Raw genomic sequence first — 72089 nt, 5'->3', positions numbered from 1 at the left:
CTGAATGATTTTAAAGCACCTCAGATATCCTTGGAGTTTCGGTGTGAGAGTGAAATAGAGAGACTTACCCGCTCTGACATTGTTTGTGCAATGTCCGTCCCCTGGTAGCTCACACCTCCAAGTTATCGCCCGAACAACAAAAAAGAAAGCAGGATACATGTTACATAACAAATACACAGCATATCAACTAATTACATTAGTTTAAGAATTGTAATATTTGGCATATTTAGACTAGTTTGGTTCGCCATTTAGGCTTTTAAACTATTTCACGAGATCACATTATGCAGATTCATGTACACAGATATTAACACTGAACACCTTAACCTACAAAGATGAATTGGAATACTTACATTTTCTTTGTGGAGCCTCTCATTCATTTTCGTCAATTCTGCTACTCTGTGTTCCAACTGGTTGGTATGTGCCTACAATTAAAATAACCAGAAATCAATTAGGTATCTTTAGAAAAATAAAACTAAGCAAACAGATACAGATACATCGTCACAAAATTTCCTGAGACCAGTATACCTGTTTTCTTGCCCTGGACCTAGCTGCAGATTCCCGGTTCCTGATCATTCTTTTCTGCCTCCTCTCCGTAGTCTTTTCCATCGATTTCTTGTCTGCCGCTACAGACACATTTGTGCCATTCATGGGCATCGGCAGTGTATGAGACAACCTATTATCCACATACCCAATAGCATCAGGAGGAGGCTGATTCACAAATGTTGGTCCAGAGACTCCTGACAAACAATCCATAAATCCTCCCCATTTTTGCTGCACCATTGGACTAGCAGCAGTAGACTCCACCATCTGAAATGACAACAATTCTGGTATTGGCTGCGGCATAATTCCACCATTCATCATCAATGGTTGAGGATTATAGATGTTATTATTATATTCGTTACTGAAAACTTCACTCTTAATAGCACATCCCTCAACTCCTCTAATTAAATCATTTGGTTTCACCTTATAATTGTCCCAGGCTAATACTTCACCATTTTGATTGATATTAACCGAATCAGACGCAATGGGAGGTGAGAGCGAAGAAGAAGAAGACGATCCACTATTAATGTTAGACATGAATGTAGGGTTGTTTTCATTGGCAGTAGCTGCTCTAACATCAGTTTTCATCAAGTAATCCTCTTCCAGCTCTTCTAGAGTCTGCTTAGCTAGACAAAACTGAGAGTTATATGCGTTAAATCCTCGCCAGACGACTCCCTTTGAAGGATGATAATAAGATGAAGGGTAGTCCATTAGGATGAAAACCCCCCTTAAACCCTAATTATCAAATCAACAAAACTTCGATCGTTTAAAATGATAAGAAAATTAAATATAAATGGGGTTTAGAATGGAGTAATGTAGTGCAAGGGATTTAACGAAAACCCTAGCAATCTACATAAGTGAATAAGGAGGCGAAACAAGCCTTTATTTAAAACTTGGGTTCGAAGTAAACAAGTTAGAAAAAGTCCGTATCTCATGGTATCAGATTTGGTTGTTAGTTATCTTCTTCAGAGTAGGGGATTTTATTTTCAGACGGTTGGAATTTCACGCAGAGTACCGGATTAAGAAGTGTAAAATTGCAGGAAAGAACCTAGGAACCGTCTTAAAATTGACGATGTTAACAAGATCATTCATAAACGAGGTCTAGAGGGAGTGAGCATGGATCGCCCAACCCGCCAAACCAACCCAATTTGGATATCCAACCCGCCCATGTGTGGGTTGGACATGGATGCATTTCTATATATCGGGTTGGGAGTGGCTGCAAGTCCGAAAATTCAAACCAACCCAATTTGGATATCCAACCCTCCCATGTGTGGGTTGGACATGGATGCATTTCTATATACGGGTTGGGAGTGGCTGCAAGTCCGAAAATTCAAACCAACCCAATTTGGATATCCAACCCGCCCATGTGTGGGTTGGACATGGATGCATTTCTATACATCGGGTTGGGAGTGGCTGCAAGTCCGAAAATTCAGTGGACACCCGCACCCGCTAGGGTACAAAGTAAATGGCAAAAATCAACAAATATATAAGGATATTTTGTATTTTGAAGGCTATTTGGGGATTTACCATACAAACAACGGACATTCGAAGGCATTTTATTACTCCCTCCGTTTTAAAATAATAGACAAGTTTCATGTGTAAATTGTAATGAAACCAGCCTATATTTTTGAAATGGAGGTACTATCATTTTAACATTGCTATGTTACGATAATTTGGCACTCTTTCAATTTGACTAGTTTAATATGTGAATTAATTTTTTGTTATGATGTTATCTATTTTTCTATAAAAATATGAGATCTATGGGTCCACCCACATCCAACTCGCCCACCTACAGGTGTTGAATCCGCGGGTGACGGACTAGACATGAATTTAAATCTAACACATGCCAATTGGATGGGTTCGATATGTATGGTCCCAAATTCACGGGTTCCACCCGTTATTCACCCCTAATCTAGACCAAAACATGAAAGAAGAATTCACCTTAGCCCATCTGGCCAAAATATGAGCAACATCATTACAGATTCTAGGTTGAAAAGAATATTTACATGCCACAAGATTAGAAGTAAATACAGAAATATATTTAAAAAGAACATTTGTTGGTTGGTTGCCTTCAAAATTTCTTATCGAAAATTGGTCAACCAAATCTTTGGCGTCGCTTTAAACTGCTTTCTTCGAAACTTTCAAACTGCATGAGTATCGACCTCTTCTAGAGAATACACCTCAAACATTTTAGCAAGATAAAAAGAAATTTTAATGTGAGAGCCTTTCATCACGTATCCTGCATCGTTTGCCAAAGTGATACCATTAAAAGCACCGTCAGTATCACACTTAGTGCATCCTAGTGGAGGCGGCATCCATCTTACATTACTATTGACAGTTTGAAAGTCGATGATGAAAGATTTAATAACTAGCATAGCTCCAACTTTATCTATAAAAAAACTTGAGGTTCTTTAGCACTAAAAATTTAGATTAATCCTGCTACTCCAAATAGACCACAGATTATAAGGACTCCTTAGGTAAAGCATATACAAAATCAATAATCTAGTGACGAAGACAATCAATCAAATAGGAATTAGTAAACATACTAGTAAGTACACAAAAAGAAGAGGTTATACCAAATGGTACTAGCAAAAGGGAAAAAAAAACTAGAGCATACATAACAGATTCATTTAGTAGAGAACATCTGGGACAAGTCACATAGTCAATGAGCATTCTGGTTTGAAGGACAATCCTCGCATGAACAACGTTTATGTAGCTTTCAAGAGAAACAGTTGTATACATTGAGGCACTCTAATTTTCTGAATGCATTTCCAAAGGTTTTTACTTATCGAAGGTCGAGAACCTTTGAGATCCAAATAAGCAGACCTAGAACTAAATCTGTCATTCTTTGAAATCTCTTGAACCCTCTTATCATGAGTACAAAGCTGGCTTACGGGGATATGGATAATATTCTCTATAGAAGCATTGGCAAAATGAGTATTTAATATAACCATATTCCATGATCTAGTATCCTGGTGGATAAAATAAGAGACTTTTGATAAGTGTGTAAACACCTCATTTTTACATCTTAATTTATATTTATTTAGTTCTATATGTTGTACATGTTTGATGATTTTTGTTTGCTTTTGCAGCTTTTAGGAAATAAAGTTCGGTGGACTAAAATGCAGAATTTTGATCGTACAGTGGAATAAAGGAAAAATATGAAGAATATTTTATTGGAACAATTATTTGGATATGGGAGTGTGGTAAACATGTCATAGCGTGTGTAAAAGTGTGGAGACCATTTATTCATAATATCATTTGCAAGATATTAATTATGACAAAAGGATATCTGAAGATATTTTGTTCAATGAGGAAAATAAACAAAAGAAAGAAGAAATAAGAATGTTAGTTAAGAAATCAACATACTTGCATATGAGGAATATTTTCTTCTAAATGATATGAAGATATTGAGGAATGAATGATGCACATAAATTGTGGTGGAAGCAGATAGAAAATGGGAAGTTCATTTTCTAATTCACAAGAACAGTAGTTTAGTTTTAAATTTTTATTTATTTTTTTCTTTTTCTTCTGTTTTGTAATGGAAAAAATCTTTATAGTAAGGCTAGAGAAGAATCTCTATGATGTAATTTGAATTATTATTAGTGATATTAATACTCCCTCCGTCACACTATTAGTTGACCTATTTACTTTTAGATTTTGTCTCATAATAGATGACCCCTATATCACTAAACAACAAGGAGATATTTATAGAATTATCCTTTTAATTGAGTATTGTTAGTATAAGAAATATGCATAATTTAATAGGCATGTTTATATTCGTTACGTAAGTGTTTTAAAATGATTTTCAATGGTATAAAGTTTGCGAACATCCGCCGTGTAGTTTGAGAGATAAATCATTTCAAAATTTCACTAGTTATTATCCATAAGGGTATTATTATAAAAAATACTATTTTCCCTTATTTGTCTTAAGAATTGTGCAAATTTGAACTAGGTCATCTAATAGTGGGACGGAGGGAGTATTTATTTGCATGTACTTATGCTTTCGTAATGATTTTGTATATTTTGTTTTGTAAGGAAAATTTATTGGTTAAAACTTTTTATTTTCTGAGGCAATAAACTTTTTATTTTAGAGTTCTGCCAAATGGTGATAGCAAAAGGGAAAAAATCTAAAGCATGCTAACATATTTATTTAGCAGAGAACATCAAGAAAAAATCACATACTCAAAGGGCATTCTGGGTTGATGGACAATCCTAGCAGGACCAATGTTCCTGTATTCGTTTTCAAGAGAAACAGTTGTCTACGGTGAGGCACTCTAGTTTTTACTTCCAAAGGTTTTTACTTGGGGAAGGTCGGGCGCTATGAGTAACTATGCAGACTTAGAACTAAATTTTCCATTCTTCGAAATCTCTCAAGCTCTCCTATCAGGAGTGAAAAGCTGGCTTAAGGGAACAAAGACAATCTTCCCAACAGGAGCATTGCCAAAATGAATATTTAATCTAACAATAATCCAGGATCTAGTATCTCGGTTGATAAAGCAAGAAACTTTCAGGTTAGGATTTTGGGGAACCATAGGATTCAGTTTGGCAGACCCCATGTTGGGAATCCAATTATCATATCATGGGTCAATAAATTGGCCATTCGTAATAATCTAGGAGATAAAAGGTTTTATGAGCTCCTTGATGATATAAAGACATCTCTCCAGGTCCAAGACCAAATAGAGGGGCACTTAGCATTCAATAATTCATAATTAGGGAACTATATATCCTTTAAAACAATATCTAAAAGAGAATCAGGACTCTCAACAAGCTTCCAAGCATTTCTAGCAAGTAATGCAAGATTCCTTCAACTTTCGTGAAACCTAAACCTCCTTCGCATTTTTGGGAACATAGAGTGTTCCAACCTAAAAGATAGATTTTCTATTTTTAGGATCCAAAATTTTCCCCACCACAATTTATGGAGATGTGAATCCATTTTGTGTAAAGAGATTTAGGTATAAGGAAAGCTGATATATGATAAATAATAGCCTGGAAAACATGTTTAACAACAGAAGTTCTAACATCAAATAGACGTGCTAAGGATGAAGTAATCCTAGCATCAACAAATTGTAAAATACTCATATGAGTTTGAATTTTGGACTTCTGAAAAGTAATGGTGGTACCTAGGTACTTTTCTCCTAAATCATGAGTATGAATATTCTGAATAGAGGATAATTGGTTCATCACATGATTAAGCATTTCGTACTAAAGAGGATGCCATATTTATCAAAATTTATTTCCTAACCAGAAGATAGACATTATTGATGAAGATAATCCTTATATTTTGGAAATCATGGATGATGGCTTTAGTAAAAAAAACAATCATTAGTAAAAAGTAAATAAGCGATGGTTTGAGCTTTTTTACAAATATTAATACCTTGAAACGACAACCAGGTCAATTCAATTTGACTTGTCAAATGACAATTACGTCGCATAATGACATAATCTATTAAATGCATAAACTATAATTTGGATAAAAGAATAATACCATTAGATAGATCTCGAAAAGGCATGCGAAATGGACTACCCGAACTCACAAATCCGACACCGCATGAAGAAGATACATGATACATGTGTATCTTCCTTTCCCTGAGAACTAATGATCCTCAAGACGAATAGAGAATATAATCTGATATTATTTTTGAATGATGTTGTAGTAATGAGGTTCAAACTCTCGGACTTGTGAAGATTAAATTTAAAGATTTAATAAAATTATATACAAAAATATTAACAAAGTGGGCGAGAGGTAACCAAGACACTAGATTCCACTATGACGCAAAATTGAATGATACATATTTCAAAACTCTAATTATCTTTTAAGACTCTTATTTCTTAATTCACAAATAAACTGGAAAATTCTCAAAAATTAATTGTATCCCTAAACATAGATTATTTAAACAAAGCATAACCTATCTAATTGAATCACAACTAATGAAGAAAATTTTTGCAAACAATTAAAAACTCTGCAAAAGCAGTAATTGAGTGAATTATAAATTATAAATTAGAGAGAATAAATGATTACCAATTATTCATGCGTAAATAGCTTCCTCACTGCCTTGGTTGTGGGAGAAATTAGCCTCTCATCATGTTGGAAACACGCTCAAAAGTTGATTTCATTTATGCTCAAAGATGAGTTTACAAATGATGAAAAGGGAGAAATAATTCAAAACCGGGTTTGTAACAATTATATTTGTTAAAAACCAGAGAACTATGACCCTCGGTTGTCACGGTAACAAATAAGATTGTCCTGCAACGGTCGCTGAAACTGTAGCTCTTAAGACTGTTCTATAACAGTCGCAATCACTGTAGCATAAACGACACAAGGGTGTGCGCCTTATGTTCTTCGTGTTCTTCAGCAGCGGCAGCAGCAAAAAAATGGCAGCTCTGCAACTCGTGATTTCTTCATTCTGTAGCCTCCAAAACTTCCCCAAACTCTCCACACCCCTTCTATGATAACTCAAGACCCTTTTTATACACCTACAACACAAGAAATCTCCTCCATAACTCGAGATAATCCTCTCTTTACTCGGGTGATAAAAAATATTTTCGGGAATATTTTCTTCCCTGTTTTATGATTTTCACGCGTTCTCAGCTGTGTTTCTTTCCTTTTATACCTTCTTCACGCTCCAGAATATTGATTAAGTCTTCCAATCACGAGCAGTACACGTTTAAACTCGTGTAAGTTTGTGTTTATCCTCCAACTCACTGTTTGGATTAAACCAAGTTATCCAGCCAAATTTGATCGAAACAAACACCCATATCAGCTTTTCTATGACATATCACATCTACCCATGAAGTTTCAGCGATTGAATCGCACAAAAACTCCTCCAAATTCCGATCGAAAAATCTTCCTGTGAAAAGAAATATTTTCCCGCCAAAATATTTTTTTGAATTTGTGAAGAAGGTCACCCCTTATCCAGTGGTCGCCCCTTATCCGTTGCTGGAGTCCGAATAACACATGTCCTTTGGGTTGCGTTAAGTAATTTTTTGGGGGTGTTTCCAGCATTTTTTCTGGGTTCCTCCGGCGCATTTCTGGGGTGTTTTTAGTCTCTATCCTGGGGTGTAAAACACCACTTTTCGAGCCAATTTCGCCGCAAGAGCTTATTTTTCCAAAAACATCTACAAAAACATAAAATAACACAATAAGTATTTAATCGAGTCTAACAATACAGAATATTGAGAACAAAATAGACACATAAATGCGTCTATCAAATACCCCCAAACTTATTATTTGCTAGTCCTCGAGCAAAACTAAAAAATAAAATCGAGTTAATCTCGGGAGGGTTTACCAGAGGTGTACCCACAAAACCATTACTTCTAATTGGTCACAAGTATCCAAAGATCTATGAGGACATAAATATTCTCAACCTATCTCCAAGTAACTAGAATGCCAGAGAAATTAAAGGTGTTAGCTCTAAAGCTGACTGAAGAAAAGGGGAGACACATCCGCAACACTGCTAGATAAAGAGATATCCGCTACACAACTAGATAAACATTGTAAGATACGTCCGCTGCTTTACAGCTGGATAAGATTAAGAGAGAGATAAAGATGAGAGGGACATCTGCTACACAGCTGGACTAATTACGTGTGATGAGTTAAACCAGTGCTAGAAAGATCTTGTGCCAGATTGAAAAGCGGACTAACAAAGCAACCAAATGTATCTTTCTTCGACTCTCACATAGTGCTCAGTAGAAACAACGTCTTCTTCGGTCTTCAACTGTTGATGATAAACTATCGAACCTCATAGAACCTTGACAATTAACTCTTCTCTTCGATTTCTTCCTTGACTTATAAATTTCTACTTCCCTTTGGCCTTATTGAACAAAACGTAACGATGATTTTTTTTCATTTTTCATTTTTTTCATTTTTTTTTTCAATTTTTTTTTTCATTTTTTTTTTTTTGGAAACAAAAATTACAAGACAACAATTTACATGGCCATGAGAGAAGGACTTTCAAAACTTGGATCTTCGCAACTTGTGATGTCTTGGTATCGTGGATTCTAACAACTTATATCATTTGCTCTTATAACATCAACTTTGATTTTTGAATTATTCTCTTCTATTGTTGCTTCTAAACCTAAAACGTCTTCAACTTTCTTCATAGATTTTGATGTCGCTCCGCTTGTTGATGATGATAAGTTTCTACTGAGAGAGTCGCAATCCAGTAACTAAGACTACATTGTGAGGTTGCTTTGTCTTTCTGGCATTTCCTGACCTACTTTCCTTTCCATCATGTATGGTTAGGTCCATCACGGTTACCCTCTAAAAGGAACAAGTTCTCTCCTGAATTTTAAGGATCTCAATGTCTTTTTCTCTAATGTCTCAAAAGGTTGTTATCCCTGGCATTCCAATTTTTATCTTTTCGGTGAGAAACAATATGTATACTTAGCTAACCGGATACCATGTGACGCTAGAAGTTTCAAAAGTGCAACTAAAAAGTTCTTCCATACCCCCAAACTTAAATCTAACATTGTCCTCAATATTCTAAAGATAAAATTAAAAGCATGAACAAGGAGAAACTGTTACCACTTGAAGCAAAAGAGTAAAGGAAAGATATTACCGTGTTGCATGAGCATGGGTTACCTCCCAAGAAGTGCTAAGTTTAAAGTCTTCAGCCAGACATTGGAAGAATTAGTCACCTCGTAGAACCATATAGCAGTAGCCGAAATAATTGTGGGTCATCTGGATCAAAAAGTGTTACCCACAAGAAGAGGAAACTGCAACAGACCAAGAAGATACCGAATATACCCTTGCTTAAGACAACTACATCTAGTTGTGGTTCAGGTTCAGGCTCTATAAAAGGGTCTAAATAAAAAGCTTTCATCGGTGGGATTTCCTCAAAGCTAAGATCCGGTTCAGGCATTAGAGTCTGGAAAAACTCAATTAAGAACTTAGAAGCACATAACAACAACGTGAATAATTGGGGATCCTCTAAGTCAATTAGATTTGACTCACAAAGTTGACCATAATAATGGTCATTCTTAAGAAAATGTGTCGACCCTAATATCCTAAAGTAATTAGGTTTAGTCTTAAAACTTAATAACCGACACATCTGAAAATCATATGTTCCCACAATTGGAAGAAAAGTTTTTGGTAGGAAAACAAAGTCAATTTTCGTATCATATCCTGGGTTAACCACATCAACCAGAGGATGGGTTTCTAACGACTGAGCTTCTTTCTGGACATCATTAGGTTCGGGAAAACATGTATGAAGATAATCTTGTAAGATGGTTGAGGCATAAATGTCAAGTCCTACACGAGGGAACTTTCTAAGATTTAAAGCACATGGAGAATGATAATCACCCCCAAACTTAGAGTTTTCTGTGTCTCTAGAAAGACTAGTCACAACTTCCCTAATTTTTAGGTCATCAGATTCCTGGAAATGGTCAATTGATTCTTCTAAGTTGGGTTCATCCTCACTCATTTCTACAAGTTTATCATCTTCTAAGACTAGTGTTTCTAAATCGCTAGATTCTAAAACAGTATTCTCAAGGTAAACTCTTTCCTCTAAATCATTATCGGCTTTGTAAACAGGAAATACTACATCGTCTAAAACGGGGGTATCTCTAGTCAAATCTCGTCCTTTTGAATAGGTGAATTATTATTAAAATTATTTGGATTTGAACTAGAAATAATATTATCATTAAAGAGCTCATTGGGAGTAACAGATTCCTCATCACTATGCCTATATATTTCAGATTCTTCATCAATACTATCCTCATCACGGTCCTCATTATAATAACATGAAAAAGGTCGAACCTCATCAAAACAAGTAGTGTTACCAATTCTAACCTCGTCATCTTGATTATGCGAATAAAAACTATCTTTATTTTCGAGGGTGGTATTGGGAAAACTACATTGGAAATTAAAACTATCCTGAGCAAGTTTTTCAACAATCCTATTTGTACTCTCAGTAAATTTCTTGAGGGTCTCTTCTAGAGATATCTTAGTTGACCGCTCTACGGACTCTTCTGGGAGAAGAATATTATAAGTCTCTTTCATAAATAACTTCCGTGTTGACTCATTGAAACTCTTGAGAGACTCTTCTAGAGAAATAGAAGGATTGTTTTGCTCGTATGACCTGTGGTTATATGGATAGTAATTGGGCTCACAATGGTATGGACCATAACCTTCAAAAGTTTCGCGCTCCCAATCACTATTCACACTATGGTCATAAAAAGGATAACGTCCAAGCTGCTCAGTCGGATACTCATTGTATTGGCTATTATAATACCAGTTCGACATCCTAACCACAAGGGAATTCTACACAATCACAAACAAGGCTGACTCGACCAAATCAAACCTATAAAATCTAGTAAACAACAAGCATGATGGCTCCACTTAGATTGTTTCTAGACCAGCTTCTAATCTTTCGAAAAGGAATTCGTTACAATCTGAGCAAACCTCTCTGGAATCAATCCGAGTTTAAGTAAGTTGAATTGAGACGAGGGAAGCTGCGAGGAGCTTTGAGACCCAAGGTCTCACCGGTATTATAAGGCGGCGCAGTCACCCATTCAACTCGCAGAAACCATCATGAACTTCAAAGTATGCTCAAAAGAGTAACCAATATTTCTCGAACGACTTTCCTATTAAGCTCGTTACCCTATAGGTCTCGTTCTAGTCAAAATTTTAAGCTTAGGTTCGCGTTTGGTTTCGTTTTCCTAAGGCGGGCAAGAAGGAAGAGGTGATGAAATCCGAGTCCTTATCTTAATTTGGTCAGGCCTTGCCCTTTACTAGGAAATTAAAACAACCTTATTCAAATCCTCATCATATATTCACCTTAAGGCATACAATAAACCCGCTGACAGGGGATTCTCGGGTGTTTTCGAAAGCTTACCTCCCGTACCAGACGGGCGCAGAACCGCTGAAGTCGACTCGGGCCACGACTCCTATGTCATGTGCGAACCCGAGGGGCCGAGACGATATTGTAATCGTCGTCCTTCCCTACAAACAGTTTTATATTTAATGTACCCTTCCTTAGGGTTTTAAAAAAAAAATTTGTCCAAGTCCAGAGTCCAAATAAAGTGCAAAAGAAAAGAAAAAAAAATAATAATAACTACAAAAAATGGAAGGTCTCTAAAAAAAATAAAATAAATTCTCTCTCTTTTTTTTTTAATTTTTCTTTCGCTCTTTTTTTTTGCTTTGTCTTTTTCCTTCTCTTTTAGCCTTAAGCTTTGATTCCAAGTCTTTAGTATCCAATTTCAAACCTGTAATACAAAGACACACCCAAAGAAACGTAAAAAGAACAAATGAAATAAATAAAAAAAAAAAACTAAAAATTCTACCTAAGCACAAATCCGCGTCGGCGGCGCCAGAATGATATTATTTTTGAATGATGTTGTAGTAATGAGGTTCAAACTCTCGGACTTGTGAAGATTAAATTTAAAGATTTAATAAAATTATATACAAAAATACTAACAAAGTGGGCGAGAGGTAACCAAGACACTAGATTCCACTATGACCCAAAATTGAATGATACATATTTCAAAACTCTAATTATCTTTTAAGACTCTTATTTCTTAATTCACAAATAATCTGGAAAATTCTCAGAAATTAATTGTATCCCCTAAGCATAGATTATCTAAACAAAGCATAACCTATCTAATTGAATCACAACTAATGAAGAATTTTTTTGCAAACAATTAAAAACTCTGCAAAAGCAGTGATTGAGTGAATTATAAATTATAAATTAGAGAGAATAAATGATTAACAATTATTCCTGCGTAAATAGCTTCATCACTGCCTTGGTTGTGGGAGAAATTAGCCTCTCATCATGTTGGAAACACGCTCAAAAGTTGATTTCATTTATGCTCAAAGATGGGCTTACAAATGATGAAAAGGGAGAAATAATTCAAAACAGGGTTTGTAACAATTATATTTGTTACAAACCGGAGAATTACGACCCTAGGCTGTCACGGTAACAAATAAGATTGTCCTGCGACAGTCGCTGAAACTGTAGATCTTAAGACTGTTTTATAACAGTCGCAATCACTGTAGCATAAACGACACAAAGGTGTGCGTCTTATGTTCTTCGTGTTCTTCAGCAGCAGCAGCAGAAAAATGGCAGCTATGCAACTCGTGATTTCTTCATTCTGTAGCCTCCAAAACTTCCCCAAACTCTCCACACCCCTTCTATGATAACTCGAGACCCTTTTTATACACCTACAACACAAGAAATCTCCTCCATAACTCGAGATAATCCTCTCTTTACTCGGGTGATAAAAAATATTTTCGGGAAGATTTTCTTCCCTGTTTTATGATTTTCACGCGTTCTCAACTGTGTTTCTTTCCTTTTATACCTTCTTCACGCTTCAGAATATTGATTAAGTCTTCCAATCACGAGCAGTACACGTTTAAACTCGTGTAAGTTTGTGTTTATCGTCTAACTCACTGTTTGGATTAAACCAAGTTATCCAGCCAAATTTGATCAAAACAAACACCCATACCATCTTTTCTATGACATATCACATCTACCCATGAAGTTTCAGCGATTGAATCGCACAAAAACTCCTCCAAAATCCGATCGAAAAATCTGCGTGTGAATAGAAATATTTTCCCTCCAAAATATTTTTTTGAATTTGTGAAGAAGGTCACCCCTTATCCAGTGGTCGCCCCTTATCCGTTGCTGGAGTCCGAATAACACATGTCCTTTGGGGTGCCTTAAGTAATTTTTCTGGGGTGTTTCCAGCATTTTTTCTGGGTTCCTCCGGCGCATTTCTGGGGTGTTTTTAGTCTCTATCCTGGGGTGTAAAACACCACTTTTCGAGCCAATTTCGCCGCAAGAGCTTATTTTTCCAAAAACATAAAATAACACAATAAGTATTTAATCGAGTCTAACAATACAGAACATTAAGAACAAAATAGACACATAAATGCGTCTATCAGAATCCTATATTAGGAAGGATTCCTTGTTTAGGATAAATTCCTAGTTTAGGAACGAGTATTGTTTTGAGCAGTATTCTTAGTTTAGGTAATATACCTAGAAAAGGAATTAGTCCTACAAAAGGAAATAGATTCCTAAGACGTTTGGGAAACCAAACCAAGCCTATAAATAGGGATGTTTAGTCCATAACTAAAAACATCTAATTAGTGTGTTTTTGATATAGACACACACACAGAATACTAGGCACAGAAAACCTACAGAAAGCTAGGAACAATACTTGTGCAAGCTTAGCAAACAGTTTAAGGTGAATCCACTGTTAGAGAAGATTGTGAGCGTAACAAAGAGAGAATTGTAATTGTTTTCTTGTTCATAATCTAGAGAAGATATTTTCTTCGAAATCACTACTTGTGTTCTGTTTTCTAAGTTTCTCGTCTATTATTATTCTGAATTCCGCCTTTATAGTAATAGCTACCAAGGTACAGAGATCAATACGTATCAATACAACACTCGGAATTTGTCACAACCGATTTGACTAAAGTTAACTCGGTTTGACCATTGAATCGGGTTGAATTAACTTGACCAAGATCGTTGACCGATCCTTTGATTTTGACTGGTCCCTTAGTTGTATTTTAGATGCAAAGTAATACCTTAATTAGAATTTGAATATATAGTTTTAAAAACGAATTTTGATCGAAGATTATCTCTTCATATTTTGGTTTTCATGTATCATCTAGTTATAAATATAGGAAGGAAAAGAGGTCAGGACAGAGAGCTAGTTAGAGAGAGAGCTTGGGAGTGACGGGTATTAATAGAGGTAGAAAGGCATGGGTGAGTTTTAATGATTAGTTATGAGTTTATGAGGATAATAAGAATTTGATGGTGATGGAATGAAGAAGATGAATTAGATAAAGTTTAGGAGAGTGAGAGAGTATATGATTATCTAGAGTTAAGAGTGTTAACTCTTGAATCAAACAAAGAGTGGAAATAAGATAGTATAAATAGATGATGGTGAATAAAAAATTATGCTCTTGTTTTGGAATATATAATGATTATGGCTTCATGGTGATGATGTAGATATGAGGCATGATTTGTCTTGCTTTGATCAAGTTAGCACTACACCATTTTTTTAGAAATTAGCAACGGATCCTAGAAGTTGCTAACCAGGGTCACAACGGCAGATCGACGTTGCAAAACACGGTGTGCATTTTTTCGCAACGGCACAAGCTCCGATGCAACTCTTGGTCAGCAACGGATATTCGCAACATACTACGCCGTTGCGACGCTGTTTATTCGCAACTATGTTCTTTCGTTGCTAAGCTGTTTCTAATTACAGGAATACCCCTACCCAGAACTAAAATGTTATTGGTGCTGGTTCTAATTTACTGGTTCTGGTTCTAATTTAGCAACAGATAGAGTTGCTAATATTTTGCAAAATAAAAATAAAAGGACAAGTCTTCATTGACCTGGTCAAAATCCATTTCCCCCACTGCAGTTACCCAGTTCCCCACATTCATCATTTCCACAGATATACATTCATTCAGCATACAAAACTGTATCAAATTATGAAAATGGATTCTTCAATTGATTTTAACATAAAGTATGAGTATTTGATACAAATGTGTTCCAAGTATCACAACAAACTAGTGTACACATTAGAAACATACTTGGTTCCTAAGTTCAGTTCATGTAAAGTTACGAAATTCCTAAGTTCTTCCAACTTAAATCACTATAAGGAGATACTACATAAACTTACAAATCTTGCAGCTGCCAAGGGACTAATGGCTGCTGCTTTGTTCTCCAACCTTAATTTCTGATCTCATAACACAGTATCATTCAATCAACCTGCGAACAAAGCATCACAAATTCTTCCAATCAGATAACCAGTATGCTTATAAATCAATTGAAGTCAAAAACTAATAAAGAAATAATATGGATGTGCAAGTATAAGTAGGCAACATCTGTGGAAATGATGAATATGGGGAACTGAATAAGTTTCCATTGTCTCTAATCCTCCTTCCAATGCCCTGAGTTAAAACAATGATAGATCAAAAGCTTGCGCATATAATTGGTGTTCTGTAAAAACATTGAATCTTCACCAGAATTTGGGGATCATCTTGTAATCCAGCTGAAGTCAGCCAAATCCTAAATTACGCTGGATTCTGTGACATCTTTTTAGGTCTGCACTAGCATCTTGTAAGCATAATACACAAAACTATCCCCTAAACCTGTTCTTGTTTTATTTTGTACAAAACGTTCACCAAAATCTTGAGTCTTGACTATACTAAAAACGAAACTAAGAACTGGTGAACTACTAAAAAATTTAAGATATATGACATACCATCAGTCATCTTGGCCTCGATGTTGGAAACATCTTTATCATCATTCACACAATCATAACCATAGCGAAGCTTCCATGAATGAGTCTGCCCAACCGTAGAGATTTCACAATCCACTGAAAAAAGCCAAGTAATTTGCTATCAGAACAATATTGGGCAAAAAGTTAGAATGTAACACAGAGGTTGATTTATATTCAGAACCCACATAATAAATTCAACTTGCGATAGATAGAGTGACCATTAAATCCAAAACCAGTGTATACCTAGATTAAAAATGAAACCTTTACACCAACATTAATGGAACACAATAAAGAAACCCAAACCAAAATTTAGTGAAAATGAGACACAATTAAGCATGATTTATGTTTCCAATCTGTCCTTAACCACGACTGACCTAATTGGGTTGTGTTCAGATAGTCGCAGCTGCAGACTACTAATGTAATTTGAATCATTGACTTTGTAGCAGTGTGGATTTTGACATCTTAGTTCTGTATACCATCCAAAAATGTTATCTTAGTTCATTGAGGCAAAAGGCATTGTTCAACTTGCACACTCTACAAGTATGAAATAACTAACTTCATTCTTTATCAAATAAAATTCCAAAACTAGCATTACCTTCCCGAATAAGCGTGGTTGGAAAACAAATTCATCTTGCCCGGGGATGCTAATGCTAATAATTAGCTGCAAATGAAAACATAAGAAACATTCATTAATTCCCTGGAACTATCTTTACCAATTAACAATCAATGCTCATTAAAAAGTCAATGCACATTCTTAGTCAAGAGCTTATCTTTAAGAGCTTTGAGAGATGGTTCCAGGTCTGACAAAAGTGTGAACTGCACAAATAGAACAAAAAAGACCATATAAGTTAAGACAGCTGTTATGAAGACCCACCAGACCCAATGGCTTATTGAATAAAATGCAAATGATATTGTAACGAACCCGTCCTATGAAGAATCATACTCAACCAGGGTAGATGCATGATCTATGAAGAATCATACTCAACCAGATTTGTCATCTCAGAGATAAAAATTAAAGATCTAAGAACATAGTGCTCAGTGTGAACATCTTAGTGCCGGTGCATCATTGATTCATTGTATGCATCTGCGAGAATATATGAATCTTTACACACACGTCACTTCTTATGAAATTTAAATTAACCCAACTGTAGAACAGTTCAACAGATAAAATTATTGCAGTTTGAAAAACGTTGTAATAATGAGAAACAAATCGCACAAAGTTCAGCTAACCTGGAATACCAGCTGGTCGTGGCAGAATAGGTGGTCTCATCATCCCAGGGGGTAATTGACCTCCGGGAATCTGTGAACTGATCAATGGTGTAGCATACAAACAGGAAATGTAAGAATGTTAAACTATTTAGAACAAAAAATAAGCCAATGATTCAAGCTGCATAACTGAAACACCAAGTGCTAATGAATATATAAACTCAAGCTCAAGCCACAACAAACTCATGATACAACAACTGAAAGGTGAGGGGGGAAATGTAAAGTAACTCAAGCTCAAGCCACAACAAACTCAAGATACAAAAATAAACATCTGAGACCACATTTCCTATTTTTTCTTTTAGATTTCAGAAACTCTCACTCAATCCAAAGATATCATTCACCTTTCTCGGCCTCGTCCTCCACAACTGCCAGTTCACCTGGACCCAAAAGGAACAATCATAATGAACACTTCTCAATGGAAAAGAATTGATAAAGTAGTACCAGCAACAAGAAAGTTGAAACTGAATTATGAGCTACTCAATTTGAAACTTTGTAAACTATAACCACCACTGATGGCCTTTAGTGCCACATACTTCAACAAGAAACAACATTCATACAATGAGCCTACACTGACTATAGTTTCAGAAGTTTAGCATAACCACACTCCAGATGTTTAAAGAAGAGTAGCTCTTAATTCTAGTGACTAGATGGAGTTGTCGACCTGATAGAAAGTATAATAAAATCACAACTACATACTTTGTATCCTTGCAAAGCAGGGGATTGTTACTTACATGTACAATAAGTCGAGATGTTGCACTGCACATTTGACCATTTGTCCAAAAACAACCAAACATAGTCCACTCAGAAGCTGTTTTTAGAATGAAGATACAAGCAACAGAAAACATCTATATCAACAGAAAAGAAAATACTGTAATATAATGATTCAATTTCAAGTCCCAACTTGTTACTACATAACTCAAGACACCAGAAGCTATTCCATATATTATTACGTGTCGGTAAAGATTGTGCGGATATTCGGATAGTATGTTTAAGCAAAGTAAAGTTGTAAATAAGATAAACACCTTTGCCAAGGTCTGTATCCTCGAATATACTAGGACTTTTTCCACCGAGTTCCAAAGTAACAGGCTGTAAACGAAATACTAATAACTGATGGCGAAAGCTGTAAATGAAGAATTAATCAAGAATTTGAAAAGTTTAAAGTTGCAGGACTGAGAGATATGACTGTACCTTGTCGACATGAGGATGAGCTGCTAAAGGAGCCCCAGCTTCTGGACCTAATCCAGTTACAATGTTGAGTACACCAGGAGGTAGACCAACTTCTCTACAGATATCACCCAGCTCTAAACAAGTACTCAAAATTGAATATGTGATGGGCTAGTCAGTACAAGGAAAAACATAAACTAACATACACATACAAGAAGGGAAAGGAACATAAAAAGATAACTAGGAGAAGCATTACATGGATGTCAACTCAGAGGGCTTAGTATAGCTGCGCACCCAGCAGCCAAGGATGGAGCCACCTTCCATATGGCCATCAAAAGAGGGTAATTCCTTCGGAAAAGAATAATCCAGCATTGACGTCAAAAAAAAAATGATTCAAAGATTGTATAAATTGGATCGGTAAACACAAGAATAGTTATACAAAGAGGTAACCAGTAGAGTTTACCAATATTCAAGAGGAAAAATATATAACAGCGAGATCTGCACAATACTCGAAACATCCGGCAACATCATCCTGGATTGAATGAGAAAATAAGGTGAGGCAAATATCCATGAGAGATTAAACCCCTAGAACACTTTTCGGAAAAAATGCATTATTAGCATACCATGCCCCATGATGCTTCATCCAATGGTTTTCCACAATCAAGGGCTTTTAGCCTAGCCAACTCAGATTTTCTTTCACGTACCTGCAAAGAGAGGTGAAATAAAAATTTCAGCACACCTGAAAGACGTTAATTTTCCTTCGCACAAACATGCTATTATCATCCAACTTCAGATACACAATATTAAAGGACAATTAAAACAATTTCATAGAAACATATACCTTATTAGTTATTCCTAAAACAACTCTGACCAGTTCTTCTTCACACTCAGATGAACTGAATTATAAACAACAAACCATAAATTTTCTTAAAATCAGTTTATAATTTACAACCAAAAGTATAAATTAAACCCTAAACTGAAAATAGATCAAAATCCCTAAAACAGCTTAACATAAAACAATATACCTTCAACGTTCTTCAACCTTGACAAACCCTAAAATGGAAAAAAAAAATCATATTAGATTCACATATGAAACCCTAAAACCGAAAGAGAAAGAATAAATTGAAAAACTGAAATCGAAAAAAACAGATTCACAAAGGAAATCGAAAAACTGAAATCAAAGATTAAACCATAAAATCTATAATTTAAACAAAACTGCTGGGACCTTAGTGGTCGGTACCCTAACAAAAACCCTAGGATTCGATAAAACATAAACTTAAATCGATCCAGCTGAAACCCTAGAAATAGAGTTGAAACCCTAGAAATCGATAAATCAAAATCTCTAAACCCTATAAATAGAGATGAAACCCTAGAAACCGTCAAAGATTATACCTGACGTTCTTCACGATGCGAGAGTTCAGAGTTGAGAAGAGAGGAAAGAGTTCTCTAAACACAGAGATGGAGATGGAGATGGAGATGGGAGGAAAGACGAAAGAGGAGAAAATAATGCGAAATGAAAAACGTAAGGCAGGATATAGGTTAGATGGGTTGAAGGGTGGAAAGAAAAAAAAGAAGGCTTGACCGAGGTTTGACTGGGGCGTATTTACCAGTCCTGGTGTTCCCGACCACACGCGTAATTCACACGCTTTACCCCAGTGCAGTTGCTATTTGCAACCTATGTGGTGAGCTTGCAAACTTCGGTGCGAAATATTAGCAACCTATATTAGCAACGGAAAGTTAGCAACGGCACAATCTGAGTTACGAATCCCTTAAAATGGTGTAGTGTAGTTTATATTAACAACGATCGATTCAAAGGATGAACTAGTGGATTCTATATTTCAAGGTAGGCGTGGCTTGTCATCAAAACAGGTGGGAACTCTGTAACCTTCTTGTAATCATTAAGCTTTCTTTTATCTGCGAGCATGATGAGACTTTACTTTCTGTGTGCATGATTGCGTGTACTTTGATGTACTATTCATGTATCTTTGAGTATGATGTATATGATGTATCTGTATGTGATGTGATGTTTGCTACGATGTGTTTGCGTGTGATATGCATTGTGAGATTTCCCTGCAAGGAGTGTCTGTGATTCCCCACAGCTCTTTGCTAAGTTGAGTAGGGCAGTAACTCATCCGTTTGAATATTATCTTAGTAGGCGGTAACTCGTCTGTTTCGATATTTATTTATTTTCTTGTTTACTAATATAGTAGGGCGGTAACTCATCTATAAGCAATATTATTTTAATAGGGAGGTAATTCATCGGTTTTGATATTATATATACTATTTTATTTGAGGGAAATCACCCGTGTGCATATTATGCTTGTTTGACTAACTTTCTGGTCTTGATGGTAATATTCTGAATCATGATTTGGTTCAGCACTTCATGTGGACAATGTTATTATTATTGATTGGTATTGTCCTAGCGTCGTCTTCTCCAATGAGTTTGGCGAGGTTGGGATAACACTTGCTTCATATGCATAAATCTGTTTTCTTTGTTAATTGTCTTCTTTCAGTTACTATTATTTTAGAACTGTGGAGCATGTTAGTGGTTACTCGAGAGTTATATGTTTATTATTGGGAACCCCTTTGGGATCATGTGCTCACTCATTCCCACTTCATTTTCAGTAATCAGAAGAAATGATGCGGGCGAAGATATCCGTTTTCGTAGCTTAAACCTTTTATCGAATTTAGAGATGTTGTGATATTTTATTATATGTATTCTTTCTTTACTTTGTAAAAGTAACACATTAAAATATTCTTCTTACTCGAGAGACTTTCATTTATATAATATCAAAGAGTTTGAAATTTTTTAATTAGCATTTAGGTAATTATGATTCTTAAAATCGGTAATCTAGGTTTGATGCTTCAATTAGGTTGTAATTCTATTAGCTAATCATGTTTAGTATTTGGGGTGTCACACTATCCTAGTCAACTTATCAATGTAAGAAGACAAGACCTCAGATCAAAGGATCTAAAGGTAAGGAGACAAAGGGTATCCGTATCTAAGTCATCTCTCAGGTTTTATTAAGCTAGTACGAAAACTAATAGTAAAAACAGAGTGAAACACTGTGGCAAGACATTCTGTTATCAGATTAATCCAATGTTCGCACATGCCAAGTTTTTGAAGAAAAAAATTCTGAAAAACTTAGCTTTAGATATAACAAGATTATTCACAACTTCTTGAGTAAACAGCACCACATTGGCTAGAAGAGTATTTTCAGAGGTACTTCTCTTGGGAACGAAAGCACTTTGGTTTTGGGAGATCAAGTTTTCTATTAAGGATTTTGGTCTATTGGCTATAGTTCTTGAAAGAATTTGGTAAATAAAACTGCAGAGACCAATAGGTCTATATTGGGAAACTAACTCAGCCAAATGCACCTTTGAAATGAAGGCAGTATTAACATGATTTGGAAACTTAAATACATGACTAGTTATAAAACAAGTTCGGGTCATCTCAATAACAACGTCTCCTATAATATCATAGTGTTTTTGATAGAATATCAGTGAAATCATCAGGCCTAAGAGATATTTTCCCTCCGATTTGAAAAACAACATTCTTAATTTATGTGTGAGAGAAATGCTAATAATATTATTACGTGAGCTTGGGAGAATTTAGACGGAAGATCTTGAATAATCTCCTCTTAAAAAGATTGAGGACTAAAAGAATACAAGTTTTTGAAACGAACAATCTATGTTCCAGTTTTTTTCCTTGATCCAACTCATATCATTTATTTTTCTTAGAGAAAGAGTACTTCGATGGAAATATAGAGTATTTCTATCTCCTACAATGAGCCAGACTTCTCTAGATTCATCCATCAAATATAGTTCCTTCAGAGAATATAAGAAGGCTAACCTAGATTTTAGTCTAAAGATTAATAAGAAATTGATTAGGTCAAATATTTGGACATCAGAGTGATCAGTTTTAATGGTAGATAATTGGTTTGAATATTACCAAAGTACGATTTGTTCCAATTCTTGAGACCTTTCTTAGTACTATGCAACTTAGCCTTTAACTTATAAGTAAGAGAAGCCATAACATTTGCAGACCAAGAAGTTACTATAGTATCTCTACAATTAGGATTTTCAAATCACATTGCCTTAATGTGAAAAGGTTTGGGCACACAAATATCATCAAAGTTGTAATGGGTAGTGATCTGAGGAGTCTTTAGATGGATTATTGATACAAAGTTTGGGAAACAACATTTCAGCATTTTAGTGAACCAACCATCATTCAAGTTTTTCTAAAATTAACCCATAGCCAGTTTGCATATTGGACCATGTGAATCTAGGACCAGAAAAACAAGATCATGCAATTCAAAAGCAACACAGAAATTTCAAAGATCGTTGAACTCAACATTATGTTGCATTCAAACCAATCTTACGTAATGTTCTATATAAAATAGTAGATATATTGTTAGTTACCGTGTAGAAGTCACGTTCCAAGAAAAGATCATTACCAGATAGTTTTTCTTCCTGGAAGGTTAATAACCGACGATGTTATTGTAGTTTATGAGCTAATTGACTTAATGGGGGATAATATGGCTATGCAAGGTCGGATGGCCATAAAACTAGATATGTCTAAGGATTTTGATAGACTAAATATATGCTCAAAACTCTTAATAGGCTTGGGTTATGTGAAGATTGGTGTTTGGCGATCAAACAATGTCTTGCAACTATCTCCATTTCCATTTTCTCAATGGCTCTCTAGGCATACGTCTTTTGTCTGATAAGGGTATCTTATCCGCTTATCATTTTATCTTGTGCATGGATTCCTTTTCTGGAGCACTCTTAATTAAAAGCATGACATAATAATCAAACTTGTGGCATTTTTATTTTCTTATAGGAGTCGTCCGTCTGTCTTTCATTTGTTTGTTTTTCTTTGTAGATGACTCCTTAATATTTTTTAAATCTATTGGACAATATAAGAACTTATCCCTGATTACTGAAGAATTCAACTTATACTCTGTACAATCTGTCAATTTTTACAAATTTAGTATGGCTTGTAGTCCTAATGTTAGTAACGAATGATGTCTCTAATATTTTGAATACTAATAAACTTGATTTGAGTGACAAATATGTTTTTTTGCAGCATGCATATAATATAAAAACGACTAAATTGTTATTACACGTGGGAAAGTAACTCCCGTAGAGTCTCTTAACAGAATTTGGTTAAGAAAAGTCGGGTTTGCCCGGTCCCATATTGAGGGGGAGTAGTTTCCCGCTTGACTATCGTCTGCCCCGTAGTTTGCGAGACCTGCTGCTGCTTGGTTTCCTTCTCTATAATTGTGTTGAATAACATAATATGAAATTTGACGCATTCGGTGTTTAATTTCTGCGATCATTTCTAAGATATACCAATGGGCTTCCTTTGGAGATTTAATGAAGTGTATGAGATTTTCAAAATCCGACTCAAATAACACTTTAGTCCATCTTCTTTCAGTTACAGTTCTGGTTGCCAATATTGTTGCCCATGTCTCTGCTGTGATCGACGTGGTTAGTCCTAGAGGTTGTGCAAGAGCCATTATCGTTTGCACGTTCTCGTCCCTGCAAATGAATCTTGCTCCCTCCATACCCGGGTGGCCTCTAGCAGCTCCATCAGTGTTTATCTTAATCCAATCTGGTTCCGGATTACACCAACCCACTTGAATGGTTGTAGTTGTCTTGGTTATGTTTGTTGGAATTCTAGGAGGCAGTTTTCCCGGGAGAACTGGTGGGGAAATCTGTTTTGCCCAATCAAATTCTTGTTATTGTGAAAAAGATCTTGCTACTATGTTTGCATGAGTGGATTGTGTTTCATTGAACACGATTTCATTTCTGGCCGTCCAGAGTGACCATAGTAGAAAATAACAAGATGTGATAGAAGAGGAACTGCCCAGTGTTTGCAGTATTTGTGAAATTGTTGTTTGCGGGTTTAAGGTAATTGGATGGTTGTTTCCTTGGGGTTGGATTGTTGATATGCGGTTAAAAAGGTTGGTCCAGGTAGACATTGTCACCGGGCAATGAGTAAGCATATGTTCAACTGTTTCTGGTTCGGAGTTGCATCGGGGGCAGAGGTTGGAAGTTGAGAGGTTAATGTGATGTAGCTTGGATAAGGTTGGTAAACCTTCATTGATAGCTTTCCACAAGAAAAGCTGAATTTTGGGAGGGCATGGTAAGGTCCATAAAATTTTGGTTGTTGGTAGGGGGTTTGGATGTGAGAGGTTATCTTATTGGATCAGAGAACTATACCCAGATGCAGTGGTGTATTTTCCTGATTTAAAATGGGCCATATTAGTTTATCTGGGGTGTTGTCAGGAAGAATGTGGATATTTAGGATGTGCTGGATGGAATTAGGTGGGATGTTGTTTAGCTGATCATGTCTCCAATTGTGAGAAAAAAGGGTTAATTAAATCAGCTACACATTGTATAGGGTAACACTGGATAGGATGAAGGTTTTGAAAGTGTGGTGTCCAATTAGCTTGGATGGGTGTATTTAAACCATTTCCTATTCGGTGAAATAACTGTTGTTTACCGAAGGTATAAGAGAAGTCATTTGTTTCCATTGCGGGCTAGCTGTAGAATGAACTGTGATCTCACCTTGGAATATTGGTTGATGTTTGAGGTATTTCTCGTTGAAAAGGGAGGTGCAGATGGAATGTGGTTGATCGTGTATGTTTCATATCCTTTTCATAAATAAAGCTTTATTGTGTTCGCCGCTCTTTCTGATTCCAAGTCCCCCTTCCGCTATCTTCTTGTTTACCTTGTCCCATCCTATTGGGTGGAGCTTTTTAACAGAAGAATCACGTCCCCAGAAAAAGTTCCGAGCAATCTTATCAATTTGTTTGTGTACATGGGTGGGGAAAAGCTGTGTTTGCATAAGGTGGTTGGAGGTCACCGTTAAAGAGATTTTTATGAGAACTAGCCTCCCTGCTATATTAAGGAATTTTGTCATCCATCATTGAGCTTTACGATCTAGTCGTTGCAGTAGCGGTTCGAAGATGTGTCGTGAGTTTGTCCCGTGCTTGAATTGAACTCCTAAATATATAGGTGGGTTTGATGTGTTGGCATGTCGAAAAATTGGTGTAGAGAGTCTATGTTTTGTTGTTGCAGCCCCGGATGGTGAATGATTATTGATTTCGTTTTGTTGATTAGTTGTCCTGGTGAAGAGTTGTATGATTGAAGTATCTTGTTTAGGTGATTGTTACCTTCCTGGGTAGATCTATACGTGATGAGGAGATCGTCCGCATACATTAGGTGTAGAATGGGAGGTGCCTTTTTTGATATTCGGAGACCATGAACCATATCTTTAGCTTCGAGATTGCCAATATTTGTTGATAGAATTTCCGCACGTATAATGAAAATGTAGGAAGATATGGGATCACCCTGTCTGATGCCCCTGGTAGGTGTGATGAATCCATGTGGTGTACCATTGATGTTGACTGAGTAAGTGACTGGATTGATACATAGCATGATATATTCCAAAAATATTGATGGAAAGCCCAATTTTGTGAAAGCTTTCTTGACGAAGCCCCAATCAAGGTTGTCATAAGCTTTCTTAATATCCAACTTTAGTGCTATTTCGGGGTCTTTCGTGATTGATGATGTTTTTGATGTGGTGGAAAAGCTCTTGGGCTATTGTTATGTTATATGTATTGATCTTTGAGGTACGAAGGCACTTTGATATGGGATTATTAAGAATGGGTGGGGGGGTAATCGGTTGACTAGGATTTTGGATATGACTTTGTAGCTGACATTGCAAAGGCTGATAGGTTTGAAGTGGGACGGTTTTGTTGGATTGTCAACTTTTGAAATTAGGGTTATGATTGTGTAATTCATGAGAAGGTGAATGTTTTAAGGAATTGAAAAACTCCGTACCATAACTATGAGTTGCAAGTGAGTGGTATCCCAGAAAACTTTAAAAAGTTTACTGGTGTAGTCGTCCGGTCCAGGAGCACTTTCGGAATTAATGGAGAACAGAGCTTGCTTGATTTCTTTCAATGTTACTTCCGCCGAGAGCATGTCACATTGAGCAGATGTCAATCTTGGAGTGATTTCCTCAAAGAGATCTTCATTTCTTATCGTATTTGGGGTTGTGTATTGGGAAGTGAAATGGTCCAGAATGATCTGGATAACCTGATCTTTATCACTGGCCCAGCTGTCTTGTTGATCTTGTAACTGCTTTATATTGTTACGGCTTCGGTGGATGGTTGCTTTGGTATGGAAGAAAGTCGTATTATTTCCCCCTGATTGGAGCCATTGGACTCTGGACCTTTATTACCAGTATGTTGCATGACATTAGAGCAAGGTTAGGTGTTGATTTCTCAGCTCTCTTTCTTGATTTATCCAGTAATCTAGTTCTTTACCGGGAAACAAATAACTCGACCAAAAATGTTGGTTGGTATGCATATTAAGCAAACTGCAATCTTAAATATAGTTTTGTTGACCCCCGGAAAAAAAAAAAAAAAAAAAAAAAACAATTCGAGACGTATAATATTGTCGTCTAGCGCTTTGAAAATCAGTCGTTAAAAACAGTTGAGATTAAGATCAGTAGATGGTGGGGTTTAGTATCTAGGATCATGCTCATTTTTTATAGGAATATACATATAATCTTATAAGAAGAACGTATCATCAAAATATTAGCTTTAAATTCATTGTCGTTTGAGTTTTTGGAGAAAAATGGCTCAAATCATGTGAGAACGTACATATAAGAGTGTGCATGGATCCCCTCAATTCCGAGATGCAATTACTTTCAAGTTTCACCATGTTAATCAGAGTGTGCATGGATCCTCCTCAATTCCGGGATGCAATTACTTTCAAGTTTCAAGTTTTATCATGTTAATCATTTAGATACAGTTAAAACTAGTGGCTCTTGGATTCCGTGAGCATTGCCAAGGTCTAGATACTGTTAAACAACATTACTGTTGGTGATGGGACGAAGGTTAGTATTTGAAAAAGATAAATGAGTTCCAAACTTCCAACAATCTAGATTCTCAATTTCATCTCAACTTAGAACTGGAATCTCTAGAATTTTAACAACCTTTTCATTGTACTGACTAGCTGAGATGGGAACCTAGTCCCAATGGCTTTTCCACTGTGAAATCTGCCTATAGAATACTTAATCTTTTTGGCAGTAATGGTAATTAAAATCCCATTTTTCATAAAGCTTTCCTGGAAGACAAAACTCCTTCACTATGCATGCACTTCCTACGGAAATGTACACAAGGTTGTCTTCCTACTGGTGACAAAATTTGAAGGTTCTGTCACAATATAAACACCAAATTTCCCTTCTGCACCAGCGATTTCTTTTGTATTTCTCGGGTGACTTTTCACAAAATTGCTACAAACCAATATTACAAAGTTTATGTATATATGAATGCTAATCATAAAATTTACCTAGCTCACTAGAGCACCTCAACTTCAATTGTTAGAACAGTTTACCTTCCACAGTGTTCATCATAAATTTTAGTTTAAAACAACACCCAAAACCTCCACTTGCTCCTTGGTGCCCATATTTTGCTGATGACGCAGCTCAGAGTAAATACATGTTATGGACCAGAGAGGGGCGGAGCAGAGTAGAGAAGCCCCTTAGTGATAATTCTGGATGAGCATTTCAGAGGAACTTTTCTTTTCTTCTTTTTTTGGTGGATTCCATCCCAGCTTGATACATACTAAATGTAATACACAGTTCTTTTATAACTCACATATCTAACGGCAACAGAGACCTATGATGCCTCTGAAAGATAATCCGTGAAAAGCGCAACTGCCTCCTGTAAATGCCAGGATCGAAGATCTTCGGGAAGCGGAGCTTTAACAATGGTATCGAAGGAATTCAACTGAACTTCAGGTATGGGGCATTCTTCGCCGCTCGATAGAAGTACATTGCAGATTTTTTCTGCCATCTTTGAATATGTTACTCTGAAAACAGATTAAAAAAAAAAAGCAATACTTAAAACTAGAAATGCAAAACTAAACAAAGCTTTAGCTAGATAGAAAACCTGTCACATATGTAGGAATACTTTAAGATGTATGAAAAAAGGTTAGGATGCATAGTTATTGCCTACTGAGATTCTAATGGAGGTAAAACAACCAAGCGAACCCGACATCCCTAAAACAGTCAAAACTCGTGATTCCCAGAAACACTACAAATGGATATACCAGAAGCATCCTTCAATCATGGATAGGGGGGCTAATGGAGAAAAATGCAGCAACCATCTTAAGAACCCCATATTAGACCTTGTGATTTATGGCCCTGAGGCTTATTTTGTGACCATAATGTACACAATCTTCAGCAAAGCATCATATAGCTGATAGCTCAATGTTTGTAACTTATAACTCACTCAGCTGTTATATGCATAAGATGGTGGGGGTTATAACTGCCAAGATCAGGTTGCCAGAACAGGGTTCCAGCAGCAATCCCAATCCAAATATAATTTGTAATCTTGGGATTTTTCGCTGATAATTATGAAACTAAGATTTTCGGTCACAGAAGATCCAAAGGGGAGTTATGAGAAAGGGTCCCGCAGCGCGCATGTAGAATTGAAGGATTATCACACCTGGCATCAACTGCTAATTTGTTTCCCCAAATAGCCATCGACTCTTTTAATCGTCCAAAAAAGTCTCTGCAGTCTCTATTTTTTGTTTCCATGGAATCCTGCAAGACATCGATGCGAGTTTTATCAAAAATCTTGAAGCAAACTAAGAATGCCTATAGGAGCTTCAAAAAAAAAACATTTGATTTCAAATTAGGATTACGAAAATGACAAGCTACTACTCAGTTAGTTAATCTATCATGTGACAGATGGGTGAATGCTGCTGTTGACCGAAATTACAGTTCAGTCTAACAGTATAAGCATGAACATTGTTTGTGTTGCCATCTAAGTAACACTAGTCAGAACTTTACTTGAGACAAAAGATTCACAGTACATGATGAAATCCCATTCATGTACACGGTAAAACTGATTCTCAAGAGAGTCCAGTTCAATGAAACACTAATCTGCTGTGCGGCATTCACATTGAGCGACCTCTAACCACTAAAGCAGAAAAGGATCTTACCACTTCACCCATGGCATCCTCTTGTAGAGAACTTTTAAGTGAGTAGAACGAAATATAAATTCCAGCACCCAAATCCCAATCTGCAATTTCTGACTTGTGACCTTCCATGGATATCGCAAGCCTCCATACCTCATCGTGTTTCGCTACATCAATTTATAAGATAGAAAAATAATATTCAGTAATCATAACAAGAGTACTGCTTTATAAACTTCGCAGCATCGATATGTATCAGCAATGGCACTCGTCTTTGACACTGCTTAAGATGGCAATGGACACTGCAGTCTCCTTATGCTCTAGGGTTACACAAAACCGAATGAAATTTGAAGATAATGAAAGGGACTAATTTACTGCAAATATCGAAAAGTCACAGTTCCCCTAATTTTGTTGCCATGGTTGAATTCCTACTCCATCGTCCACCTATTTTGTTCTCAAACAGTGTCCGACACGCAGTATAGCGGTCAGTCATTTTGTAGACACAGCACGGAATTTGTGCTGTGTAATTGTCATATATGAAAGTAGTCAACATGTAGCCTTAAAGAATAAAAATAAAACATCACAACGGAATCCAAGAACGAAGACAAATATGAGGCAGAAGGTGCTCAGACTTGCATGATAGCAACCTTAAAATAAGACTCGAAGTTTGCAGATATCATGAAAGTCTATTCTTCTCTCTCTCTCTCTCTCTCTCTCTCTCTCTCTCTCTCTCTCTCTCTCTCTCTCTCTCTCTCTCTCTCTCTCTCTCTCTTTTATTTTGTTTCATATAGTAGATAAAGCATATAATATCTTCTATCTTCTATTAGAGATGTACATCGGTCTTTTTCAAACTAACCTAGTCCAAAGGCTTAGAAATTAGAAGAGCTACTAATATTTTAGACTCACCTGGAGCTACATACTCTAAAATCTACAAAAATGTAAGGGTTTTAGACACAGCGTTTGTCAAGGTTGTTACGAGAAGAGTGAGTGAAAGAACATTTATTTTTTACGACTGTATTTCACACCCCTCGAACCTTGTACACATGTGATAAGGTATAATGGTATATATATGTGTATGCATGTGTCCACATTGAAGGTACCTAACGTTCCTATTATTTACAATTGTGCGGGTTGAAGTTGAGAGTAGGGTTAAAACCCAAATGCGTGGCTGAATCAAGACCGCCACTTATAACCCCAAACTGTATCTCTACCGCACAATGATCAAAAGCAACTGGGTATCATAATATTATTTATCATACATTGATAACAACAGGACAGCTACAGCAATTAAGAAAGTGGAAAGGACCCTTTTGCATGAATGGCTTTTCCATACCTGACAAGAAAAGTGAATGTGCAACTGAAGTCATGAAAATCGAGTGAGCTTTTGGCCAATTAGAACACTCTAGATAATTTTCAAGTGCTTCTGAAAGATCTCCATGATAGTGGAAATATACAGCCTGCATGGACAAGAAAAGTAAGTAAGAACTATTTTTAAGATAAGAAGAATACGCTCTCAAGTTTTTTTTATCTAAGTAAGTTTCAACATCTATGACTCGCAGCAAAATATGGCGATCACCAGATCAAACTTAACATCTATAGTGTTCCATAGAGACTTCTAATACGATATCAATAGTAGGAACCACATGACAGAGGCATCTAAAAGCTGATACATACCAAAGCCTCGTGACACCATGCTTTCGGAATGCCCAACTCTTCAATGAATTTTTTCTGCGTTTCTTGCGGACTCCAGAATTCACAATAACGGAACAAGATTTCCCTAATAACATTAGCCTGAAGATATGGGTAATCTTCATGGTAAGGCATGTGAAGAACAACATAGATAGCCCAGTGATACTGCCCTAGAAAGAGCAACTGAGAGACAAGACTCATATCAAGAACATGGAGATCATTTGAGCTGAAAGCTCCTACAGCCTCCAAAATGGCACGTTGATGCCAGATCATATGGTAGTCAAGAGCATCATAGGTTGAAGAGAAAGCACTGAACATAATCTTCAGAAGCCCAAAATCCTTTTTTTTATTAGCATGCAGGAGCATAAGATAATAAGCTAGGTCATAACGATCTCCCACATTCCATCTTGCAGCGTCTTCAAGTGTCCCCTCATCAATGTATATAGGAACTGGATATGGTGCCCTATCTTCATACAAAAGTTGTTCATATGTATCCACAATGTTAGGCAGTGAAGTATCTGGTGGTAGTTGATACCACATCAATGACCCTAGAAATCTTTTCCAGTCAAGTTTCGAAATCTCCAAAGCACCTTGAATATTACCAGCAAGTAACTCATATAATTGCAACCTATTCTTCTCAATGAAATTGAAGTCCAGCCCATTGATTCTCCAGTGGTCAAGCTGTTGAGCAACATCACCCCGATTCACCATTGATCCACCAGCCTGACTCAATAAGCAACTCAGTCTGACATCACCTCTAGAAGCAGCCAACTCCACTGCTTCACCCAGCTGTTTGCCAGTCAGGTGTAACAATATTTGCTGTAGATAATTTGAGTCATTCAAGTAACTAATTTCATCTTGCACGCGGTGAGAAACACTCTCTTGCAACCAGTAACTGAACTCTGCCCTCCGCACATAAGGGAGCGCTTCTAGATCGATATCTAGAGAACCATCCTTGTCATGCATCATGTCTTCTTCATCATCCACATCTATGGGCTTCAAACAGCCACTTGTTTCCCTGGCTGAAAAGAGAACCTTTATCAATTCCCAGATCGTAACTTGGTGCATTAGAACAGTACGGGCAGAAGAAGATAATCCAGGAACATCAAGCTGCTTCTCGACAATACCAATATGACCCCGGCAAATCTCTTGAAGCATTACTCTATTCGACACAATTTTCCGAAGCTTAATTTTAGAAGAACCCACTTCAACTTCGGTTGTTTCATGATCAATCGACTTGTGAAGATTCAAAGGAGAAGTGAAACAGAAATCAATAAGCTCCTTTTTCACTTTATTACTTTCATCCCTGACCACTTTGTCAACAGCAACCTCTTCTACATGAATTACAGAAGATAATCCCCTACCTGCATCAGCTTTACCTACAGGATTACCTGTGTGAAGAAGGACACCATTTGGACCCCATCCGACCCTGAATGATCTTCCCATAAACAATGCAGCATCAACAACGTTGCTGGACTGGCTTTTTGTTATAGGAGTTTCATATTTTAGATCAAGTTTGAAGCCATCCACTTTTGCTGTCCTAAGTGGCATGCCTTTGTTTTGGGAGGTCATGAGAATGGTTCCAGGAGGGACCGACTCAGTACCATTTTTACGGTACTCAAGCAAAGCCTGTGGGGTTCTCCGGACAGTGAGAGGACTAATCCTCTGACTCATCTTTCTCATAGAATACTGTACTGTGGGTTGTACATGCTCTTTACCAAAAGACTGCTTCTCGTGCGAAAATGGCTCATCAAAATCTTCCACATCCTCTTCCTCCATAGGAAACATCACCATCTTCATTTCTTGCATTTTGATTGGATCAAGCCCTAGGTGCGCAGGAAGAGAATGTGACAAAACACTTCCAGTGGGACTAATCGGCAGATCCTCATCGTCTTCTGTTAACTCATCATCATCATCCATTTGCCCAGCATGTTGAACTGCATTAGTATCATCCATGATAATATCCTCTTCATCGTCATCGGATAATCCAAATCTGCTGAAGTGAGGAACAATAAATTTCCATTCAACCTTAGTTGAGTCAAACGAAACGAAACATGCTCCCTGTCTTTCAGTACTGCTCTTCAATTTCTTGACTATATTGTCTAGATTATCCGCTTCTAAAGCGTGTGATCTTAACTGAAGAAACAAAACCACTTCAGCAGGCTTATTAAGAGCCTCTCCAACTTCAGGCTTATCCATTTCATCTTCATATACCACAATATTATGCCTATCAAACTTGACAATCTGATCCAGATTCAACCATCTAACATCAGTTTCACCAAGAAACTTAACAAATCCATAACCAAACCTTCCAACCGTGAAATTTTGAACTCGGCTACAATACCCAGGATCAGCACCCTCCTTCTCAGCCAAAACTTCTACTGAAGGTTCCATAAAATAATCAGACGAACGCAAAACAGGTAAAAACTCTTCCATGTCACTCGAACGAGAGTCCATGTTTGCAGAAACCTTCCTTTTCTTGAACTGAGATGAAATGTTTAAACCACTCCCCACTTCAAATCCACCTTCACAGGAAGCACGGGAAACTTTGCTTTTCATTTTATGAAGCTCATACGAAATCCCTATCAAAAGCAGACTTACATAATGTTTCAGCATCACAAACAGATATAAACATCAAATTAAAGCAAATATCATACCCATAACATCAGAAAACTGTTCGAACCGAATTGGATACATCTTTTCATAGCATACAACAAGTGTGGCAAACGAGAGTACTTGAACATAACTTAGTCTACCATTCTAGTGAACATTATATTCAACAACACGACATAACAATACTAACTAACCCCTAGAAACCTCAATGAAACCCAAATCTGAATCACGTAAATCACAATAGGTAGCTAATATTCATACTGACCTTGGAATCACTAAACCCTAGTCAAAATAGACAACTGACTGAGTCGAACATTGATAAGAAGAACATTTCTTAAAAACTACAGCAAATGCAAAGTTACAAAAACCAATCAAAACAAAAACAAAACCCTAAAAACCTCGGAATACAGGCTTACCAGTATGAGAAATCGTAGAAGCAGAAGCCATAATCCAGCTTGACAAAAAAAAAACCTCAAAATAGTATAATTAGGGTTTGTATTTTAATTTCTTTGATGAGACTTGAGAATAAGAACTCCCACTGTCTTTCTTCGGGGGGAGAGTCATGGAGGTGGGAGAAAGCTTCGAATAGGAGGCCCAAAGGCGGGCACTGATATGAAGAAGTACTGGAGTGAGTAATTATTCTGTATTTCTGTGTTGTATTGATGTCTGTACATAAATTATTCCTTCGGGAGTAATCTAATAGCGGTTCCACGAATGATCAACGGTAACGAAGTACGGTACACCTTTTACCGAGAAACTGTGTTGCCGATAGGGCTGCCTGTGGTTCGGTTTGGCTTGGTTTTGTGCCAAACCAAGAACCAAACCAATATTTCTTATGAAAAATCAAAACCCAATCCAGACCATGCTCGTTCCCATCGGTCTTGGTTCCCCAGTTTGAGAACTAGTGTTATGACTTGGAAAGCGTGAGCAAATAGGCAATCATATATCAAGATGATTTTACTTCGAAAAAGTGTTAAGATTATTGCTCGGTTGCTAGTTAAATAGATCAAGCACTATAATTTTTTTGAGTGTCCACAATCATAAAAGTAAACTAAAGACTAAACCCAAATTAAAAATTAAAAAAAATTGGTTTGCTCTGTGATGGCACGCTACGGTGGAGGAGCAAAATCTGATCAAGCATATGTTTAATCAACGCCCTAAACCGACCGCATTATATTGTACGTCTCACACCCGAGCGAACATATAATCTACGTTTAAGTGGAGCGTACATGTTATTAACGCCTGATATGGGATGGAGATGTAATGTGCGTTTGTTATCAGGGGGAGGTATAAAAGTACGCACGAGTAACGGGCGCATATTATATCAACGCCTGATGGGGCGCATGTTATACGTCAGCTTGATTCAAGGAAGATTATATTAACGCCTGGTGTAAGACACGTACCACCAGCACGTGCATCGTGAATATCTATATCAGGTGGACACAACCATAATTCTTCTTGTTTCTTCTCCTCTTTTCTAAACTTTCCATAGCAAAAGCGATAGTAGGCCTGAGTTTTTCTCTCTCTTTTCGGTTCGCCGTTCGAACAGGTATGTCCTTTTCTTTTATCTCTTTGGTTTTAGAAAAAGAAATTAACATGTACTATACAAAAAATTTATTTTGATTTTGGGTTTCCGTCTGTGATATTGGTTTGGGTATTTTTTTTCTCCAATTGAGATTATATGTGATGGTTAAATTTACGAACTTCGAAAACTTATCCAAGATTATATGTGAATGTACGACCAATTTTACGAATTGTGGTAAATTTATCAGGGATTCTACGACCAACCTTTAAAGTTGTAAATTAGGTTTTAAAGAATTGTTTTGAATTGGTATTCATTAATTTGAATTGGGTTTTGGTTAATTTTATGGGTATAGAGATGTATATGTTTGTTGTACATGTAGAAGAATTAATTTGTGTGTATGTAAATTGGGTTAAAACAATAGAGATGGATATGTTTGTTGTACATGTAGAAGACCTAATTTGTGTATATGTAAATTGGGTTAATACAATTGATTTTGATGTGATTTTTTTGAATTTGGAATTGATTAATTAATTTTAGCTGGGTTTTGGTTAATTTTACGTGTCTATAGATGGATATGTTTGTTGTACATATAGAAGACCTAATTTGTGTTTACCGGACTTATAGAATTTGAAATTTATAGCCGTTTATGGAACTGTAGAATTATGAAACTATAATGAATGTTTGTTGAGTTCAATATATTTGTATTGTGGTTTGAGGGTTATTCTTTTAGTTAGAATATTATTTTTATCTTATCCGAAAATGTCTAAAACACCGATGTCGAGATTCGTTGGTCGCCTAAAGACCAACAAGAAACAGAAATCTATAGCTGATGAGAATCCGGGAATAATACCAACTGTTGAAATTAAGGAGGTCTTTATTCCCGGATTAGCGAGCTACCGAGTAGTGGAAGATGATAAGAAACACGCTTCTACGGACATTACCTTTGCAAGCGATCAAACATTTAGGTATCAACATCGTGGTTCCCTGATCTCGGTCATTAAATACTATAAGGTTATTACAACATACAGTCCTAGGGTTAAATACATAATTGAAAGGGCAAGATGGGAAAGTTTATTGACCATGAATGTAAGAAAAACCTCACATCCCTTGGTCGATTATATTGTTGAGCGGTTTTGAGACACAACGAACACTTTTCATTTCCCTTTTGGTGAGATGGGGTTCACACTCCTTGATTGGGTCATGTTGACAGGAGTTGCAATTGGTGTTGGGGATGAGATTATGTATGATGCAGACAAGTACCAATTTGAATATGTTCGTGAGCATATTTTTTCGGATATACAAGATGCCTCGCGTTGTCTAAAAGGCGCGTCGAGGGTTTCAAATGCAATTACAGTTAAATTTTTAAGCTCATATTTGATAAAGATAAGTTGGTTGCGGCTGAAGATGATCTTTGATCTAAACGAAAATCAAATAGACTTATCTGTTAGAGGCAGATTGGTATCAAAAATTTTCACTTCAGCTGAAGCAACTCCTACGTTGTAAAAGACATCAGCTAAAGGAATCAAGTGCGTACAACCTTGCAAGGTTCAAAAGACGTAAGGAACGCGACTGTAACTGAATCGCTTGGAGGGTAGGTTCGGTCTCAACTACATTCAAGTCCGAAATCTAATAGTACGCTAGTGTCTATAGCGACTTAATACAGTGTGGTGTTCAATATGGACGAGGTACCGAGGTTTTTATGCTATTGTGGTTTCCTTGTTAACAAAATTTCTGGTGTCTTGTGTTTTTTTTTTCCGCATTGTTTATCTTTATAATTGGATTTACACAGGTCAGTATGTAAGTAGATACGTCCGTTTAATTACAATTGATTACGGGACTTGTTTCTTGTATAATTTGTATCTTGAAAGATTAATAACAGGTTTAATCAATTGGCAGGATTCTGATTAGATCTTGGATATTGATTTTTGAGATCGTCCAAGTACTCTGCTTAACAATCAGGTTCAGGGACTGTAAGTCCATATATACGTACTAATTGAGTAGAGTTTGAGATATAAACTCTATACACATATTGTCAAGGATCATTCAGTCTACTTACTATTGTATTAAATTTTGTCTATACAGGTTACCGAACGAAAAGGTTGGGCGTATTTGATATCCCATGCGTTTTCACCTTCTGATTCACAAGCAGGGACGAAGGGAGAGGGTGCAAGTGGCGTCATTTGCACCAACTAAATTCTAAGTTTTAGGGAAAAAGGTTTTAGATTTTGTGAATTCTTTTGTCGATTGCCAAAATAATAATAAATTTAAATTTGTATCATTAATAAGTCAAAATGTAATATATCGGCTATTAACATCTGAAATTGGCCTATTTTGAATGCGTTTAATAATGTTATTGCGAAAATGGTAAGTTTATACCATGCGAGCTTTTATATTATGTCAAATTGTAGCTTATCATGTTGATCAATTCTTTTCGTTTGTTTTTATGTATGTCAGAGTTTGTTTTTTTTTGACCCCATAATGTATGATTCCTGGTTCCGTTCCTGTTCACAAGTCGATCAATCCACGTTGGACGCCACAAGTTTCATCGTCGTTTATGTTGAGATCAAAACCTAGGAGCCTGTTTTTGTTATCAATCCAATACGAGACTCCACCACAGTCGACAATCTTGAGGGCAACAAACTTCATAGTTGTTCCACTTGCCAAAATCAGATGAAAATATATCAATGTTAAAGTTCCTCAAATTGGCTGTTAATGGTGGTATACGCACAACCTTGTAAGTTGTAACTGGGGCAGTTGAATGAGGAATCACGAACAATACTAGGCGCCAGCGGTATATGTTCACTGGGTTAATGGGTTACATACATAATAACTTGTGTCCATGCTCCAGCTTATACAACAGAGAACCAAACATTACTTGAACTCAAGAGGTTCAATGTTCTGTCTTTTTGACTTCTGTTTGGACAAGCTAATGTTGGATTTAAGAACTTAAAAGAGACAACCAGATATGAACTGAAAACTACAATCAGAAGACAATAAGGAAAATTAAGGATATGCCCCAAAATCAACTGTCATCTTGGGGATATGTCTCAGGATTCCAGTTTTTGGGAATATGCCCCAAAGTAACGGTTTCCGTCAAAAAACCGTCAAATAGTCAATTTATCGTAAATGTGTCTAAACATTCTCTCTAATTTCTTCGAGGTTTTTTCTATCTGAATATGTTCCTGAACCTTGTAAAGGTGTTAGCATATGGTATATCTGTTTTTTAATTCGCATATGTAATCCTAAGTGTGTGCGAATATAAACTACTTAACGGTTTTGGATGGAATTTTGGATGGCTGGGAAATATCCCGAAAACTGGAATCCTATGACATATTCCCAAAATGACATTCGATTTTGGACATATCCCCATATTTCACGAGACAATATTGAGAACCTTTTGTCCGGTGTGAGGATGAAGTCGTTAGTGTGAACTAAAAGCCCATCAGAGAAATTTGTTCAATTTAATCCAGTTTTTTAAGAAAATTGGGTTAGAGAGAAGTGAAAGCCACACCTTAGAAACACACTTGCAGAATGCAGTTGAAGGAAGATGGAGAAAGATCTTAATCCAGATATCCACTCGTAAACCATCTGTACATGGGGTTTCTGTTTTCCCACATTCAGAAGTGGATGGGGAATGAAAATCAATCCTGAAATGGACTTCACGGATATATGCTAATACTTTACTTTGGTATATAAAATTTGATTATTATCATACATGTAATCACGGCCAAAGAAAAGAAAACAAACACCAGAAAGACTCGAGACTACTTCCTCATCATTTCATGTCTGCTTTGTACATTTACATCCCAGCACGTAATTTTTGCAGAGACTAACTAGATTAATTGAATCAAGATTCAGGACCTGGTAGATTGCATCTTACAACTACTTCTAAACATATAATCATTTTAGGCGCACTAGATTAAGATAGATAGTTTGTTCTTCTGTAAAGAATTTCTTGTCAACCATGTAGATCATCCTTGTTGAAACTCTAGGTCAGTGATCTGTATACTGTAGTTCGACAATTATTAATCTATTTTACCTTTAAAAGCTAGTAAAAAAACTCCAAAACTGGACTACATGTTGTGACAGTGACCTACTAAGGTAAATGTTAGAACACTAACTGTTACATTAAACACACACACACACACGCAGGCACATCTACTATCATCCTCGCAAGAAGGCTAGAGAGGTTGAAATCTGAAAACTTACAATATATTTCATATCAGCTTCAATGGAAACCAAAACTTACAAAATTTAATACCATGAGCTCCAGTAACTTGGAAGATTGATTATTATGCTCATGGATAAGCAGGGGAAAAAATACAAGAAATCTAAAGCCTGAGAAGGATTCGATAATGTTTGTCCAAACTAGAAATACGAGTAACAGTAAGGCGTAGAAAATATATACTTGTACATGAGGAGCCAGATAACTGATAAATTAAGGCAAGGTGGGAGAAAGCGAAGGCTTGGCCACTTTGAACTCTCCACAATTACTAATGTAAACTGTTTTAAGAGGACGATTCCAAATTGTTCGTGCATTCTGGGCTCTTTCATCCCCAAAGAACTCAGCCAAATCATTGAACTGCCGAATTCGTTCTGATGGCTTGTATGTGGGGTTGGAAGCTATAGTCGTCACAACATCCAACCCTGAAATGCAAAACCGCGAATATGTTAGCAGGACTCCTGAGAGTTTACTTCTTTTCCTATTTTACTTGTCAAACGTATACACATATGGTAATAGCTGCGAAGAAATGAAATAAGTTGACATGTAGCACAGAACAATGCACAGTTCATTGCATCATATCTCGACTGGGGTCCACTTTATCGAAGTAAAATCCCCCAAGGAAATGGACAGCCACCACCAGATAAGGATGCATGGTATGAAGGTCTCAATCAAGGACATGCTCTTATCCAATGTGTACTGTGTAGAGAGTAATGCTAGTACCTGTAAGTGCCATCCTAGTCTGGCACAGTTGCGAGTTTGGACTTGTGATCTGACCGCCTCAGTGCCTCACACTTATATAGAAATTTTATTGTGATAGTAAACCATTGTTCTAGATCGAAGGAAAAATGACTAATCCCAAATAACAAGCCACTATACCAACATCAACCTCATTAACAACATGTATGACCTCGGCAAAAACTTCATAAATATTTTTTTGGAAAAAAGTGATACAACTTCCAGGTCCTCTCCTAGTTTTCAGCTAGCTATATCTTCTAGTGAGAATCTTCTCGTTGACAAATATCAGTCCATTCTAAAATAGTGTAAGCGCATCATCTAGTGACTGCAATTGGCAGTACAATAAATAGCCCAACCAGCCTCCACTTCTAATTAATGGATGATGGGGCCGGAAGTGTTAAAATGAGCTCAATTTTCCTATGAGGGCATTGAACTCAGACATATAGACCACCATCAACAAAAATTGGTACCCAAATCATCTCCACTTGGGCCCCACAGGCAACAATGTATGCTCAACTTTCAACTGAATAGCAATGATGCACAAATATATATCGTATATCCAACTTTATTTAGTTTCTCTACTTCTTTTACTGAAACTTTATTTTATGGTTGCCGACTACATGCTCTTTCTAGTTACTCCAATTGCTGATATATTTACCTCTTGCTCAAAAAATGCAACATTTTTCCTAGTTCCTTTCGAACCTAGTTATGGCATAGCTCGTAATGTAACCACCTCATCTCTATTAGTAAACAATATATAGCTCATAACTCGGTCCTTACTGGAAACAAGTCAAGGACTGAAGAATTAACATGTGCAATTAGATCAGAACAACAGAATATAAGAAAAGGTAAAGCCTAACCTTCCAGAACAACTCCAAACACAATATTGCCATTGTCAAGTTGTGGGCACGGTCCAGGACCAGTAGTAACCAAGAACTCAACATTTCTGTAAGTTGGATCCAGCTTTATGTCATCATCATCATCATTCTCAGACAAACACAGTGAGAGAACACCAGGCCTGGAATGACCAAGAGCAAAAGACTTAGAATCAATTGCTTCTGTATTCCTTGCCAAATCCGAAGGTGGGCGTACAGTTCCCTTATCTCTGTTCCTACCCTGACGACCAGCAATGAAATACTGACCAGGAAATATTTTCTGAACTAGCGTCCCTTTGTAAGAGGAACCAGCAGTAGGAGAACCATTGCACATTGCTTTGAAATGCGCCACTGTTATTGGAACCACCTTACCATAGAGACCGAAAACAACCCGACCCAAGGGTTCAGTATCTTGACATGTTATGAGTTCATCCCCAAGGGTTCGATCAGAGCTGTTGAAACTAGGACAAATGCTGAAATCCATGAAGATTCTATCTGTAATTGTGGTGTCTGGTGTAGAAGGTTTGGGAGGAGCAGGAGGAGGAGAAGGTTTAGATGGAGAAGGCGGAGATGGGGAATTTGGAGTGGTGATAGCATCTTTTTTTCCTTCTGTTTCTTTATCTTCAGCTGCTACAGAAGGGAAGGTAAGGGAAACTACGGATGCAGAGGATGATAAGAGGAGGAGAGACCGGCGGCTGATGACGGATTCGATTTTATTATTGCTGTTAGTGTCTTTTTGCTGGGCAGCTGAAATCCCAAAAAAGATTTTGGCTTTTGATTTTGTTTTGGTTTGGCGGAGATGACGATGGCAATGTAGAAACCCAACTTACTTGTTTCAACAGAATAAAAATTAAGTCAATTAAAATCAATAATAAAAAAAGGAAATTGAAATCGAAGCAATGTCATGGAAACTACTGTGTGAAATTGAAATCTGACTGTAATTCAAGTTTAAAAAGAAAAGACAAATAATTACCAGTTTGAGGAACCGTAGAAGTGGATGCCATGATCGAGTTTGGTGAACGAATAAGTGAAGTTCAGAATAGCATTTCTAGGGTTTCATTTTGAGTGTGGTGTGGACTGGACTGATTTTTTTGCGGAGTAAAATGGTTGGAGGAGAGGGAGAGCTTTGAATCGTAGAAGCATTGAATGTGCGAAATTTTAAGTGTACCGCCCAGGAATTGGGTTTTGTTCACCCTAAATATATATCAAGTCATCCGTCTCCCAAAATAGCTAATGCGGTATACCTTCGTGACATTGGCGGTATCAAAACTTTGTGACATTGTTTGCCGTCGCATACTGGTTTCCTATAAATTTGAAGGTAAAAGTTACCTTACTCGAAAGTCAGTTTCATGTGCCAAAAATAACATTTTCCACATCTTTGGAGAAAAAATTACGCTCACAGTATGGGAGCAATTTGTTTGGCAGTGACTAAATACAACCCACGTTTGGGTTAAATGCAATCCTGGCTAAATGCAACCCATATAAAAATGTAATTTGTTATTAAATACAATCTAAATCACATTTAACAATTTTGATATATACAATCCTATTGTTGACCGATTTGAATCAACCTAAGTTTCTTAATATTTCTTCTTCTTTATTAGAGATAGAACGAGAGAGACGACTGAGGAAGTTACCATCACCATTGATATTTTTTACTAGCTTCTTTTTCATGGAGAAATTCAGTCGAAGAATTAGCTGAGAACCCCAAAAAAACATCTTCTCCAAAACCCTTTTCATGCTCTCCAAAAAAAAGAAAAAAAAAACTGAAAAAGTAAAAACCCCTAAATCCTTTTTCTCTATCACCGTGATTAATTAACAGGTTATGATCCTTCCTCCTTCGCGAAGCAAATCGATTGAAAGCATCAATCAAAATGCCTCGTAAACGATTATAAACTATTGCGGCTTATGGTCGCTCGTAAACGATTGACTTAAGCATTGCCATCATCTACCAGTTAGTGTGAAAGAAATTATCTAAAAACATAGGTTCGACCAGACTTGGATGACTTCTTTCATCCGGAATCGACCACACTTGGATGACTGCTTTCATCCGGATTCGACCAGACTTCGATGACTGCAACATCAACAATAGACGGTAAGAAAATTTTAAATTCAACCATAAATTATAGACTATCGCAGCTTATGGTCGCTCGTAAACGATTTACTTAAGCATTGCCCTCATTTACCAGTTAGTGTGAAAATTATCTAAAAACATAGGGTCGACCAGACTTGGATGACTGCTTTCATCCGCAGTCGACCAGACTTGGACGACTGTAACATCAACAATAGGCGGTAAGGAATTAAAGGGTTAGTCATTTATAACTGACCACTGGGGCAACGATTAATTTCATTCTGGCCGACTCTAGGCTCTTCAAGTCAACCAGGACAAAACGACTATGTGTGTCAGTTCAGCAAAGATTTTATTCCGAATCATCTAGGGTTTGGCCTAGATTTTCTAAACTTGGATCACTCATTGAATAAGTTATGACTAGGGTTTACAGTTCATTAGTGAAGAAGAAAAAAAAGAGGAAAAAAACCCTAAATATAAACTTGTCGTAATGGAGAAGACATGATTGGGTTGTTGTTTTGGATTATGAGTTGGATTTGACTTGACTTTTTTTAGGTTGCATTTAGTCACTTTTAAAAGTAAAGTATATCAGAATTTCAAAAGTGGTATCTAGGTTGCATTTAACCCAAACGTGGGTTGCATTTAGTCACTGCCATTTCTTTTCAACTAGCAGTTTTAAGACTATTAGTTCACTAGATATAACATCAACAAACAGTTGATTTGACCATAATTATCCCTTCCTTTTTTCATTTTTGATTTCATTAAGGACAACAAGAAAATCCTATGAAAACACCTGATTTTTAGCAAACTCAAATGCATCATCTTCTAGTTTTGAAATCTCTAATGATAATTTAACACACTTATTACAACGAATCTAACATATCTAAAGTGTGTTTGTCTTCGCCATGGGTTCATAATTTACTGTTTTATCTACATGGATATCAAGAATGCAGGTAGTTGTGGATGTTGTTCAAGAAGTTAAGTATTTACCGTTCTCTGGGTTGAATTTGTCCTTGGAGATAATTATGTGAAAAATTAGTAGAACAGTAGTAATGTCATTTTTATGGAATCTTCGTTTGACGTGAGAATATGTCATTTGGGAGCGTCAGAATTCCATATAAAGATCAAAGAAAATTAAGAATGTAATTTATGTTTGAAATAAGAGAAGAATTTATGCAACATATTCAAACCTCGACGCCTTTAAGGCCGATAAGATCAAACACGAAGAAATTCGCATGAACAAAAGTTTATATGTCACTAAAGTGTCTAGTGAATGGATAACAACACGGAAATCGGATATTTATGCATTGAAGTAGTGATTTTAGATCTATAAACGCTAATAAAAGTTATATTTGATAAAGAAAATGGACAAGATGAAAATGCTTGAGTGATTGATATAATTGTGGTTGAACCCACAATTTGGAGATGTCATGTCTGGTGAATTCAACAGTCTTGGAATTGTTAATGAAATATGATCTCGCGTTTGTTTTGGGTAAAAACGGTTTACACGAAAAAAGGTAAAATGGTGGAGTAGGTTGATGTTAGTGAGAGTAAATAGTCTAAGCCCTTAAAACAAATGTATTTTAAAAGTACTTTTGAGTTCGAGAGATCAATCAGTACGATCCTGGCCTAAACCAATAAATCGTCGTTTCAGTCTTGATTCAGGCACAATAGGAGGAAATGGTTATGTAGGGAGGGAAGCGGAGAAGGTATTGAGATCAATAAAATTGGATGCCATTGATGGGATATGTTGAATTGTTGTGAAGATGAAAATCATATTACCATACGTAAGTCTGAGTTTTTTGAGATGCTTCTAAGATGATTGTATGATAATCGTAAGATATCTTGGGATAGGTCGAAGAACCCATTTGTAGTAGTGATAGTTAACAAATTGATCACGTAAGTGGTGGAAGTTGCAGAGAATTGAAAGAGTATCGAAGTGGAAATTGTGGTGAATGAGATTTGGGGTAAAAGTGGTGGATTAGGCAAGTGCTCGTTGAAGCAAATCGTCTAAACCTTTAAACAAATGTACTGCATTGAAGTACTTTGAGTTTTAGACTAATTTGTAGGAATCTGGTATAAACCAAGAAAGTGGTCGTCCCATAATCAATTCGGTCACAAGGAATGAGAAGGGTCGGTATGTAGGGAGAGGGAAGGTGATAATGCGTAGGAATCAATGGAAATTGATTGATTGATATATGATGTGTTGAAATGCTTTGAAGATGATTTCTCGATGTAAGACGAGATAAATCTTCTGTAAATGCTTGATAATTTAATGTTATAGGTTTGCTTACGTTGAGTCTTGTTAAGTTATCTTAAGTTATCAAGTCATAGGTTAAGGAACCTATTTATTACGAGGTAGTTAGCACATCGATCTCATATAAGTGGTGACGTCTGAAGAGGAGTGGAAGAATGGAGAAGTGGGAAATTTTGTGTAAACTAGTTCCACTTTGCGTGAGAGACTTGGTTGATTGACCATCCATTATCCCATTTTCTCCTTGAACTTCCAGCATGACTTACTCATATTTATCATCTTAGATGTATTGCACATCGCACGTGTTGTGGGCCAACAGACCAATACCCTAATGAATATCCCCCCATGTGACATGAATTTATGTCTCATGTGAAAGTCTGTCTTACAGGCGTATTTTATGTGGTCAATTATTGACCTACTAAGGGTTAGTCCTCGGGGGAGTTAGGGGAGTTGAGTGTAGTTCATTGTTTACCCGTTAGTCGTGGGGAAGTTCGAAGGAATCTCTCAAAATCCCCGTTAGTCGTGGGACAGCTTAGAAGAGTCTCCCAAACCCCCTAGAAAACCCTCCTTAGTCGTGGGAGAGTTTGAAAGAAATTCTTGAACTCCCTGTTAGTGGTAAAACCTTAGAATGCTAGGGAGTTGGTTTTTTTGGGGAGTTCTGGGGAGTTTACAACGTATTTTTGCCTCACTACAAATGTTTCAAAAGAGTAGAGATTTTGGAAAAGTCTCCCAAACTCCCTAAACTCAACATCAAACTCTCTTAAACTCCCTACACTCTCTTACACTCCCTCAAAATCCCTAAGATTCACAATACATTAAACTCCTCCCAACTCATCCGTGGACTAACCCCCTGCTAGTTAGACTACGAGTCTTAACTGATGAATTGAACATACATAGTTCATAATTCAAGGTTATGAAGGATGAAGCATGAGGTGTCTACTGATACAACAACATGTTTTTTGGACCATAGACGTCGAGTCTGACGGGTAACTGATGATCGTGACATATCATTATGCTAGATGAGGCATAAATGATAGCCGAATGACTTGGATCAGTAATCATCGGATTATTGATATTGCTAGATCGATCATAAACCATTATGATGTGTCAAAAATTTGACAGGAAGTCATATGAAGATGATCATTGTTGAATGATCACAAAAGGTAATCCTCGATCCACGTGTCATGAGTAATTTGAATGACAAGCAGAGAGATTATAATATTAAAATAATGGTCAACTGATGAATCAACTAGGTGGTTGATGGACCAACTGAGTATTGGTTGATGAACCAATAAAATACTGATAGCTGGATCAGTAAGAAATATTTCTTCCTTGAAAATTCATAATTGAGCCAATATTGTTTTGCAAAGCAATTGATAGTTGAATCGATTAAAATATCAGTAGTTGGACCGAATATTATATTATTAAGAAAAATATTGATTGTTGAATCAATACAAAATTATTGGTGTTTGAACTTGTTCAGAATTATGCTTTGCAAAGCATTACATTCAAAACCCTAATTTTGACAAATGGATGATCCATGAATGACTGAGTAAAAATCCACCACAGATGAGAGAGGACCGGCCATTGATGGTGATGGACCGACATGTGGCGCCAAAATGCTTGGTTAAGCATTCACCAAAGTCATTTGCAGAGCATTTGGTGTGTAGATGATTAATTAATGTTTAATCATAACTAAAATTAGTACTCTCAAGAACATTATGAAAGCACTGGGGGTAACAAAATGCACCGCCAACTTTTTCGTAGGCAATCTGTATGGACAGCCTCAACACAACTCAGGGAGTTAAAACTCAATCAAGGAAAGTGTCTATAGTTATATCTCTATTTCTCTTGCGATTAGAACGTTTACAAAATTGAATCCGTGAACTTAATCACAAAGTGAGTTCCCGGACGGTACCAAAGAACAATGTCCAAGGATCAATCAAGTCGTATCCAACAAACTAGGTCGGACGTTTCTACGATCAACACACAGCCTGTGATATTTCAATTATAAAGATAAACAATATAATGCGGAAAAAGAAATAACACAGACACCAGAAATTTTGTTAACGAGGAAACTGCAAATGCAGAAAAACCCCGGGACCTAGTCCAGATTGAACACCAAACTGTATTACCGCTACAGACACTAACCTACTACCAATTAACTTCGATATGAAATGTAGTTGAGCCCGAACTCAGTCTCCCACTGATTCAGGTACATTTGCGCTCCGTATGCCTCTTGAATCCCAGCAGGACTCCACGTAATTGATTCCCTTAGATGAAGTCACATCAACTAAGAGTTGCTTCAACCCAATTTAAGACTTTAAACCAAATCTGCCTCCCACAGATTAAGCCTATATAACGGATTTCCTCATTTATGATCGAAATGGGTGATCAGATCAAACGATAAATCCAAGTGATAGAAAGCGATATCAGCTTGAAAAAGTTTGGCTACCCTCAAAATGTGGACTTATGCAACCTGAAGTGCAACCTAGATTATTATTCACCTCATAATTATAAAACTTGTGGGATCACAAAGTTGAGACGAAGAGAACTTTGTGATTTATATCTATCTTGTTCAAGTGATAGATCAACAATCGAACAACATCAGGATACTTAAGTTATCAAGATAAAAGATAACTGGACCTGGCTTCACAAATACCAATAAAGTCTTTGATAGTCTCTAAACCCTAAAAGGGTTTCTGGAGAGGACGACTCTAGATACAACTAGGACACACCAAAAAGTAGTGTCAGGATTCAAAGATCCCAACTGCCAAGAGTTCCCCTTATATAGACTTTAAAGCATATGTTGCTTTAGGTTTAAAGCTAAGATAGCTTTGGAACAAAGCAAACAATATTCACCGTTAGATGAAATCCTTGAATCTTGTTCACATAAAGAAGATTAGGTATACCGTAACAGAACCGTGTACAAAGACTATGTTCAACATGGTTAGCCGAAACTAGCCAATTTGAACTTGAAATCTTAACACTCATTTCCATGAACACAAAGACATTGATCTTGAGTCGCAATCATGTGATCAAATAAGTCTAGTGTTAGTTAGAGAATTAATCAAATGCAAATCATCTCGTAGAAATAATTTAATCGCATTTGAACACAATCGACATAGTTTGTAAATGCACAAAGTACAAATACTTGTCGTTCGTGAATCAGCTGAGTCATGGTACGCATACCGGTTTGCAAACTTATGAGAAAAACCGAGTTCCAGAGTTGACAGAACTTTTCAATTCACGTACCGGTTTGCAAACTTAGGTGCAAACTGAGTTCCAGAGTTTACAGAACTTTTCAGTTTACGAACCGGTTTGGAAACCTTAAAACTTCACCGATTCCAGAGTTCACAGAACCTTTTCAGATTGCGGACCGGTTTGGGTACTAAACTGGTTCAGGAACATAGAACTGTGTTGGTTCACATACCTATTTGGATACTTAAACCCGACTCCCTTACCAAAGTTCCAAAATGGTTTGTGTACGAATATACATACCAATCCGGATCATGAAACAAACAAATTATCCCATGATGTGCATACGTATATGTGTATCACAGAAATCTGCAAGTCGATATATAGCTACTCCGCTATGTGTACGAATACATGTAATACGGCTTCAAATATATAACAGCTATCTCAGTTTGTAAGACTTATAACACTGTCTTGTATTCCAAATATAGTAGTTTTATATTTCTCTAAATCAATTCGAACATAACATCAATGACACATATCATTGTTCCAGGCTATTTTTCGAATGATAAACTTGAATCATGATTTGTTTCCGAACAATAAATTGTTCTCCACCGAAATTGATCAAGTATGAACAAATGTTCATTAAGCTTAGTCATTATATTTTTCGAAATTCGTAAACTAAATAATTAATTCTCGACTCGAAATTCTTGTCTATGCAAGCTAGTCTAATTAGTTATGCGGCAATCTTCCCAAGGATAAAAAGGTGAATATAACTTGAGAAATAGGTGGTTCAGTCTTCACTTACCCTTTGTTGATGAAGTTCTTCAAAAGCTTCAATTGATCTTCGCCTTCAAACGGTAAGCAAATGAATACTGGTTTGTTTCTCAACTACCTCTATCCTAGACCAAGACTTAACTAATTGTAGACTAGAAATCAAGATATAGTTTCGGCAACTAAATTTGTCAACAAGCTTGATATAGCAACACTTGTGAGTTCGACCGACCAATGAGTGTCAAAACCGGATATTGGTAGTAGTGGGACCAACTGATAGTGTTTAGATGATGGTTCAAGTTGTTGGAGAGAGTTTGAAAAATATGGACAACAGAGGATTAATTAGGTCATTAATTAATGAAGGAGATGGGACCGACTTTTGGTAGCCAAACGATTGGCTATTGCCGGTAATGGTGACGTGCCCATGTCGCCATGTCATCCGCAGACCATTCCTAAGAATTTTGATATTTTCAGATAGTTCATCGAGCATTATTTTATCTTTTTAGAAGAATTTAAGTTTGACTGAAACTCTTAATTTTGCTTGAAAGACAAGTGTTTGGAAATATCAAAATAATATTTTTAAAATATTTTTTTCTGGTAGCAAGTCATGATAGTTGCAGGACCACTTGCTTTGCAAAGTATATGGTCCATGAAGCAAAATTTGAAGAGATATGGAAATAAGGAATTTTGATCAAAAGAGGAAGTCCTTGAAAGAGGAAACCCTAATAATAATAAAATAATATTATAATAAGAATATAAAAGGAAAAGGGATGGGGACCGACCAAAACCGTTAGCATGACCAGACGCGTTGGCCCATCTGTGCGATTTTTATTATTTTATTATTATTTTTTCTCTCTTCCTTTCCTTGTTTGATTAGACTTTTGTATCCTTGTTCATCCGATGCTCTTGGTATATTTTCAGTTTGGCTATTAATACCGTAGGGTTTGCATAACTATCGAAAATGTAGTTTAGATAATATGGAAATTCCATAAGATGTTGACATATTATTTGGACATGTGCGAAACTCTTATTACTTAATGTTCAAGTATTTCCCTTGATACTCAAGATGAGATCCCAAAAATGAAATATTCTAAATATTTTTTTGATATCCGGATTTTATATGCTTTTCATACCCAGTGAATCTGGTTGCTATATTGGTAAAGTATATGTTATATGCTAGCTAATATTAGTTGTCATCCAAGAGAGATTTCGGTACATGAGTTGGATTACAGTTGGAATTTTTAACAAAACCAAAAATAAGCATTTATTAAATATCTTTAGTATTTCCGGGTTTGGTAATTCCACGTTATCCAAACTACTTTGGTCATTATAAATAGTGATGCTTGTAATTCTTACCAACTTATCCCTTTGACACACTGAGCTAACTGTTTATATGGGAATCCCACTGGTGTATTCTTGTAATACTCGTTCAAGAGGAGAGAATCCTAATTAGGTGAAATCTCTTATGTGTGCTTCGTTTGTAGACTTCTGTTGGATCAAAGAGGAACTAGTGGTATCGTTGGCGGAAAACTTGAAACGTATTGGTTCTCGAGTATTGATTTGATTGAATATCGGTTAATTTGAACCTTGATAGATCTAGTTTGTTTATTCCATGACCTTTCTCTTATGATCTAAGGTCACTCGAACTAGTTTAAGGATCAACGATTTCATATCTGCTTTGTTGCATCTAGATCTGAAGATAAGACTTTTCATCATCCATTGTTAACAAACTCTGTTATATGTGTGATCTGTCATTAGTGGAATCAAGTTGTTTGTATAGGTACTTTGAATACTGAAGATTGAATATTATGAGTTTTCTTTTTTGGTATTCTGATCTTTGTGATTACTTCGTGCATACTTGATTGACTGGGATCTGACAAGCTTGTTAATTTCAAATAGACTTTCAATCTTGTTGTATATATCAACAATCTATCTTTGTGTTTATCTTTGATATCTTTGTGTATATGTAACCGGATAAATGAGTTTATATCGATTAAACGAAAGAATCTTTGTATTCATATATCTCTGATTAACTTGTTTGATCTAGGATATTGATATAGAGGTTACTGAAACAAATTAGTCATTTACTGTTTCGGATTACGATCCAAAGAAGTTGAATTATTGATGTCTTCACATAAGTGTTGTAGTATTTCGATTGCGGTAAATAAGGATTCGTTGCTCGGACTTGAAAAGATTTTTAAAACAAAAATATATACAAAATTTGTCACAGGATCAAGAGATACTAGGACTCAGGATTCCACCAATTCTTATACTCATGCGAATCAACTATTAATTCTAGACAATTAAAGCTTATATTGATAACAAATATCGACTCTTACTTTGCCAAAAATAGATTTTGTAAAGTATTATATGTAAATCATAAGCATGATGCATCAAGAATCTCATGGATTAAGCATACATCATCAGACAAAATCACAAATAATCAATAAAAATCATAATTCCATTCATAATAATGCAAATAGTCATAAAAGAATTAAATAAAAATTACTCATGCATAAAGAATGGTTTCTTCCATCATCCCAGTATTGGGGTTTAGCTATTCATATTAATCATACACTCAAAATATTAATTCAAAGATCAAAGTGTGATCAAAAGAGTCAAAAGTTATAAAACAGTGGTTCTGTGACCCACAAAATACGTCCAGAAAGAAACGATACCAGGGAACTGCAGTAAAGTAACGACACTCCGCTGCTGTTATTGACGCTGCGGAAAATAAGACTGTTGTGCGCAGTCTGTTCTTCGTGTTCTTCAAGGTCCTCTAATGGCAGCAGCAGCAGCAGGTGGGAATTGTTGTTAATCCTTCTTCTTCGCTCCTCTGCGTCCCAAACCTTCCCCAAACTCTTGATAACCCCTATATGACTCGAAACAATCTATATATACTTAAACAGGTCCACTAAATCTTCCCCAAAATTCTCCTTTTCTCTCCACAGCAAGTTACGTATATTTACTCTCTTTCTTCTTTTTACGCGTCTACTAAGCTATTCCCTTGCCACAAAACTCTCCAATGACTTGAAGAAGACCAAGTGCAAATATAGTTAGCGTGAAAATCTCCCAGAAATTCCTCACAAAATCTTTGAACTCAATCAGCAGCGCACGTGTCCTGTTGAACTTCGATTCAATTTTTCCGGCATTCCAGCCCAATTGTTTGCGTCCAATAGATTGTACTAGGCCTCTTTAGTCATGAGAAATCCAGCCCAATGGTTTCCAGCGTTTTAATCTCCCTAAAATTCCCAAAGAATCGAACTCTAAATCTGCCAGTGAAACTTCATTTTTTCCCGCCAAAATTCTAAGTTTGAAATGTGAAGAAGAAAGGGGGTGCCCCTATCCAGAGTAGGGGTGCCTTTAGCATCTGACTTGGGTGCCCTGGGGTGGCCCTTATCCAAAACGCGGGTGCTAAAATCGGTTTCTCAGGGATGTTTTCAACACTTTTTCGAGGTTCCTCCGGGGTATTTCTGGGGTGCTTCCGGTACACTTCTGGGGCGCTTCCGGGATGTTATCTACGGGGGTCCGAATGCCGTATTTTTAGCCAATTTTGCCGCAAAGCCTTATTTTTCCAAAAACACCTACAAATAAATAAAATAACCAAATAAGTACAAATTCGAGCACTAACAATATATACAATTAAGATATATTAGACACATAAATGCGTCTATCAAATACCCCCAAACTTATTATTTGCTAGTCCCGAGCAAATCAAAACTACAAAATAAAATCCTAACTCACTGTCGCAGGCATCGTCGATTGCATTTAGCGTATGCAATAAGCCTTTAAACCCCTAGGTGTCCCTAGTGGCCGAGTTATAGTCTCAGGAGGGCTTACTAGAGATATACCCACAAAACCTGTACTCCAGACCTTAGCTATCTACGCAGAACCTTGGAAGGCACTAAAGAATCTCCTTGGTTGGCATACTTATTGACTACAGGAAGAAGTACCCTGATGCGAAATTCCAATTGTTGTACACGAGTTTGCACTCAAGCATACTAAAATTCATATAAAGTGACATAGCTCTACTAAAATAGTCGCACTATGGACATCAATATTCAGAGTCAAAACTAATCACATGGATAGATCGAGAAGATGGATATAGAAAAACATAGATGGTTTTGATGTTTACTAAGTGAACGGTGTTTCCCATATCTGTCTGAAGGCCTCCGCCAAAATGAACCTATCCTAATGGATTGAGATACTAGTCTGACTAATATCAACACACTGGCATATACAAGGGTACCAGTGGTCGATAACCTAACTCTAGGTCAACACAACTGGCATATACAAGGGTACCAGTGGTCGACTTTATTAAATTTATTCCTTTTGGTCAAATGGTCTGGTCTCAATTTCTTTTTTTCTTTTTTTTATAACTTTTTTTTTCTTTTTTTTATAACTTTTTTTTTTTTCAATTTTTTTTTTCATGGTATCTCAATCACTCTAATTCACCCTAGCATTGGTAACAACTTGAATCGTGAGCCCCACCAATTCACTTAGAAACATATTTAAAAAGAAAACAACATCAAAAAAGAAGTGAAAAGGACTCAACGAGATATGGTGAAACTATCATGTTATTCCTAACAACTGAGCGTTGTGCTTTTATGAATAGACTCTTTAGATGTTGCCATCTAATCAGATTGGTTCCTCAACTCCTACAACCAAAATGCTTCCATCCACTTAGATTAGTTAGTGCAATCCTCAATAGGCATAAATTTCTAGGTTCTGGAGTTTATTTATTCATACTGCAACTAAAAAGTTTCTCCCATACCCCCAAACTTAAATCTAACATTGTCCTCAATGTTCTAAAGATAAAATTAAAAGCATGAACAAGGAGAAATTGTTACCATTCGAAGCAAAAGAGTTAAGGAAATATATTACCGTGTTGCATGAGATTGGGTTACCTCCCAACTCGAACCGTATAACAGTAGCCGAAATAACTGTGGGTCTTCAAAACCAAATAGAGTTGACGAAAGGAAACCGCAGTAAACCAAGAAAATGAACAAGAATAGCATGTCATTACCTAGTTTCCTGATTAAGAAATTTACATCTAATTGTGGTTCAGGTTCAGGTTCTATGAAAGGGTCTACATAGAAAATTTTCATTGGATTCGTTTCTTCATAGGTGGGATCCGAATCATTAGGTCCTAGAGTCTGGAAAAACTCAAATATGATCTTAGAAGCGCACAATAATAACCTAAATAACCGAGGATCCTCTAAGTCAATAATATTTGACTTACGTAATTTACCACAATGAGAGTAGTGGTCATTCATAAGCAAATGTGTCGATTCTAATTTCCTAAAGCATTTAGGTTTAGTCTCACAACTTAATATCCGACACATTTGGAATATAAACGTTCCCACAGTTGGAAGAAAACTATTTGGTGGGAAAAAAAGTCAATCTGGGGACCATAGCCTGGGCAAACCACATCAACCAGAGGATGGGTTTCTAACGACTGAACTTCTTCCTGGACATCATTAGGTTCGGGAAAACGAGTATGAAGGTAATCTTGTAAAATTGTCGAGGCAGAGATATCAAGTCCTAAGTGAAGGGACTTTCTGAGAGTTAAAGGTAAGGTACTAGGAAGATGATAATCACCCCCAAACTTAGAGTTTTCAGTGTCTCTAGATAGACTAGTCATAATCTCCCTAATTTCTAGATCATCAGATTCTTGAAAATGGTCAATTGATTCTTCTAATTTATTATCAGGTAGTGCATCTTTACTCATCTCTACGGGTATATCTTCTTCATCTAATACTATTGTTTCTAAGTCGCTAGACTCTAAAACAGTATTTTCGGAATAAACCCGTTCCTCTAAACCACTATCGGCTTCGTAATCAAGAGGAAATACTACATCGTCTAAAACGGTGGTATTCCTAATCAAATCCTCGTCCTCTTGAATAGGTGAATAATAAAAATTATTTGGATTTGAAGTAGAAATAATATAATCACTATAAAGCTCAATTGGATTACTAGATTCCTGATCACCATGCCTACATATTTCAGATTCTTCATCACTACTATCCTCATCATCATAATAGTACGAAGATGATTGAACCTTATCTAAATAAGTAGTGTTACCAATTATAACCTCGTTATCTTGATTATGCGAAAAACTATCTTCATTCTCAAGGGTATTATTGGATACACTATATTGGCAATTCAAGTTATTTTGAGAAATACTTTCGTTCGTCTCTAACTCAAGTCTACGTGTCGACTCAGCTATCCTCTCAAGGGTCTCTTCCAAAGAAAGTTCCCTTAGTGTAGGATCTAAGTTTTGAGTTAATCTATTGAGGATATCTTCTACAGATTCAGTTGTTGTTGCAGTTCTTTCGTCCATAACTACGTTATTCACCTCATCTAATTTATACGTCGATTCAGCTAACTGACGTGATGACTCAGCTAAATTCCTGAGAGTCTCTTCTAGAGAAGGAATAGGAACTGAAGGATCATAATAAGGACTACTTTTCAATAGTTTGATTGTATCCTCTAGAGACGAAGAACTAGTACTATAATCTTCTTGCTCGTATGACTGATGCACGTGTGGATAGTAATTGGGCTCACCATGGTATGACCCATAACCTTCAAAAGGTTGGCGTTCCCAACCACTATTCACACTATGGTCATAATAGTGTCCATATTTTTCAGTTGGATAATTATATTCATTCTGATGGCTATTATAATACCAGTTTGACATTTTAACTGCAAGGGAATTCTAAACAAGCACAAAGAAGGCTGACTCGACCACGACAAACCTATTTTATCTAGCAAACAAAAAGCATGATGGCTCCCTTAGATTGTTTCTAGACTATCTTCTATCTCTCGAAGGGGTATTCGTTACAGTTTGAGCAACCCCTCTAGATCAATCCGAGCTAATGTGAGATGAAACTGAGGCGAGGGAAGCTCAATGGAGCTTTGATACCCAAGGCCTCATCGGCGTTACAAGGCGGCTTGTTTCAACTCCCAGAAGTCATCATGAACTTTGAAATTGCTTAAAATATAACCAATATCCTTCGAAAAAGTTTCCTAACAAGCTCGATACCCTATAGGTCTCTTTCTAATCAGATTTTAAAGCTTGGGTTCGCGTTAGGTTTTGTTTTCCTAAAATGGGCGAGAAGGGAACGGTGATGAAATCCGAACCCTTATCTTGTTTAGGCCAGGCCTTGCCCTTTACTAGGAAAATAAATACAGTCTGGTTCGTCCTCAAACAATTAGCACCTTAAGGAGTACAGTAACTCGCTTGCAGGGGATTCGCGAGTGTTTCGATTGGACTTACCTCCCGTACCAGACGGGGGATGAACCGTTGTCGTCGACTCGGGCCACGACTCCTATGCCGTGTGCGAACCCGAGGGGCCTAGGTGATATTGTAATCACCGTCCTTCTCTGCACACAATTTAATAATATATTTTTTTTATTAATAATAAGACCCTTCCGTGGGGTTAAAAAAAATAACAAAAAATGTCTAAAAGTCCAGAATAAAGTCCAAATAAAAAGTCCAAAAATTACAAAAATTATGAAAAATAAAGCCTATTTAAAAATTCTAAAATAAATAAATAAAAGCTATATACAAAAAAAAAATATAATAAAAATTAAATCCTAAAAAAAAATATTATGTCTTTTTTTTCTTCTCTTTTAGCTTTTAGCTTTTAGCTTTTTGTTCCCAAGTCCTTAGTATTCCACTTCGAACCTGTAAATCAAAGATACAAAAAGAAACGTAAAAAGGAACAAATAATAGTAAAAAAAAATAAACCTAAAAACAAATCTATAAACAAGTCCGCGTCGGCGGCGCCATTTTGTTGTAGTATTTCGATTGCGGTAAATAAGGATTCGTTGCTCGGACTTGAAAAGATTTTTAAAACAAAAATATATACAAAATTTGTCACAGGATCAAGAGATACTAGGACTCAGGATTCCACCAATTCTTATACTCATGCGAATCAACTATTAATTCTAGAATTAAAGCTTATATTGATAACAAATATCGACTCTTACTTTGCCAAAAATAGATTTTGTAAAGTATTATATGTAAATCATAAGCATGATGCATCAAGAATCTCATGGATTAAGCATACATCATCAGACAAAATCACAAATAATCAATAAAAATCATAATTCCATTCATAATAGTGCAAATAGTCATAAAAGAATTAAATAAAAATTACTCATGCATAAAGAATGGTTTCTTCCATCATCCCAGTATTGGGGTTTATCTATTCATATTAATCATACACTCAAAATATTAATTCAAAGATCAAAGTGTGATCAAAAGAGTCAAAAGTTATAAAACAGTGGTTCTGTGACCCACAAAATACGTCCAGAAAGAAACGATACCAGGGAACTGCAGTAAAGTAACGACACTCCGCTGCTGCTGTTGACGCTGCGGAAAATAAGACTGTTGTGCGCAGTCTGTTCTTCGTGTTCTTCAAGGTCCTCTAATGGCAGCAGCAGCAGCAGGTGGGAATTGTTGTTAATCCTTCTTCTTCGCTCCTCTGCGTCCCAAACCTTCCCCAAACTCTTGATAACCCCTATATGACTCGAAACAATCTATATATACTTAAACAGGTCCACTAAATCTTCCCCAAAATTCTCCCTTTCTCTCCACATCAAGTTACGTATATTTCCTCTCTTTCTTCTTTTTACGCGTCTACTAAGCTATTCCCTTGCCACAAAACTCTCCAATGACTTGAAGAAGACCAAGTGCAAGTATAGTTAGCGTGAAAATCTCCCAAAAATTCCTCACAAAATCTTTGAACTCAATCAGCAGCGCACGTGTCCTGTTGAACTTCGATTCAATTTTTCTGGCATTCCAGCCCAATTGTTTGCGTCCAATAGATTGTACTAGGCATGTTTAGTCATGAGAAATCCAGCCCAATGGTTTCCAGCATTTTAATCTCCCTAAAATTCCCAAAGAATCGAACTCTAAATTTTCCGGTGAAACTTCATTTTTTCCCGCCAAAATTCTAAGTTTGAAATGTGAAGAGGGGTTCCTTTAGCATCTGACTTGGGTGCCCTGGGGTGGCCCTTATCCAAAACGCGGGTGCTAAAATCGCTTTCTCAGGGATGTTTTCAACACTTTTTCGGGGTTCCTCCGGGATATTTCTGGGGTGCTTCCGGTACACTTCTGGGGCGCTTCCGGGATGTTATCTACGGGGGTCCGAATGCCGTATTTTCAGCCAATTTTGCCGCAAAGCCTTAATTTTCCAAAAACACCTACAAATAAATAAAATAACCAAATAAGTACAAATTAGAGCACTAACAATATATACAATTAAGATATATTAGACAGATAAATGCGTCTATCAATAAGGTGAAGCGACTTAAGTTAGTGAACTTTATCATAGGTTTCACGTGCGTAGACCAGATTGGTTGTAGACACAGGGATACAAAGGAACTGAGTAATTTTGGGTTAGTTTAGTTGGTATCAACTGTACGAAGTTGTACGTAGTAGTATTTATATAGCGTATTAATTCTGAGCGTATTCAAAACTGGACTACATCACAGGATTTTTCTCCCTTGCGTACTCTTTGACAAAATCTTGTTATGTGCCTTTACTACATTTCTTGCATTATAATTATTTTTATGTTTATAATTAAAGTAATAACGTTTTAACAAGTTGTATGTTAACCAAACAATTGGTACCCTCGTCATTTCATTCGAGGTGAAAAATTATTAGTTTATTTGATGGTGTAGGGATTCAGTTATGGTCAAAACTCTGTCTTGTGTAAACTTGTTCCTAAAGTTTAGATACTTAACAGAAAAGGTAGGAAAACATATTCCTAAAGTAAAGGTTTATTAAGGGTCAAGTTTTAATCTTTATATAAAGGATTAAAATTAGAGTTATAAAGAAATCCAACCTAGAAGACTGGTAAAACCCTGTGTTTTGGTTTTTGGTTTCTTTATAATAGAGGGCTGAGTGTTACTCCGATGATCAATTTTAGTACAAGAGGGAAACTTGTAAAGGGAAAATTTTGGTATTCTAGTGTTTTGGACGACTTTACCCTGAATCATGTTTCTCGAGTGTTTTATGTTTATACTCTATTACCGGTTATCACGAAGAAAGTATGGAAGAGAACATATGATGCTAGTTTGGAGAATGGTATAAAAATTTGATTTTAAGAAACAAGTGCTCGCGTAGCTCAGTTGGTTAGAGCGTTGGTCTTATGAGCCGAAGGTCGCGGGTTCGAGCCCAGTCGGGAGCATCCATCTCTTGATTATTATTTTAATATTAATAATTCTACCGAGACTTTCAACCATGTTAAAAATTTAGAATTAATGTTGATGTTTCTTTTCTACGATCTTACATGGGCTTTAAGTTTGATTTTTCTTTTATTTATTTTTTTGCCGAAAAAGTTAAGTTTACATAAGAAAAAAATCAAGATCAAACTATTACATGATTACAATATCTATAGGCACCAATTTTATAAGATGTTGGTAATAAGAATTGACTGAAAATTTTAGAGTTGATATTTTGTTTTATTTTAACTAAAAAAGTTGATCTCTTGATGTTGTTACCAGCTATCGCGAAGAAAGAGTGGAAGAGAATATATGATACTAGTTTGAAAAATGGTAGAAAAAGCTGACCTTTAATAAATAAGTGCTCGCATAGCTCAGTTGGTTAGAGCGTTGGTCTTATGAGCCGAAGGTCGCGGGTTCGAGCCCCGCCGGGAGCATCAATATCTTGATTATTATTTTAATTTTATTAATCCTACATAGACTTTCAACCATGTTAAAACTTTAGACTTAAGGTTGATGTTTCTTTTCTATGATCCTACATGGGCTTTTAACCATGTTCAAACTTTAGACTTAAGGTTGATTTTTCTTTTATTTATTTTTTGCCGAAAAGGTTAAGTTTATATAAGCAAAAAATCAAGATCAAACCATTACATGATTACAACAGCTATAGGCACCAATTGTATAAGATGTTGGTAATAAGAATTAACTGAAAATTTTGTAGTTGATATTTTCTTTTATTTTAACAAAAAAAATTGATCTTTCTATGTTGTTACCAGCTATCGCGAAGAAAGTGTGGAAGAGAATATATGATACTAGTTTGAAGAATGGTAGAAAAAGCTGATTTTTAAAAAATAAGTGCTCGCGTAACTCAAGTTGGTTAGAGCGTTGGTCTTATGAGCCGAAGGTCGCGGGTTCAAGCCCCACCGGAAGCATCCATCTCCTATATTGTCTTAATTTAGTATTAGTAGTCCTACAAAGGCTATCAGTTGAGAGCATTCATCTCTTGATCATTATTTTAATTTCAATTGTCTTACAGAGGCCAGCAACCATGTTCGAACTTTAAAATGATTTAGTATTAGTAGTCCTACAAAGGCTATCAGTCGAGAGCATTCATCTCTTGATCATTATTTTAATTTTAATTGTCTTACAAAGGCCATTAACCATGTTCGAACTTTAGACATAAAGTTGATGTTTCTTTTCTTTCTTTTTATCGAAAAGGTTAAATTTATATAGGAAAAAATCAAAATCAAACCATTTCATGATTACATCAATTAAGCAGCTATAACCTCCTAACTGTTTAAGATGTTGCTAACGTGAGTTGCCTGAAAATTTTAGATTTAAAGTTGATATTTATTTATTTTGAACCAAAAAAGTTAAATTTATATAAGAAAAAATCAAAATCAAATCATCATATGATTTCATCAGTTAAGCAACTATAGCCTTTGAATCGTACAACGTGTTGCTAATTGTAATTGACCAAAAAGTGGTATCGTTAGACGACCAAAAAATTTCATCCGACTTAACTAGATGTACACTTTGACTTGGGCATTCCTTCAAATAATTTATTTTTATGTTTGTGAATATCATGTATCTGCCATACACGTGTCGTCATCATGGCGAGCGTATGTAAGATAACCAGGTAGTCCCAGTGATGTGTGGATACCCACGAAGTAGGGGATCTCTTCTCAGTTTACTTTATATCATCACGAGGAGGCTTCAATCAATGGTGATGATGAAGAACTAGGCCTTAGCCTAGGGACGTGGCTGCTGTCGGCAAGTCAAATTAAGACAACTGAGGCGTCCACTCAGCATTAAATGCAATGGGTATTCACCTAGGCGTGTGGTCTTAAGGCACGTGGATTGGGCTTATGTGACATAGTCTGACTAGGGATGGTGAGCGGTCAACGAAGGTACAAGATGTACGGAGCATCAGATCTCAATGGACCTAGTGACATCGAAGATTTCCCTAATGGGGAAAGCGTTATAAATACTGAGCTTCACTTCCAAACAGGACACACAATTACTAATATATAACTAGAAAGAGAGCTTATACTTATTAAATGCTATGCAATTTAGTACAACAAAAATATGAGTTTTACTTATAACTTATAAGTGCATTTAAGATCTTATAACCTCACTCCCAAACATAATATCACTCATTACCCCGTGGACATAGACGACAAACCACGTTATTTCTGTGTCTCTTGATAACTTAGTAACATTTACTTTATTATCTTCTTTATATTTCTCGCTATTTTTATCTTGAACGCCTTTTATTTACTTAGCAACATCATCTCAACTGATGCATTACTACTTAGTATATCATCCTCTCAGATGTTTATACGACGTATACTTACCGGAATTCTAGTAGTCACAGTGTTCTTTCATAATAACGGTCAATGTTCCAAATTCAGAGTTGATCATAATATTATGTACTATCATTTTAATTTTATTAGTTATACGTGAATTATCATCCAAATTCAAACTTTAGGTTTAGAGTTGATTTTAGTATCATGTACATGTTGTATTGTGGTTGTAGGCTTGTAGCTTGTCTATCTCTGTATGTCTCTTTTTTTGTTATTATTCTTTTCGCATTGTATATTATTTACGTTTATTTCGATCTTCATTCGTCATTTTTGATCCGTATACTGGAGCATTTGGATTCTCAATTATCCAAAATTTAAATAAAAGTTGAACATTCTCATAATTGACACATGAGATTTTCTTCTTTCGTCTATGTACACAGTAAAGATTAGATCCTAATTTCCTTCAATAACTCTAGGTGTACCGAGGGAAGAACTCCAAAATTTACACCGACTCTCCAGGTGGTAGGTCACGCACCTTCCCATACTAATCCCTCCGCTACGAACGCATTGTGCTAGCCGTCAGATTCCCTTTCGGGATAATACGAAGTAAGAACTTCGGTTGTCTAGCATCTCAACTACATTATCACTAAAATAAATCACCCCTAGAAAAGGATTATTTTCTTTATATACTTTTTCCCCCCGTTTTCCCCACTATCAGTGTGATTTTTTTCTTTTCATTAGAAGTGTTGATAGAATACATGTATTCATTCCAAAAATAAGATAAAATTCACGTGGAAAAATTTCCAAGTAGAGTTGTACTGTGAAAAAAGAATACACCTTATTACCAAATGTTGGGTAAGCTAAGCTGTAGATGTGGATTTTCAACAAAGGCTAAAATTGTAAACTCATAATTATACGAAGCTCTGATTCCGAAATCAGACGCGAGTATTGAGACACGGCTCTCTCATCGAATTCTCAACGGAGAGTACTTTCTCTCAGAGTACATGTGGATATGTAGTCTCAGGACCGTACAACGGCATATCTCAGGAATACTGAATACTTTCAGTGATTATTTCTATATAGCATCATGTGATGGACGACTCCTAGACAGCTTGCTCTACTAGTATAGAGCGATAACGTCTTCAGGAACAAACAACGAGTTTACCCTGACTATATAAAGGATATGACTTACCGACAAGCTCATATCGGGATGATTAATGCTCCTACACAGCTTGCTCTGCTAGTATAGAGCCACAAAGTTAATTGTTCCTAATTACAATCGCTCCTATTCCATGGTCGAATCCACGACTTGTCCCATGGAATGACAATAACAATTGTTCTGATTCTATGATCGAATCCCAGCTTGATCTCATAGAATAGCAATAACTATATTATCTCATTACTCCGATTTCATGATCGAATCCACAACTGGTCTCATAAATGGTAATAGATAAACCTTAATTACCCTGATTCTATGGTCGAATCTACGATCCCATGGAATGGTAATGCTCACTTTATTATTCTGAATTCGTAGTCGAATCCTCAGCTGATCCTATGAATTAATAATAAACATCTTATTACTCAGTTTTGTGAATTATTCTTCACTGAATTCCATAATTAGTAATAAATAATCAACAACCGGGCGTCTGAGCTACCTCTAAGTAAGCCCCGATTCAAATGGTAAAGGTGTATTCAACGATGATACACTAACAGTCACCGCACGAACGAGTATTTCAAAAATACAATGAAACGATGAACCTATGCAAAATAGAGAAGAAAATAATAAATAATTAAAAATATTGACCAGGGTGCTGGGAGCACGGACACATGACCGACCGACCGTGTCGTGGTCAATCCCACGCAAGTTTTATATTTTTAGTGCATTTTTATTATTTTCCATGATTTGATGAAAATTCTCTCATTTTATCAAATCTTCTTCGTCTCGAGGAAACTCCTCGGTTTCATAGTATTTTGCACAAATCATCAAATAATAAATAAAATTATGAAAACTTGTGGGACCGGGCCACTAGCCGGCCGGCCATGCCCTAGCCGGTCCCACACGCCCCTTTGTTTCATTATTTTATTATTAGTTTTCCTTGAATTCATGGTACTTCCATAAATCCATAAAAAATAATATAAAATTAAGGAAAAGAGTGTGGGGCGTGACCATTGGCCAACCGGCCATGCCTTGGTCCCAGCCGGCCCCACACCCACGGTTCCTTATTATTTTATTATTAATATTATTTCTCTAATTTCATGAAAAAACTCCTTGATTTCATGGTATTTTTGTACAAATCATCAAATAATAATAACATAAATTATGAAAACTTGTGGGACCGGGCCTTGGCCAGCCGTCCATGCCCTAGCCGGTCCCACACGCCCCTTTGTTTCATTATTTTATTATTAGTTTTCCTTGAATTCATCAAATTCCTTGATTTCATGGTATTTCTCTCAAATTATGAAAAATTCCCTCAAATCATCAAAAATACCTAAAAAATATTAAAAAATTATGAAAACTCGTGGGACCGGGCCCAAGCCGGCCGGCCATGCCTCCACGGTCCCACACGCCCTTGTTTTTATTATTTTAATATTTTTTGCTTCTTTGAACTCATGAAAACTCCTTCAGTTCATGGAAACTCCCTAAATTCATCAAATTTATCAAAATTCATGAATTTTTCATAAAATCATTATATAATTAGGGAAACTTGTGGGACCGGGACCTAGCCGGACGGCCATGCCTTCCACGGTCTACACGCCCTTTTTTTATTATTTTAATACCTTTTGCTTCCTTGAACTCATGAAAACTCCTTCAATTCATGGAAACTCCCAAAATTCATGAATTTTTCATAAAATCATCAAAATATTATAAAATTAAGGAAAAGGCGCCACAGGACCGTGGTCACGACCGGACGATCATGCCTTGACCACGGCGGTCCCACGCCTCCTCATTCCTTATTTTATAATTATTTTTCATCATCTCATGGTGTTTTCCACAGTTTCGTCGAAACCCTAATTTTGGCATATTTTCTCAAATGGATGCTCAATTACACGCTAGAAAATATCAAAATTCTCAGGACTGAGACGCGGACACCTTGGGGACACGAGCATGCTATCTTGACCGACCAAGATTGGCTCTTTGGCTCACGGAATCCGGTCCCATCAATTTTCACAGTTTCGACCTAATTTGCATTATTGCTCGTATTAGGTCCAAAACTCTCCCAAACACTTTGGATTTTCATGAAGTGGTCGTCAGGCGGTCACGGGACAACCCAGGGACGGTTTCATCACTCCATGGTCGGTCCCTCCCTCGTCATAATTAATTAGGTTTTCTCACCTAAGGCTCAGACGAGCATTTTCGAATAAATGATTAAACCAGCATTTAATCATTCTTTCACCAACAAATCTTCAACTCTTCAGGAGTTCTTCGTATTTGCTCACGTGAGCATATGGACACTACATGGTTGATCCACGGTCCCATGTAGTCGCTCCCTCCTTCGTCCCATGGTTGAAATTCTGACGAACCATGAATTGATTATCAATTGATCAAATTAGGGTTTCTGAATCCAAGGATCATCATTCCAGATTCTAACCTTAATAATTTTATGACGACCTCATGGTCATTAATTTTATTAATTATGCTCGGTTCAACGACCAGTATTCTAATTAATATTTTTGGTACGCTGCCAATAATCCATCAGATGAGCAACACATGCTCAGACGATCAAATATTCAACAATTCATCACATGAGAAGCACTTGCTCAGATGAGGAATATTTGCTCAATATTGGTTCAACAATTAATATTCAACGATCCATCGAATGAGCAATACTTGCTCACTTCATCGTAAGAACTATGCCTCTGTCTCATGACATGTTCAATTCATGAGTTTCAGAACATCATGTTCAACTCAACGACTACATGGACTCATCGTCCCATCAAACCACGAAGTCATCCATTGACTAACAAACCACGAGACGCCAATCGTGTCACTTGGGGGGATATCACTTAGGGTTTTGGTCTGGCGGTCTACGGCATGTGTGTTCAAACACACGATGGAATGTGAGCAAGTCGTGCAATCAGTTGAAGGAATTCACGAGGTAGTGGGTGGAAAATCGACCAAGTCTCCACACGTTGAGCAACTGGTTTCAAACACGATCTCCACTTCCCCAATCCTTGATTCCATCAACTGTCACACTTCATGGAATCATGGTGTCTACAATTCCAGCATTATAAATAAGTCTCTGGATCATGATTGAAGCATCATCAGTATCATCAATCTCACGTCAAACTGACAACACGAGATCATCAACTCATCAATTGAGCAACTACTCTCAATTGAGAAATTTCAATCACTCAGAGCTTATCGTATTCGGAATTCACACACCCACAATCTTTGATTACCATTGATTCCACACATTTCTTAGCTTCCCTCCTACAGATCAACCCATCCTCTCTTGTGACCGAATTTTACTCTGGAACGGTCATTGTCTTGATTTAGGCCGGAGTACTACAGATTGATCTCTCTAATCTAAAGAACCCCCTTTGCAGAGGTGCATCTGTGTGAGGTTTAACATTTCGCTCGGTTCGAGGAGTCTCCTCCGAACGGTCGTCTCCTCAATTCCTTAAAAACCAGAAAATCGTTTTTCCCCATCTACAGATTGGCGACCACAGTGGGAGATTAATCTCTCGGTTGCAATCTAACAATCTCACAAGATGGTTGGTCTTAGGACTAATTCAACTAATTCAGATCAGAATATTTCAAACGGCAACATTCCTCATGTTACACCTGGCGGCATGGAAGGAAGAGGGGTCCCGACTTTGGCAGAGTTGGCTCAAATCCTAGAGGTACATACCAGGAACATGGACCTGATGAAGGATATGATAAACCACATCCTCGAATTTATCATCAAATTAACATCTGAGTTAGGCGGTACCTCCACTCCAGAAGTCTCAATATCGGGGACTGAAGTGTCATCTGACCCTCGAATCAACAGCTTCACCACATACGAGAAGCCGGTGGAACAAGAGGTCACACATTTGATCGAAAATTTATGTGAACTTCTGTACTTCTCCAGGGATTAGCGCACAAACACATTTTCAGCACTCAACCAGATATCATCCAGCGTGCAAATAACGCCACCAACACCATCAGTTGAAGAAGTCTCCCTAGTGCCTGAGCATTCGATCGACAACATCTCTTTTGGAGAAGAAGATCGCATGACGGATGAAGGACACAATCGATCATTGTATGTCACTGGTTTCATCAAATGCATCGAATTTAGAAGAGCTCTTGTTGACACCGGTGCTTCTACCAACATTGTCACCATGAAGACTCTCAGGATGGCCAGGTTCCCACAAGGTAAAATCGTTCGCTATCCCATCCTAATGACAGGATTTGAAGGAAGTCAAAGCATACATATGGATATGCATACATAGATTTGAGGGTGGGGACGATTCGATCGAAAGCGAAGTTTAATGTGATCGAGCAAGAACCTGACTACCATATAATACTGGGACGCCCATGGCTCCATGATAATAAGGTGGTTCCTTCAACATACCATCAATGCATGAAGGCCCTGCTCGACAACAAGATCGTTCGCGTTCCATCTTCATCGTCTCCTTATGCTCCCGTCTATGATACTGAGTTCCTTGAATCTCAAAAAGGCATCCCGAAACCTCCAAGCAGGATTCACAGTACTCCACTTCCAAGCTGGAAGACTATCGAGAAGACTTATAACGATCCGTCATCCTCAACTGCTAAAGTGATCAAGTCACCTACTACACCGACTAAACGCCATAATGATCAAGTCTCAACTCCAAGGACAAACTTCACGACCGATCGAGACGTAGAAGGGAGAGTCATTTATCTCTGACGGAAAGATTAGCAATTAATCGGGGAGAACGATGAAAAGTCTCCCCACCATGAAGAATCATGTCAGAGTGAACAATCACTTGAAGAAGTCCAAGATGCCCCACGACAACTACAGGAAGACACTGACTCGACCACTGAAGATCTTGAAACAATCAACATTGGGGCTGAAGACGATCCAAGGCCAATCCTAATCAGTTCAGCGCTATCACCAGAGGAGCGGACCGAGCTGGTGAAATTATTAAAAGCATATCAAGATGTCTTCGCCTGGACGTACGAAGAAATGCCGGGTCTGGATGACAAACTCGTCACCCATCACCTGCACATCGTCCCTGGTTCTAAAGATGTCAAACAACCTCCCAGACAATTTACACACGAAGTCGAGGAGCAAATCAAGGTCGAAATCCCGAAACTATTGGCACCAGGGTTCATCAGACCTATTCTTCATCCAACATGGCTAGCAAATGTGGTACATGTTAAGAAGAAAAATGGTCAAATCAGATGTTGTGTCGACTTCATGAACTTGAATAAATGTTGTCCGAAGGATGATTTTCCTCTACCCAACATTGACATTCTCATCGATGTAACCAGCGGTCACAGTATGTTCTCATTCATGGACGGCTATAGTGGGTACAACCATATCAAGATGTATGAACATGACGCCAACAAGACTGCGTTCCGTACTCCCATTGGGAATTTTCACTACACCATGATGCCCTTTGGATTAAAAAATGCTGGTGCCACCTATCAACGAGCCATGACTGCCATATTCCACGACATGATGCACAAGCAAGTAGAAGACTATGTTGATGACGTGGTGGTAAAATCGAAGACTCGAGCATCTCATCTCGAAGTTCTGAGGCAGGTGTTTGAAAGGTGCAGAGAATACAAATTAAAAATGAATCCTTTAAAGTGCGCATTCGGAGTTTCTTACGGAAAATTCTTAGGATTCCTGGTCACGGCTGAAGGGATCAAAGTCGACACCGACAAGGAAAAAGCTATTACCACCATGCCTCCTCCACGTACCGTGAAGGAACTACAGAGCTTTATGGGCAAGGTAAATTATATTCGACGCCTCATTCCTGGATTAGCTCAACTCATTGCTTCGTTCACGCCTCTGCTGAAGAAAGGAGCAAGCTTCGCCTGGACAACTGTTCAACAAGAAGCTTTCCATAAAATACAACAAATATTATTGTCACCGGCCGTCATGAGGTCTCCAGTGCAGGGACGAGCTCTGATTCTTTACACAGCCTCCAGTGACGTCGCCATCGGCGCACTCCTCGCTCAGGAAGATGACGAAGGCGTCGAACGACCGATTTACTACTTCAGCCGCACAATGAGAGATGCTCAACTCCGATACCCAAAGGACAAAAGGGCATGCCTGGCATTGGTACATGCAATCCATAAGTTCAGACATTACTTATTATCTAACAGGGTCGTACTCATCTCCAAAGATGATCCCATAAAGTTATTGTTATCAAAGCCAGCCTTGATAGGAAGACCAACGAAGTGGCTACTCCAGATGTCAGAATTTGACATAGATTGCACGCCACCTAAAGCCATCAAAAGTCAAGCGGTCGCAGACTTACTCGCCGCTTTTCCAGGGGAAGACACAACAACACTACATGAAGAAGTACCCGGCGAATTCCCAGACATCTTGGTCATCAAGGAAGAAACATGACTTCTATACTTTGATGGATCTGCCACCCCTAGTAGTCACACCGGAGGAGCGGGCATAGTGTTGGTGTCTCCATATGGTGAAGTTTTCTCACATTCGTTCAAGTTGGATTTCCACTGCACCAACAACTCAACAGAATATGAAGCCTTCCTATTAGGATTATCCTTGGCCAAGCAAGCAGGAGAAACACACCTCGAGATAAGGGGAGATTCAAAATTATTGGTCAACCAGATGAATGGAACGTATTCTCTCAAAGAAATCACACTTGCTCCATTCAGAACCGAAGCTCAGCGACTGTTGACCTATTTCGCTGACGCAACGATCGTCCATACTGGACGGACTAATAACAGGCATGCTGATTGCCTAGCAACTCTCGCCTCCAAGCTGCAATTCGAAGGAGCACATAAAACGATCACTGTCAGAGACGTACAATATCATCAACTTGGTTCACTCAGATCGAAGACATTCCAGCGAACGATTGGCGAGCACCCATCATTCATGAATTGAGCAGCTCTATTTCAGAAGGCCAAGTCAGCCTCAAGGAATTGAAAAACTACTTCTTGCTTCATGGAGGGATATGCTATCGAAACCCTGATGGATCTCTATCACGATGTCTTGGGAGCGACGAAGCGGAACAACAGCTCAAGCGCATACATGAGGAAGTCTGTGGGCAAACGTTAGTGGTAACACTTTACAGAAAGCTTCAAAGAATGGGGTACTACTGGCCGTCCATGGAGACTCAATCGAGAGCTTTACAAGGATCTTGTCCTGATTTCCAAACACCTCCTCATCACTTGGAGGTTTTGACGATCCACCACACTAGGGACTGGAGGGAGCCTTATATCAAATACCTCCGGGACAACGAACTACCACTGGAAAAGAAGCAAGCAGTCAAACTCATTAAGAAAGCTAAGAGATTTGTCCATCTCGATGGGATCTTATACCGCAAAATCTTTGGTGGAAATTTACTAGGTGCTTAGCCGAACATGAAATCCCTACAATCCTGAAGGAAGTACATGATGGAGAACATCAAGGAAATAAAAAACTATTTCTTCAAATTCATGAGAAATATTATTGGCCAACCATGGAAGATGATGCAGCCGCACACGTTCAGAGGTGTCACCAATGCCAAACTCATGGTAATCTCATCCACACTCCTTGTCTCTCATTGAATTCTGTGAATATTTCGTGGCCTTTATACAGCTGGGGACTAGATATCATTGGGAAGATCAATCCAGCATCTTCAAAACAACATGAATACATCATCACTGCGACAGAGTACTTCACCAAGTGGGTCGAAGCTATTCCTCTTCGAAGCACCACTGGAGTTATGATTGCCGCCTTCATCAAAGAGCACATAATATGCAGATTCGGAGTTCCTAAGCATATCATCACAGATAACGGAACTCCTTTTGCCAATCAAGATGTTGAGAAGCTGCTCAATAAATATTGGGATCAAACAAATCTTCTCCACGCCTTACTATCCACAAGGAAATGGTCAAGCAGAAAGTACCAACAAGACTTTGGTCAGGATTATCAGTCGGACGATTCATGATAATCCTCGATCATGGCATGAGCAATTACCCATGGCTCTATGGGCTTACAGAACTGCACCAAGGAGCTCAATCGGTACTTCGCCATATTCCCTTGTCTATGGAGCCGATGCCATACTTCCAGCAGAAATCAAAGTTCCCTCAGCCAGGATCGCAGCGTCCAGTGGTGTACAATGGGACGAGGCCAAAATCTCCAGATCAAGAATCGTTGAGCTAGATATGCTGGAATCAAGGAGGACCAAGGTGGAAAAATATGTGGAAGCTTACAAACAGAGGATCTCCAGAGCCTACAACAAAATGGTAAGACCTCGAACATTTCAAGTAGGAGATTTGGTATTAAAGACGGCAAAGCACATTCAACAAGACATGTTCTCTCCTAAGTTATCTCCTAAATGGGAATGGCCATATGTTGTTATCAAAACAGTGTCTAGCGGATACTACAAAATTTTAGCAATCAATGGAGGAAAGGAAGGAAACATCATCAATGGCAAATGGCTCAAAGCTTATTATGTTTGATCCAAGAAACAAACTACTTCTTCATCATTTCAAGCATTCTCAAAAATGTAATTTCATTCCTCCAAAGAGCATACGAATGCTCCTTTGTTCATTAAACATTTCATAAATGAGCAAAATTTGTTCATACCATGATCAACTGTTTCACCTAACTATAAACTCAGATTTACTCAAAAACAACAACCACAAATGCTCACTCAGAGCAAACCATCTAGCAACGGATAATCCTTGTTAGAAGCCTCGTCAAGCTTTTTCTGAAAAATCTTGGTCTTTGCCTTCAAGTCTTCGACTGCTTTCTCAACCCTTGTCGACTCCGGAGCCAGTATCCTCTCCTCATCCAGTAAAGTTGCATTCATGGAAATTGCATCAGCATCCTCTGCTGCCTTATGAACCTTGATTATCTCAAGACGACGACGGAGCCAGCTTACATTGAATCGCAATATCTCACAATTCGAGATCATTTCATCCCATTGGTGCAGCTCATGGTTTTTGACGTCTCGTAAGTGCATCTGATTCATTTCCTCGATGATCGGCAATAACCCCGCTACCGTGGTTAAAAGGGTTGGAAGAAAACCTTTCCACACTTCTGTGGTGGCAATGTGACCATACTTCTTCCAGATCTTGGTGTACATAGATACATGACATTTGGGAACCACGAATCCGCCGACCATTACATTGTCTGGGAAGGTATTAATCAATGGGGCTTCGAATAAAAGTCCAACGGTTGGGTATTCACGAGCATGGACACCGTCTCCGGTTTCCACGGA

At 37.2% G+C, this 72089-nt stretch overlaps 3 protein-coding genes, 1 long non-coding RNA gene and 2 other non-coding genes across 12 annotated transcripts; 2 read left to right on the top strand and 4 right to left on the bottom strand.

The window, feature by feature from the left end:
* Positions 1-231: 231 nt before the first annotated feature.
* LOC113332092 lies at positions 232-1251 on the bottom strand. Its single transcript, XM_026578764.1, has 3 exons — positions 526-1251; positions 351-422; positions 232-261 (listed from the first exon to the last, which is right to left on the bottom strand). Exons 1-3 carry the CDS (start codon positions 1249-1251, stop codon positions 232-234), a joined length of 828 nt encoding a protein of 275 aa, XP_026434549.1.
* Positions 1252-14993: 13742 nt separating this feature from the next.
* LOC113332135 lies at positions 14994-19698 on the bottom strand. Of its 5 annotated transcripts, XR_003351346.1 has the most exons (16): positions 19603-19698; positions 19236-19263; positions 19052-19106; positions 18834-18914; positions 18674-18742; positions 18467-18558; positions 18235-18347; positions 18069-18132; positions 17778-17854; positions 17388-17423; positions 17011-17087; positions 16703-16864; positions 16376-16596; positions 16155-16248; positions 15763-15876; positions 14994-15266 (listed from the first exon to the last, which is right to left on the bottom strand). It is a non-coding gene; the product is annotated as an uncharacterized LOC113332135 (long non-coding RNA). The 5 variants fall into 5 exon arrangements; XR_003351347.1 differs by lacking the exon at positions 16155-16248 and having other exon boundaries at positions 18069-18166; XR_003351345.1 differs by lacking the exon at positions 16155-16248.
* A 7744-nt stretch (positions 19699-27442) lies between these two features.
* LOC113331788 (nuclear pore complex protein NUP96-like) lies at positions 27443-34175 on the bottom strand. Of its 3 annotated transcripts, none has more exons than XM_026578427.1 (6): positions 33933-34174; positions 30889-33485; positions 30548-30671; positions 29242-29384; positions 28743-28840; positions 27443-28104 (listed from the first exon to the last, which is right to left on the bottom strand). In XM_026578427.1, exons 1-6 carry the CDS (start codon positions 33961-33963, stop codon positions 27912-27914), a joined length of 3186 nt encoding a protein of 1061 aa, XP_026434212.1. In that variant the 5' UTR covers positions 33964-34174; the 3' UTR covers positions 27443-27911. The 3 variants fall into 3 exon arrangements, with proteins under 3 accessions (XP_026434212.1, XP_026434213.1, XP_026434214.1); XM_026578428.1 differs by having other exon boundaries at positions 27788-28104; positions 30889-33499; positions 33933-34175; XM_026578429.1 differs by having other exon boundaries at positions 27788-28104; positions 30889-33428; positions 33933-34175.
* A 5054-nt stretch (positions 34176-39229) lies between these two features.
* Positions 39230-42011, bottom strand: LOC113332032 (peptidyl-prolyl cis-trans isomerase CYP28, chloroplastic-like). Its single transcript, XM_026578694.1, has 3 exons — positions 41850-42011; positions 40862-41701; positions 39230-39688 (listed from the first exon to the last, which is right to left on the bottom strand). Exons 1-3 carry the CDS (start codon positions 41878-41880, stop codon positions 39480-39482), a joined length of 1080 nt encoding a protein of 359 aa, XP_026434479.1. The 5' UTR covers positions 41881-42011; the 3' UTR covers positions 39230-39479.
* Positions 42012-59295: 17284 nt separating this feature from the next.
* Positions 59296-59369, top strand: TRNAI-UAU. Its single transcript has one exon. It is a non-coding gene; the product is annotated as a tRNA-Ile (tRNA).
* A 397-nt stretch (positions 59370-59766) lies between these two features.
* TRNAI-UAU lies at positions 59767-59840 on the top strand. Its single transcript has one exon. It is a non-coding gene; the product is annotated as a tRNA-Ile (tRNA).
* The last annotated feature ends 12249 nt before the right edge of the window (positions 59841-72089 follow it).

The sequence above is a fragment of the Papaver somniferum genome, unplaced genomic scaffold (assembly GCF_003573695.1).
Source record: "Papaver somniferum cultivar HN1 unplaced genomic scaffold, ASM357369v1 unplaced-scaffold_128, whole genome shotgun sequence".
Classification (NCBI taxonomy): domain Eukaryota; kingdom Viridiplantae; phylum Streptophyta; class Magnoliopsida; order Ranunculales; family Papaveraceae; genus Papaver; species Papaver somniferum.
The sequence above is the reverse complement of the archived record's forward strand: the minus strand, read 5'-3'. Positions and strand labels throughout refer to the sequence as shown.

Coding starts and splice junctions, on each gene's coding strand:
- LOC113332092 (XM_026578764.1), bottom strand. CDS start 1,251: ATGGACTACCCTTCATCTTATTATCATCCTTCAAAGGGAGTCGTCTGG. Junction 423..525: donor GGTCCAGGGCAAGAAAACAG/GTATACTGGTCT, acceptor TTTTAATTGTAG/GCACATACCAACCAGTTGGA. Junction 262..350: donor AGAGGCTCCACAAAGAAAAT/GTAAGTATTCCA, acceptor CTCGTGAAATAG/TTTAAAAGCCTAAATGGCGA.
- LOC113331788 (XM_026578427.1), bottom strand. CDS start 33,963: ATGGCTTCTGCTTCTACGATTTCTCATACTG. Junction 29,385..30,547: donor ACATTCACTTTTCTTGTCAG/GTATGGAAAAGC, acceptor AAATTGATGTAG/CGAAACACGATGAGGTATGG. Junction 28,105..28,742: donor AAATTAGCAGTTGATGCCAG/GTGTGATAATCC, acceptor ATCTGTTTTCAG/AGTAACATATTCAAAGATGG.
- LOC113332032 (XM_026578694.1), bottom strand. CDS start 41,880: ATGGCATCCACTTCTACGGTTCCTCAAACTG. Junction 41,702..41,849: donor TTCTACGGTTCCTCAAACTG/GTAATTATTTGT, acceptor GAAACAAGTAAG/TTGGGTTTCTACATTGCCAT. Junction 39,689..40,861: donor GTTTGGAGTTGTTCTGGAAG/GTTAGGCTTTAC, acceptor TTTGCATTTCAG/GGTTGGATGTTGTGACGACT.